This window comes from Cibotium barometz, chromosome 22 (assembly GCF_041138505.1).
Source record: "Cibotium barometz isolate CiBa-2024 chromosome 22, ASM4113850v1, whole genome shotgun sequence".
Classification (NCBI taxonomy): Eukaryota; Viridiplantae; Streptophyta; class Polypodiopsida; order Cyatheales; family Cibotiaceae; genus Cibotium; species Cibotium barometz.
In genome coordinates, this window is record NC_141067.1 from 53,377,698 (window position 1) to 53,449,786 (window position 72,089).

Genomic DNA, 72,089 nt, shown 5'->3' on the forward strand with positions numbered 1-72,089 from the left:
ATGCTCATTGAAACGAACCTGTAATCCCTGTTCCACCATTTGACCAACTGAGGCCAAACTTTTTGTAATAGAAGGCACATACAATACATTTGACATAGATTTTGTTTCACCATTATGCATAACCAATGGTACACTTCCAACATGTGTAATGGCATGTTGGGTATCATCTCCTGTCTCCACATAGCCTTTCACATCCATAGGCTTCATATGCTCAAACCATTCACCCATGACAAGTCATATATGGTTTGATGCTCCAGAGTCCATATACCAAGTGTCATCATTTTCAGCATTTTTCATCATAGATCCCACAACATGTTTCATGGCAAACAAGTGATTTGCGTTGCCATCATTACTGCTTGATGCATAATTTCCACCATGTTGTGCATAATGTCCACTATGTTGTGCTCTATCCCCTCTTAAATCATTTTGTTTGCGGAAACAATCACATGCCATAAGACCATATTTTCCATAGTAATGGCATTCCACATCTTGCATAGATGTTTGTTGGCCTTGCCAACATCCTCTACCACGAGGATTACCTCTACCTCTCTGAGGTGTATATCCACGACCACCTTTAGCACCATGTGTAGGCTGAAAATTCTATTGTGGGGACCTATCCTACCATCCACGACCATTACCACGGCCACGTGATACAAATCTCCCCCTGCTTCTAGATCCTTGTTGTGAGTAGAAAGCCTGATTTCTGCCATTATCATCATGGCTAGTAGATGCATCATGAAAGGAGTCTCACTGAGTTTGATTTCCTCAACAAGAAAGAGTGAAACCAACTCATCAAAGTTTGGTAAACCTGTACTCCGAACCGAGATGGATGTATCAAAAGATTTATACTCCTTGCCAAGACCACGCAAGGTAATGTCTACCAAATCATCATCAGGCATGGGGACATTGATTGTTGCCAATGCATCTGCATACTTCTTTATCTCTTGTACATAATCATGGATGCTCCTTTTATTCCATTTCACATTATGAATCTATTGTCACAAACAGCTGAGACTTGTGAGAGCACTAGTGTCTGTATCAAACAACTTTACCAATGTATCCCATGCATCCTTGGGATTCTCAGCATCATGTATGTGTATGAGTATGGCATCCGAAATACATATAGACAGATAATGCAACACTTTGTATGCTCTTTCTGACCATTGCTTATATGAGCTATAACCTGTTGCTGTGTAGGTTGTCGGGGTAGTTCCGGCTCTGGCTGAGCGCCTGTAATGAGATTCCAAAAACCTTTTCCCTTTAAAAAACTTTTGATCCTGTACTTCCATGCCTGGAAGTTCTTCCTATCCAATTTTTCACCCCCCACAATTTGTACTGGATTATCCGACATATTTGCTCAATGCAAATACACCTTCCGCACACATTCAAATCTGTAAACGAGCCTTCCTCAGCTCAACCACACTCTAATGAGTGTTCCAGATACTCCAAAGTAGTCAACAAACTTCAATTTTGATGTAGAAAATCAAACTGTATGCATCCAAAATGAACTGGTTTACGCAGTCCAAGATACCCTGCTTTGATGCACTTTCCAAGACTCCAAATTGCAATGTAGTGGTTCAATCAAGTGTGGGTAACTTGCGTTGACACCTAAATAACCTCAACGTTGAATATCAACACCAACCAAGGTATGTACATACCAATTTTGTCAAACCCCCTTCTCTGTTTTGAGAAAAACCAAAAAAACCAGTAGTAAATTTGCTCTAATTTCTTCAATCCTTGTCCAAATTGAGAGACCAGGCATTCATTAGCTTAGCAATGATGTCCAATAACTCCATGTAAAAGTAATTAGACCAATTGTTTAAGACCAGAGAGTAATTAGTCGATTAATGACACTCTGTTTCACTGAACTCAGTAGACAGCCTGTTTAATCAGCTCATTTTCAGCTCCATAGATCATAATTGCTCCAACCAATCATGTAGCCTCCTCCTTAGGTTTGTGTATTAGCCAATTGCTAAACCAATTTTGAAGTTAATCAACCAACCAAGTGGAATTTGGCCTCCACTTATCAAAAAACTATGAAAAGTACTCTGTTTTTGCTGTAGATCTGCGCTGCCTGCTCTTGAGGGAAATTGGGCTGATTATAGTGATAATTGATAGCATATATGTTTTTCTAACACACTAAGGCAAGTGTGTAACCCATCAATGGATTGATTTTTGCCAAAATCTTGGTTTAATTTCATCAAAAGTTGACCTCTTTTTCTCTGTTTTGTGAGAGCTCAAAAACCAGTAATTTTCACTCATTCAAATGCATCATATTTGCTCCAAAATCAGTGTAGGGCTTGTACATGAGTTGCCAATACATTCATCCTTGTCACATACATGTTTCATTGCCAGATTTACATCTATTTCACCATACATCACCGCTTCCAAGCTCCAATGGAAAGCTTCCAAAAAACCAGAATTTTCCTTTACTTTGGGCAACCCTAATTTGCTTTGTTTCTACTTGAATCACCTACAATTTACTCAAGGGTGTTTACTAGACCTTACCCGGTAAGCCAAGCTCTCAGATCTAATAGAAATCGGTGTGCTCCAAGCTTCACAGCTTCAATGGCAAGCTTCACAGCTTTTCTTCACAGCTTCTTCTCCCTCTTCTCTCACTCACTCATAAACCCTAATAGAGAGCACTAGGCTCTGATACCATGTTGAAAAATAGGTAGAGGGACAGGAGACACACACATAGGAGCAAACCCTAATGTATATTGTAAACCCTAACCATGTTGAAAAACAGGTAGAGGGACAGGAGACACACACATAGGAGCAAACCCTAATGTATATTGTAAACCCTAACCATAGAGAGAAGCCATCTTCCTTCTCACACATGCTGCTACCTAACATGCCAGCACATAGCATAGCTAGCACACACTGACATCGAGCTTGAATCTCAACACCTTTATTTCCTCATCATTGGGAATACATAGCCGATTATTATAATACATGCATACTTCATCCAATTTGTACCCAAGAACTTGACTCGTTTCCTAAGGAGTCTTGCTTTCCTGCATTAGAAGGGTAGGAATAAGCGCAAAGAATTTATCCTACATGATTTTCTCCTTTGTTTCATTGAGCAATGGATTTGACACCACTGTAATTTGCAAGCAAGGAGGCTTTTTTGCTGAGTGCATCTACCACCACATTTTCTTTTCCTGGTCGATACTTTCAAAATCAAATTCTTGCAGGGTCTGCATTCATCTCCTTTGACACATGTTGAGATCCCTTTGGGTGAAGATCCACTTTAGACTTTGATGATCTATCACATCAAGGTGAACCTTTGTCTCAAGATAATGTCTCCACAACTTCAGAGCATAAACTACTGAGAGTAACTCCAAGTCATGGACGGCATAATTTCTCCCATGTGTTCTAAGTTTTCTGAATTCATAGGCCACTACATGACCTTCCTGCATAAGAGCACAGCCTAAGGCAAACCCACTGGCATCAGTAACTACCTCAAAGGGTTTGGTAAAATTTGGCAACTTAAGGACAAGGTTGGTTACTAAGGCTGTATTCAGCTTATCAAAGGCACTCTAACACATTGCAGTCCATTGAAAAAGTGTACTCTTCTTAAGAAGGTTAGTTAAAGGGGATGCTATCTGAGCATACCTAGGTATAAAGATCCTATACCATCCGGTTAATCCTAGGAATCCTCTAACTCTTTTACCATCTTGGGTTCTGGCCATTCTACGACTGCTTGGATCTTTGCGGGGTCAGGAGAAATCCCATCCTTTGACACTATGAATCCCAAGTATTCCACCTGGTCAATAGAGAAAGAATGCTTACTCTTCTTTCCAAAGAGTTGGTGTTTCCTTAGGATTTCCAAGACCTTGCGCACATGATCTTCATGATCTGCAACATTCTTTGAGTATACCAAGATATCATCATAGTAGACAAAAACAAAATCATCCAAGTATTCTCTAAGAATATCATGCATAAGACGATTAAATGTTGCTAGGGCATTAGTCAATCCAAACGGCATGACTGCTAACTCATAATGCCCATAGCGAAGAGTATTAATAGCTATCTTCGGGATGTCTTGTTCCTTGAATCTGATCTGGTAGTACCCAGATTTGAGATCTATCTTTGTGAACATTTGGGTCCCACTTAACCGATCCAGAAGTTCATCAATCCTAGGGATAGGATACTTATTTTTAATTGTTAATTGATTCAATCCTCTATAGTCAATACAGAGTCTTAACGTTCCATCTTTCTTCTTTATGGCTTCAGGGACTAACATTTTGTATGCACGCTGGGCTACTGGCTGAGCTCCGAGGTTTAACGCAATCTCTAGATTTTCTATGCGAGATGGAGGCATCTCAGTCAGCTCTTCAAGGAACACATCTGCACACTCACTTAACCACTTTGGTTCTTCCTTGCAATTTATGTCTACCCGATTCACCTTAACGACATAAACAGCTTGCCTCTTTCTGAGCCCTTTTAATAATTTAGAAGCCTTGACTAATTGCAACACTGGGGATCCGAAAATTCTAGTTCCTTCAACTTTATTCCCATGAAGGTCAAGGAAAGAGATGGTTCCTTTGTGACAATGAATATCAACTTGATTATTATGGAGCCAATCCATTCCAAGGATTCCATCATAGACTCCCAAGGGTAGGACTTTGAACTGGCACTCTGTTGTTACATTCCCATCTAGGCTAAACTGAATAAGGTCTATCTCAAGGTGTGTGAAAAGAATCTTTCCACTGGCCAATTCCATTTGCATAGGTTTCCCTGATTTTTGATTTAGGACTAATTTATGTAGACACCTTAGGGAAATAAAAGAATGAGTACTGCCTAAATCAATCAAAAGCTTGAATTTCTTACCCTGGTACTTTGATGGAGTCTGGAGGACTAAAAATTGATGGTATTCCCTTGATGCTCTATTGCTGCATAGACTTGTCCTTTTTCTTCCTCCACTTCCTCTCAGCTATAGTGACAGCTCTAGCTGCTGCAGTCTGAGGTGGAACTCTCTCTCTCTCTGGTTGTTCCAATTTTGGGAGAGAGTTCGGAGACTACTTTGCATGGAGGCTGCAGGCTGAGCTGGCACTCTTCTGGGATTGCCCTGATTTTGGTGCTGGGGACCCTAATTGGACTGATACTACGAAGGAGTCTGTCTCTGAACTCTGGGACCCTCGCTTCCTTGGCCCACAAAAGGAGATGGGCAATCATTGAGCTAGTGCCCAAACCCCTGACATCCGAAACATCTGTTCTCGCTTTGAAGCTCTTCCCTTTGCATTCTTGAGAGAGCCGTAGTTCATGAGAAAGTACTTCGAGGGAAAGGTCTTCCTTCATTTTTGAAACTTCCCGACTCCAGATTCTAGTTGGGACATTGGTGTCTCTTTGGAGGCAGAAGGTGTCTCTTTGGAGGCAGAAGGTTGGAAGAACTTCCCAGTGTCTGGAATCTTTTGAAGGATGAGGGAGCTAGCTTTGGCGAGACTTTTACGATGAAGGCTTTGGCAAAGTCCTTCTCCATTCTGACAGCTTCTGCCATGGACACTCGCTTGGCATTCTTGACCAGTGTGTCTAAGGGTTCGTTCATTCCCCGAATGAACCTAGCCATGAGTTTCTCTTCGTGTAGAGGTGGTGAATACTTGAGGAGAAGAGAAAATGTCTGGTGATATTCTTCGATGGTTTTACTCCCCTGGTTTAGCTGCAAGAATTCCTTCATATTGGTTTCTAAAAATCCAGGGGGACAAAATCTCTTCCTTAGATAGGCTTTAAGATCATTCCAGGATTGGGTATTTCTATCCAAGTGGTTGGTGTCATAATGATTTCTCCATGCCACCCTGGCTGTTTCCACAATTTTCAGCCTAGCAAAAGCCATTTTGCTCCTCTCATTGTAGCCAGTGACATCAAAATACTCCTCCATTGCTTCAACCCATTTCTCTACTGCCTCGCCCAAGTTCTCCCCTTCACCTTTGAAGGGTCATGGCTGAGTTCTGTGAAGAGCCTTGCGAACATCAGGGTCAAGCTCTTCTTCATCAGTGAGAGGGTCTTGCTGACGACCACGGTTCCCTCGCCTCATGATTCTGCCAAAAATGATATATTATTAAATTTTTATTCTGATATCGTCCACGAGATCCTAAGACTTAAAAGGTTTGGAAAATAATTTCTTAAACAAGATAAATGATCTTATTGGAGATCTATGACATATGTCTGGTAACAGATTTTGCTTTATCAATTCATCAATAAACAATCACCTATACAACAGGGAATTTTTGCACAAAACATTTATTTATATAAAGGTTGTAATATGTACATAGAGCAGCTCGGATCTAGAAGTCAAAATCTCCTCGAGAGACGCATAAGACTGCGATACATGCCCTGATACAAAATGTTCCCTTACTGCCAAGGGAGCTACTATCTTCTCCTTATAGGAATAAAGTGACTAAGGAGTCTGTAGATAAGGTAGGAAAGTCTGAAATTTTGAGGCGTCAAGTGATATAAAATAACACCATGTATCACTTTCAGCCTCAATCATGGTTAATGAGAGATTCTGCCTTAGCATCGCACATTGGTTGCAAGAGGCATGGACATATTGCCCTGCAAACCACTTGTGCTGCCGTCTCTCTGTGCCGCTGGGTCAAGGAATTATAGATCCTCAAAATGGCCTGTGAGTCTTGTTCCAGTTGTAGCGAAAGAGATGAGATGCTTGAAGGCGAACACAATCATGTCTTGTGTGACTGGGTGAGGTCGGGAACACCAGATAAGTGTGGAACCTCCATCTATAAAATCAAATACTTTGATTAAAAATCTTCATTAATGGAATGAAAATACAATATTTTAGAGTTTTTTTATAAATTTTTGATAAGAATTCATTTTTCCTTATTAGCTTTCAACAAAGCTTTGATACCAGCTGTGAGACCCCCGCCCCCTCTGAGGTGGCCCCTTTGAGGGCGCTGGCGGGGCAGAAGCAGCGTCAGCCTCAATCGCGGGGCAAGGATCCACACTTGGGGCCTCACCCATGGATGTCCAAACAAGAGACAAGTCTGGCGGTTTCCTTAGCCATGATTCTGATAAGGCTAGGGCTTTGTTCAGCATGTTCAACTCTTTGATCATTCACCCAAGAACTTCAGAATTTCATGCCGAGTTTTTAGGCTTCTTAGCCGCTTTATCCCTAGAACTAGAATTATAGCACCTCTTTTTGTAATGAACCATGTGCACCATGGTATGTCTCCTTCGCACTTTCGCTTCTTTATGTATACGCGATTGAGGTAGTGACTTTGGAGCTATGATGCTCGATGTATATATCAAAAACTTTTAATAATAAACGATGTTTTACAAAAAAATTCCAAATTGTTTTCATGATTGTGAATATGGTTAGTAAAGTTATCAGAGTAAATCTTCATTGTTTCATTAGTAAATGCAGGAAGTGTTTCATGAAGTATGATGAAATAATTATCTGTTTAAAGAAAAAATCACAAAAATTAAATAATCATAAATCTATTGTCAAAGTTAAGTTGACAAAATTCTCGTTTTGTCAGAATCATGAGGCACGCGGCCTGTTGGTGCAAGGCAACCAGATCCTCTAACTGATGATGAAGAGTTAGATCTGGATGTTCGAAAAGCCCTACACAGATCCCAACGTGGTCCCTTCAAGGGTGAAGGGGAGCAGTTAGGCGAAGTAGTGGAAAAGTGGATTGAGGCTATGGAAGAATACTTTGATGTAACTAGCTACAATGAGAGAATACTTTGATGTAACTGGCTACAATGAGAGAAGCAAGATGGCTCTCACCAAGTTAAAGATTGTGGAAACAACCAGGGTCGCTTGGAGGAATCACTGTGAGACTAACCGTCTCGACTGGAATACCCAGACCTGGACCAATCTTAAAGCTTACCTCAGAAAGAGGTTTTTTTCCTCCGGGCTTCCTTGAAACTAAAATGAATGAGTTCTTTGAACTAAAGCAGGATAGCTGGACAATTGAAGAGTACCATCAAGCTTTTACCCTTGTCCTCAAATATTCCTCACAATTGGATGAAGAGCAGCTGATGGCCAAATTCATTCAAGGAATGAATGAGCCATTGGACACCTTAGTGCGTGAAGAATGCCAAACCTGTTTCAATGGTCAAAGCTGTAAGAATGGCAAAGGACTTTGCCAAAGCCTTTGTTGTTAAGGTCCCGCCAAAACGTGCAATCTCTAACTTTAAAAGATTCCAAACCCCGGGAAGTACTTCAAACTTTCCTCCCCCAAAGAGACAGCAAGGCCCAAATCAAAATCAGGATACTGGGAGATTCAATAGTGAAGGAAGGTTCTTCCCACAGAACACTTTCTCAGGAGTCCCACCTCTTTCAAGGATTCAGAGGGATGAGCTCAAAAGTGAGAACTGATGTTTTGGATGTCAGGGTTTTGGTGACTAGCTGAAAGGCTGCCCGACTCCTACCATGTCAAGGGGATAGGGAAGTTAAGGACCGAGAGTGCAGAGACCAACCCCTTCCTATCAGTAAAATGAGGGTCCATCTCGTCAAAATCAGGGCAATCCCAGGAGAACTCTAGCTCTAACCATCTGCCTCTGTCATCCAGAGTAGCCTTAGAACTCCTTCCCAGAACAAGAGCAACCAAAGAGAGAAAGAGTTCTGCCTCACACTCCAGCAGCCAGAGCAGTCACAATAGCAGAAGTAGTGGAAGAGGAAAGAGGATAGATTTTTGCAGCAATTGAAAACCAAGGGCCAAATTGCCAATTCTCAGTCATCCATACTCTAGCTGAGTATCAGGGTAAGCCTTTTAAGCTTTTGATTGATTTAGGCAGTACTCATTCTTTCATTTCCCTAGGATGCTTGTGTAAGCTAGTCTTAGAACAGAAATCAAGGAAACCTATGCAAGTTGAATTGGCCAGTGGGAAGATTCTTTTCACTCACCTTGAGTCAGATCGTATTCAGTTTAATCTAGATGGGAATTTAACTGACTGTCAGTTCAGAGTCATACCTTTGGGAGTTTTCGACGGGATCCTTGGAATGGATTGGCTCCACAAAAATTAAGCTGACATTCACTGTCATAATGGAACCATTTCCTTTCGTGACCTTCACGGAAATAAAGTTCAAGGAACCAAAATTTCAAGATCCCCAAGTAGTAAAGGCTTCTAAGTTACTAAAAGGACTTAGAAAGAAGTAGCTTATTTGTGTTGTCAAAATCCAGTAGACACAAAGTTAAAAGCTAAAGAACCTGAATGGTTAAGTGATTATGATGATTTATTCCCAGCAAAATTAACAGAGATGCCTCCAATTCGGGAAGTAGATCATGTGATAGAATTGAGCCCCGGAGCTTAGCCAGTAGCCCTGTGCACGTACAAAATGCCAGTTCCTCAAGCCATCAAACTCAAGGAACAGCTTAGACAGCTGTTAGAATAAGGGTTTGTAAGACCCAGTGTTTCACATTGGGGTGCGCCATTTTTCTTTCAGAAAAAGAAAGATGGAACACTAAGACTCTGTGTGGAGTATAGAGGTCTCAATCAGCTCTACTAACAGTTAAGAATAAGTATCCTATCCCCAGAATTGATGAGCTTCTAGACAGGCTAAGTGGAGCCCAAATCTTCACAAAGATAGATCTCAAATCAGGGTATTATTAGATCAAGATTAATGAGCAAGATATGCTGAAGACAGCCCCATCAATACTCGGTATGGGCATTACGAATTCATTGTCATGCCATTTGGATTGACAAATTCCCCAGCTACATTCAATCGCCTAATGCAAAACATTCTCAAAGAATACTTGGATGTTTTTGTTCTTGTTTTCTTTGATGATAATCTAATTTACTCAAAGAATGCCGCTGACCATGAAGCTCATGTCAGAAAAGTTCTTAAGATTCTAAGGAAGCACCAACTCTTTGCAAAAAAGAGCAAATGCACTTTCTCTACCGACCATGTTGAATACTTGGGCTTTCTGGTATCCAAAGATGGAATTTCTCTAGATTTCGTAAAAGTCCAAGCAGTCATAGATTGGCTTGAACCAAAGACAATGAAAGAAGTCAGAGGATTCTTGGGATTGACTAGTTGGTATAGAATTTTTATACCAAAGTATGCTCTCATAGCTTCCCCCGTGTGACTAATCTTCTCAAGATGAATATCCCGTTTCAATGGTCTGCCAGGTGCCAGAGTGCTTTTGATAAGATGAAGACCGCCTTGGTAACCAATCTCGTTCTAACGTTGCCAGATTTCTCTCTACCCTCCTTTGAGGTAGTAACTGATGCCAGTGGTTTTGCCTTGTTTTGCCCTGGGAGGTGCACTCATGCAGGAAGGTCATGCAGTGGCCTATGAATCCCGAAAACTCAGAACGCATGAGAGAAATTATATTGTCCACCATGACCTGGAACTACTTTCAGTAGTATATGCCCTAAAGTTATGGAGACATTACCTAGTGGGTCAAAGATTCACTTTGATGACAGATCATCAGAGCTTAAAGTGGATCTTCACTCAGAAGGATCTCAACATGCCCAAAGAAGGTGGATGCAGACCCTGCAGGAATTTGATTTTGAAATCAAGTACCACCCAGGCAAAGAAAATGTGGTAGCAGATGCCCTCACCAGAAAAGCCTCCTTGCTTGCAATTACTGTAGTGTCAAATCCTTTGATTTTTGAGGCAAGAGAGAAGATCATGCAGGATAGATTCTTTGGCTCTATTGCTACCATGCAGGATAGCAAAACTCCACAAGAGTTGAACTGAGTTCAAGGGTACAGCCTGGATGATGGAATTATGTATTATAATCGCAGGCTATGAATTCCCAATGATGTAAGATTCCTCCCCAGCCTCTCAGGATGTCCAGTATCTTCCCCTGTAGTCAAATCCCTCTTCAGAAATATAAAAGATCTTGTTTCTACCAGTTTTGGCCTAGAGAGAGAAAATCTTCTAGAGAATGGTAATTCAGTTTTGAAATATTTTTGGATAGAAAAATATCTCTTCTTATTAAAACAGGTGGTGAGCGTTCTGGTTGCCAACAATGATGCCATAGGTACACCGATGAAGGAAAAATTGGAAATTAGGATTCAACCGGATATTTTGGAGGATTATGATCAGTGACACTATGGTTTCATTAAATGATTGTTTTAAAGATAGCTGATTTTGTGAAAAAAGCAATTTTATATTGGGTGTGTAAGTGGTGTGACTAGTTTTAAGTTTGCATGAATATCCGACGGAACTCTTTTCCCTGGTACCCGCCGGGACAAAACCTAACTAAATTCTTAAATGGATCCCATCACTACCATGGCTGGGAAGTTGGCTAGGTTGGATTGATGGGTCCCTAAAATGAGACTCAATTTTCTGTTATGGTTCGATATATGAAGTAAATCCCGGATAAAAATTGTTCTATGGAAAAGAATCAACGGCTGTGCCTCTCAATGAGGAAAATAGCATTGGTCTCTATGATCCAAGTGCAATCTTTTCCTTGATCTAACTATGGGAGTTATGAGTTCAGTCAGATCAGTTCAGTTAGTTAAGGCTTTTGACTATGTTAGAGTAAAATTATCTTGGAGGAATCGCCCGTGCTTTTCGAGCGAGGGAAGTTTTTCTGGGTTCGGTTTTGGAAGAACCGAGGGATTAGTCTCTTGTCCGGATATCCGTGGGGGCGAGACCTCGAGTGAGGGACCCTGCCCTGTGCAAGAAGTGCTACTTCTGCTGCTAGCACCTTTGAATTCATTGCACGGTGTCGTGACGTGGACGGTGTCGCTGGGAAAGTGCGAGACTTCTAGCTGTGAGAGTAGCTTCTAATCCCCAGCAAGGAAACACACACACATAACTCTTCAAGGAGCATAAGACATCTCCATTTTTGATGACATATACGTGTGCCAATTCACTTCAATACATCCCCAAATTTAGCTTGATGATTGCACATAAATTGTGTATCAAGAGCATGTCCAGTTTCAAGCATAGATTTCCTGACTCCTTTTTCCAAATGCCTCAAACCAATCACATGTAGGCATAACACATTCTACAAATGATTTCCATATACATGTGACCATTCACATCACATGTACCATATAATGCCAATTCCATCATTTTAAAATGTCTCTTGATCACCTGAAAACCTGCTTTCAGATTCCAACAACTCACAAGGCAAAAGATGGCACATGGCGCATGTACAACATATTCATCTGTCTTTTAAAAAAAAATCACCATGTCTAACAATCCAAAATCAAGTGCCTTTTTATTCCATGGTTCTCCAAAACCATATATACTTTCAAAAGCCTTCTTGTTTCAAAAAAAAACACTTTAAGGGGAAATATATTCCAAGGCTATACGATTTTTCAAATCGTAAGTAACAACAAACAAATATATTACTTATCTCAGAGTAAAAAAAAAAGAAAACGAATTTATGATTTTCGCTTTTCCACGTTCTGCTTCACTGCAGTATGCGCCAAATTCCTCATTTCCCTTGTATTTTGTAAGATTTTTGAAGATCATCTCATTCGATAGTGCTTCCTTTCCTCTGTATTTCAAATCCCTACAAGGCTTGAACAGAAGTCATTCCCACAAAACGAAATATTCTGCAAATTTTCAACTCTGGTTTTTTTTTCTTCTCCCCCGTTTCTGCCTAATCCCCTCTCCTCTGTGCCGTTTTCTGGTTTTCTCCTATTTCCCATTTCTTTCCCACCAGAAAATCGGGCTTGCCTCGCTTTTGCAGCCCAAAAATCGCATTTTCCCTATTTAAAAAATACGCTTGCGCCTCATTATTCGGATATTCCCCTAAAAAAAATCCATCATTTTCCACGCAAGCCGCCACCTTGCGTGTTCGTGTCCAGCTGCTGGAGGGGTGCTACTGTTGGTCGCCGTTTCTGTTTGGACACATACTCCTTCAATGCAATCTACCACAACCAGTGCCCCATCTGTAATCCTTAATGCTGCAGTCGCTTCAGAGGAAAAATTCGACATGTCCAGGAGAATCTATGAGATTGATGAGGTACTCATTGCCACCTTTATCACCCTTCTTTACATTTCCCATCTTAGGAGCCCGAATACTTGACAGATTCACCCTACGCTCCGCAGATGGACTTCCAAAAGGCACAGCATCATCAGCCACCATGATACAGTCTCCACTAATAACCTCTATAACTCTGCCTTTGAAGTTGTCATTACGAATAGCAGTTGAGTTTGATGGGGGAGGAACATAATTTATCCACAAACGCAGCCTCTCCTTCTTTGCCAATAATTCTGCATTCTTTAAAGCCCGTCTTGAATCTTCATCCAGCAGCTTTGCACTCCATTCAACTACTTTAGCTAGGCCATTCTTTGAAAGCTCAAGGGCCAAATCCACTGCAACATCACCATTCGGGTAATGCAGTGAGCCTACCAGATTACTGAACTTATCTGCCCCTTCCAAAACAATGCGCACATCTCTATGCAATGCTCGCACTTCAGTAAAATGCTTCGCCTCCCTTGCATAAGGGTCTGGAGGAACCTCCACACCAGCTGCTGATGCAGCCAACCTTTGTGCAGTAGTCAACGTAGCTCTTGATGAGCTGCTCAAACTACTACCATCTATAGGCTCTGCCTCACCCTGACGGGTATCGGTGAGGCGAACATCTCCTGCAACCTCTTGTGCTATGATGCCAGCAGCAGCCACCAGAGAGTCTGTTAATGTAGATTTACCGTGATCCACATGAGCAATCACAGACATATTTCTAATGTTATGCTTCTTGTCCATAATACGCCTCAGCTCATCGATGGTAAACTTCACCATTTTTGCTAGCTTGATACGAACTCAAAAGGCTGATTAACAGAGCTTCACTTCCCCTGGATAGACACTGGGAGAGGGGCGCCGCACCAGCAATGCAGCTTTAGAAAGAAAACTAAGTTTGAACTCCCCCTGACTTGAAATCTTCTGGCATCAACCTTCCAGTAGCATCAGTTAAAAAAAATCCAAAGCATTCTGATTATATCGATTTTGAGCAAGCACAGAAATCATGGCATTCCAAGACACGATATCTCAAAAGGGCATTCTTTCAAAGCCAATCCTTACATCATACATACTCTCACATTTCCATACATGTTGAGAAGGGCGTTCCCTACTACAAGGTCTACCATAAGCATAAAACTCCATAATTCACACCACACTCATGTACAGAGGCTTCGAGACCTGGCTCAACCTCAGCTCGTCTTATTGAACCTCATTTACAATATGAACATATGTACTCAGGCATCATATAATGACTCAAGTCATGGCACTTAATCCCATGCATCTGGATTTGCATTTGATGGCCTCATATGCATGGTTTCACACCATAGACATGCCATGGCATGACATCCACCCCCTCTAAACCTACACATCCTCTGGTATGTGCCAAATCATCATCAAGATCCAGATATATCTCGATGTCGTCTTCATCTTCTACATTACCAGGAAGATCATCCTCTTCCTCTTCAACCATATCCATACTATCACTGTCAAGCCTCTCATCCTGAGTCTCCTGTGAATCAAAAGGATCACTGTCAAGCCTTCTTTTAAACATCTTGATCCTTTTTCCTGCTACAAGATTCTTTATCTCTGTTCCATCAAGCTCACACAAGGTATACGTGGCATTTCCATGCACATGCTTGACAATGTAAGGGCCAAACCATCTTTTTGTAAACTTTCTTTGAACAGTGAACTGGTTGTCAAGGCTACTATCATACATTAGGACCCAATCACCTTCTTCAATAGGTTTTGGCCGGAGTCTGTGTCTTCTATCAAATCTTTCTTTATTTTTCAACCTTGCATCTTTCAAACAACCTTTAGCAAGCTCTACATCTTCAGGCCTCCTCTCCAGCTGCCTTATTCGCAATACAAGGAGGTCTTCCCTGTTCAATCCTTCCACCCAGGGTAATACATTCCAAGTTGGAACTACTTCTTCAACTGGCATTACTGGCTTCTGACCATACATTAATTCTGCAGGCATGTATCCTGTCACTGAGCTATGAGTTGTACGGTCAGCCCACAAAGCATATGGTAGCAGCCTTGGCCACTCTCGCATTCTTTCTCTGCATGCCTTAGCCAAAGCTTTAATGATTGGAGGATGTCCTCGCTCACTTTTACCATTGCCCTCAGGGTTGTAAGCACATGTTAGGGCCAGTTTGATGCCAATTCTAGAGAAGAATTCCCTTGCTTCTTCAACATCTAGCTCACCCCTATCAGCTGTTATTTTCCCAACACAACCATACCGGCAAATCACATCTTCCAAGAGAAATTTGCATACCGTTTTCGTACTCTTTGTTCTAAGAGCACGCCCCTCTACCTGATTTGTCAAATCTTCTCTTGCAAGTGCTATGTACCGCATCTGCCAAATTCCCAAAGGCATTGTAACTAGATCCACTACCCATTTGTAGTGCATGGCAGGTGGGTAGGTTGGTTGCAAGCCATCACGATGCCGCACATTTGAGTACATTTGACATACCATGCATGTTTCCACATATTGGGAAATATCCTTGTACATTCCTTTCCACCAATATCTTTCCTTTATTTTGGTAAAGGTGGCCCACACACTTCGATGTCCAGCCCAGAGACTCTCATGGAATTCTTTCATGAGCTTCCCTTGAGTCTCTTTATCACATATGACTCTCTGTGGCATAGCATTCCTCTGCTTAGGATGCTTCCAGAGGTACCCATCCTTTAGAAAATAACCATATGCTTTTCTGCGGATCCTCTTAAATTCTGAGTCAGACCAATTTTCCTGTCTTGTCAAAGTACTCAAGTATTGACCAATAAGCAACCAATCTCCTTCATACATTTCCTCACTAAAAGACTCAAGTGCATTTGATAATCAAGTATGGTCCCCTTTTGCATATGCAGTAGTATAGAATCTTGTACCTACATCATCAATGTCACTAATCATCCCTTCTTCATCTTCATACCTGGCTCTTGATAGCATATCTGCAACTGGGTTATCTTTTCCTGGAATATGCTCAAACTTAGGATTTAGTGACTTGATATAGGCAATCCACCTAAGCATAGCGATATCTGGAGTGGTGCAGCTTGCAATCATCCCAAGGAGTGACAAGCAATCAGTTTCTACAAGTACAGATGCCCCAATAAGATATTCTTTTTCACATTTTAGAGCAGTGACTATTCCCCATAACTCCCTCTTGATCTGCGGATATTTTCGCTGACGAATGCTTAATACCTTTTCTCCAAATCTGATTACATACCTGTGATCATCCTCATCATCTTGTCCTACTACCCAACCTATCCCAGTAGGACTAGTATCAACTGTAATAATCACAGGCCTGCCACACTCATAATCTGCCTTCCTTAGAGTAGGTGATGATTGGAGCAAACATTTCAGCTTCCGCATAGCTTTAATATGTACTGCACTCCACAAAAATTTTTGATTTTTCCTCAAAAGTTGATAAAGAGGATCTGCTACATGTGCATAATGTGGGATCCAAATAACATAAAAGACACATGCACCAAGAAATCTCCTCAGCTCTGTAACAGTAATGCATATCTCTTTCATTCTTTGTATTGCATCTATCTTGGCTGGACAAGGTCGGCGTCCATTAGTACTACAAAGATGCCCCACTATTAGCACCTCACCAACCCCAAACACTGATTTCGATCCAGATAAAGTAAGATTCACCTCTTCAAGCCTGGATAGAATCATATCACAATCTTTTATATGATTTGCCACAAACTTGCGGCACCCCCTCGAATCCAAATCCTCATCTTTATTTTTCTCATCACAGCCCTTTATTGGCACATCATCCAGAAAAGGCATAGTTATTTGTGGTATGAAGTCTCGCAAGACTTTATTCATTCCATTCATCATATGCGCCACTGAGTCGGTGGCTCCCTATGGTAAGGTACACATTCTTACCAATCCCAAAGGAGTTTTCATTGTGGTCAAGTCCCTGCTTTGTATATCCAGCTGAAACTGATCATATCCCGAATACAGATCACCCATAGAGTATATAGCTTTCCCTGCAAATGCTTCTGCAAACTCGTCCACAATCGGACCTGCTCCCACATTCCTGATTGTGACCTTGTTTATAGGTTTCATGTCTTGAATGAAGCGTAATGCTCCATTTTTCTTTGGCACGGTAAACCATCTGTTGGAGTATGGAGCACATGATGGCTCCAAAATTCCCATCCTGATCTTTTCTTTTAGTAATTCCATCAGCTTTGGCAAGAGAGCCTTTGGTACTGGAATCGGCCGCCGCAGGTTCCAGGGCACATGTGGAACAGTGAAGATCACCATTGGCGCTGTTACACTTGGATCAACACAGCCTATCTCATGCGGCTGAAAAGCAAAGGCTTTCCCATGTTTTACAAGCATCTCCTCAAAGCATTCCTTTTCAACTGGCAACAGAAAATCCTTTTCACCAATCTTCAGCTCTTTTAGGGTTTCCTGTGTAAACTTATGCCTAATTTTCTTCGGATCTCTGAGATTCGGTTGCATAGAGGCTTCATCTATCTTCTCCTTGCTTTTTGGTGGCAGGGGCAAGGCAACTGGTTTCACCTTTTTTGCAACCGTTTTATACTTTGTATCAACTCGAGCATCTGTCCCACAATACATACCTTTGCATTCCACTTCTTCAAATTCCTTGATTACATCATACATACCCACAGATGATACTTTCACCATCTCATTCCCATCCTGCAAGCATGAACTTTCCATGGCACAAAGCTCACCCATAGTGTCCACAAATGACACCTCATCAAGGACACCTGATATAAACTCATCCTTCTTCAAAAGATCACACTGTTCAAAACCTTTTTGTACATTCTGTACATATTGACGCATACCACGCTTCAAATCCTTGCTTTTTACAAAGACCAGTGACCCATAGCTAGAAAATCCCTGAAAATTTGCTGAAAAGTTATTTACATTGATTGAGTCCTGCGAGAACTCATTTTCCCTTGTACCATTGGAATCCCGCTTTACAATGGCACCTGGCCAAAATCCCTCATCTCCCTGTAGTTCATGAATTCTCTGTTTATCTTTGGGAGCGACTGTGCTCGAAGAGACTCACGGTTCCTTTCATGGTTAATGCAAACTGTCAAGAATTGAACAGCTTTCTTACCATCTTTACTCCTTATTCTTGCATATGCCGAGCCATCATCCAAAACCTTTGTTTCCATCCTTACAGCTGTAATGTAGGGTTGCCCAAGGATGAGGGGATACGATGACATCTCCTGAACAAAGAAGTTCTGATCATCTTTCACATCCCCTATAGTTACCCTTACATTTGGACAGGCTGCATAGAGCTCTCCAGATGAGTTATTAGCTGCTTTAATCATCCACCCATGATCTAAATCCATTGGCCACTTACATTTGTTGTAGAGATTTTTAGCCATAAGATTTATTTCAGACCCATGATCAATTAGAGCAACATACGGCTCTTCCAAGTCACCTATCTTGACAAGGGTTTCAGTGGTTGCTCTTGCCCAATGGCTCCTGGAATAATGACTCTTTGTAAGAACTTCCTTTTCATCATCCTCATCCACAAAGCGCACTTGTCGTGCCCCTTCAGCAGAGTGATTACATTCCACCACATTCTCTCTCTCTTCCTTTTGCTGTACCTGTACTCCATGAGTCTTGGAAGTGCTTGCCTCCCCTTGTGATGGAATAGATTCAATTATGGACTGCCTTTTCCTTCGTATAATATCAATTATCTCATCATGGAATTCTTTCTTTGCAATCCCCAAGACTTCCCCTAGTGTAAATTCCACCCTGCTGTTTAGAATCCTCTCTTCAAGCACCTTTTTGAGATCTGTTTGCAGCTTCAATATCAGATTGAAGCTTGTAGAGTGGACTTTTCCCTTTACCCTTCTCCTTCTCATGCTTCATTTTTGCTGACACTTCTTCCATTGATACTTCCTGTGGAGGTCTACTATGCGGTGGAGGCATATGTGATGGCCCAGGATCCTTCTTTTCACTACCACGAGTGACCCTTTTTGATGGCCCTCCTTCCTCATTTTCCCTCTTATGCTTTTCCTCTACCTATGCCTCATTATTCTGGCATTTTGCAATGTAGGCATGAACAGATAAGGAATCCACAGGCTCTTCCCAGCCAGTCTCAAGACGTATACAGTCACCTGCCTCATGCAAAGCCTGCTTAGACACCTTCTTTGACGCAATTAGTTCCATTGTTGATGGCCAAAAATCTTCATTCTCATAATCTTCATCATTCTCAGATTCCTGCTTTGATTGGCCAACCTTTAACCCATAGGTTGCCGCCTCAACCATAGAGATGGCATGGCTAGCAGCCATATCCTCAACCAGCTTTTTCATCCCTCCTTTTCCAAAGTTTGTGCTTAATGGAAGACCAGTCTCTGTAAGGTGGATTTTTCCATCTTTGAAAAACACAAGTTGATTTCTGAGGGCTTCTTTATAGCTAGCACAATCTTTCTTTGCATGTTCTGGGTCATCACACCATATACATCTGAATGTAAACCCTTCTTTGCTTTGAGGCCTTTGCATAGAAACCTGCCCTAATGGTAGCCCTTTTTCTTCAATCCTGGACATCTTCAATTTTAGGTCTCGCATGCCCTTAATAAGCTCTTCCATCGGCCCTTCTACCTTTGGGATTGCAGCAGCTGGTTTTGGTAGATTCTCAGGGGTAACAGCAGTTATAGGAGTTGCCGAGCTCATCACCATTTTATCCCTCCTTCGCTGCCGCTTTGCTAGCATGGTGACCGCATCCTCGACATCATTCCAATCACTCTTTAGCCCCTGCTCTGTATCCTTATCCTCAAGGAGAATTTTCAGTTTTTCTTGGAGATCTTTCCCAGCTGCTTGTAAGAAGAGCTCTGTTTTTTCCCTGTCCAAGGTTGTGTGCTCAATCCTTGACAGCTGGGCATAGCGCTTCTCAAACTCTCTTAGCAACTCTGTGGGTGGCAGAAATTCCCATTTTGGGTTTTGTGACCCATTCCAAGAAAGTTCGTTTGGTCACCCACTCAGAATCCTCCATGAAATAATCATCCTTCAAAGCAAGCTTGAACTCCTCCCAATTCCAGCCACCATGTGCTGCCTGTAATCCTCTTATGCGCTCTCTTATTTCAGGAACACATACTAGCTCAAAGCTTCGAACCATATCCTCCTCAGTCACCCTGTTTAGTTCCATTTCCTTTGTGTAATTGCGCAGGTACTTTGTGATGTCCATACCATTAAATTGATCCACCTTGTTCACAATTGATTGCAGTGCTTTGGTCGTGGAAATTTGTCCCCTCTCAGCAGCTTGCTGCTGTTGCATATACATAGTAAACATCTGAAACATTTGCATAACTCCGGGGTCAAAATGAACCCCTTGACCCTCAGGATTCTCAGCCATAGCTTCCCTGTGTATTTCACCACACTCTCACCCCAGCAGCTTCACGTCGGGTTCACCAAAGCTGTCGTGACGTGGACGGTGTCACTGGGAAAGTGCGAGACTTCTAGCTGTGAGAGTAGCTTCTAATCCCCAGCAAGGAAACACACACACATAACTCTTCAAGGAGCATAAGACATCTCCATTTTTTATGACATATACATGTGCCAATTCACTTCAATACATCCCCAAATTCAGCTTGATGATTGCACATAAATTGTGTACCAGTTTCAAGCATAGATTTCCTGACTCCTTTTTCCAAATGCCTCAAACCAATCACATGTAGGCATAACACATTCTACAAATGATTTCCATATACATGTGACCATTCACATCACATGTACCATATAATGCCAATTCCATCATTTTAAAATGTCTCTTGATCACCTGAAAACCTGCTTTCAGATTCCAACAACTCACAAGGCAAAAGATGGCACATGGCGCATGTACAACATATTCATCTGTCTTTTTAAAAAAAATTACCATGTCTAACAATCCAAAATCAAGTGCCTTTTTATTCCATGGTTCTCCAAAACCATATATACTTTCAAAAGCCTTCTTGTTTCAAAAAAAAACACTTTAAGGGGAAATATATTCCAAGGCTATACGATTTTTCAAATCGTAAGTAACAACAAACAAATATATTACTTATCTCAGAGTAAAAAAAAAAGAAAACGAATTTATGATTTTCGCTTTTCCACGTTCTGCTTCACTGCAGTATGCGCCAAATTCCTCATTTCCCTTGTATTTTGTAAGATTTTTGAAGATCATCTCATTCGATAGTGCTTCCTTTCCTCTGTATTTCAAATCCCTACAAGGCTTGAACAGAAGTCATTCCCACAAAACGAAATATTCTGCAAATTTTCAACTCTGGTTTTTTTTCTTCTCCCCCGTTTCTGCCTAATCCCCTCTCCTCTGCACCGTTTTCTGGTTTTCTCCTATTTCCCATTTCTTTCCCACCAGAAAATCGGGCTTGCCTCGCTTTTGCAGCCCAAAAATCGCATTTTCCCTATTTTAAAAATACGCTTGCGCCTCCTTATTATTCGGATATTCCCCTTAAAAAAATCCATCATTTTCCACGCAAGCCGCCACCTTGCATGTTCGTGTCCAGCTGCTGGAGGGGTGCTACTGTTGGTCGCCGTTTCTGTTTGGACACATACTCCTTCAATGCAATCTACCACAACCAGTGCCCCATCTGTAATCCTTAATGCTGCAGCAGTCGCTTCAGAGGAAAAATTCGACATGTCCAGGAGAATCTATGAGATTGATGAGGTACTCATTGCCACCTTTATCACCCTTCTTTACATTTCCCATCTTAGGAGCCCGAATACTTGACAGATTCACCCTACGCTCCGCAAATGGACTTCCAAAAGGCACAGCATCATCAGCCACCATGATACAGTCTCCACTGATAACCTCTATAACTCTGCCTTTGAAGTTGTCATTACGAATAGCAGTTGAGTTTGATGGGGGAGGAACATAATTTATCCACAAACGCAGCCTCTCCTTCTTTGCCAATAATTCTGCATTCTTTAAAGCCCGTCTTGAATCTTCATCCAGCAGCTTTGCACTCCATTCAACTACTTTAGCTAGGCCATTCTTTGAAAGCTCAAGGGCCAAATCCACTGCAACATCACCATTCGGGTAATGCAGTGAGCCTATCAGATTACTGAACTTATCTGCCCCTTCCAAAACAATGCGCACATCTCTATGCAATGCTCGCACTTCAGTAAAATGCTTCGCCTCCCTTGCATAAGGGTCTGGAGGAACCTCCACACCAGCTGCTGATGCAGCCAACCTTTGTGCAGTAGTCAACATAGCTCCTGATGAGCTGCTCAAACTACTACCATCTATAGGCTCTGCCTCACCCTGACGGGTATCGGTGAGGTGAACATCTCCTGCAACCTCTTGTGCTATGATGCCAGCAGAGCAGCAGCCACCAGAGAGTCTGTTAATGTAGATTTACCGTGATCCACATGAGCAATCCTCACAGACATATTTCTAATGTTATGCTTCTTGTCCATAATACGCCTCAGCTCATCGATGGTAAACTTCACCATTTTTGCTAGCTTGATACGAACTCAAAAGGCTGATTAACAGAGCTTCACTTCCCTTGGATAGACACTGGAGAGGGGCGCCACACCAGCAATGCAACTTTAGAAAGAGGTACTAAGTTTGAACTCCCCCTGACTTGAAATCTTCTGGCATCAACCTTCCAGTAGCATCAGCTAAAAAAAATCCAAAGCATTCTGATTATATCGATTTTGAGCAAGCACAAAAATCATGGCATTCCAAGACACGATATCTCAAAAGGGCATTCTTTCAAAGCCAATCCTTACATCATACATACTCTCACATTTCCATACATGTTGAGAAGGGCGTTCCCTACTACAACGTCTACCATAAGCATAAAACTCCATAATTCACACCACACTCATGTACACAGGCTTCGAGGCCTGGCTCAGCCTCAGCTCGTCTTATTGAACCTCATTTACAATATGAACATATGTACTTAGGCATCATATAATGACTCAAGTCATGGCACTTAATCCCATGCATCTGGATTTGCATTTGATGGCCTCATATGCATGGTTTCACACCATAGACGTGCCATGGCACGACAACGGGGTGGGGACAGGGATCTTTCAAAGAATGTCAAGCAATTGGCAAGGTTCATAGGATAGGTGAAATGGCATAACAGGTTTTTGAGATATTTATCTCATGTGTGCCATCCTTTGACAAAACTAATAAAGAAGAAGATAGCTTTTATTTAAGGTGAAGAACAGGATAGAGCTTTCAAATTATTAAAGAAGATGTTGGTGGTGGCACTAATTCTTTAGCCACGTGACTGGAATTTGGAGTTTCATGTTTTTATTGATGCATCCCATATTGCAGTAAGAGCTGTACTGATGCAGGAGAAGACAAAGGGCTGGTTTAGACCACTATATTATGCAAGCAGAGTACTTGTTACTGCAAAAAGGAAGTATTCAATTACGGAAAGAGAAGCATTAGGCGTGATATATGCTCTCAAGAAGTTGAGACATTATCTTTTGGCCAATAGGGTGGTTTTTCATGTAGATCACCAGGGTCTTCTTTATATGAATAAACGTGATTTGTCATAGGGAGGATGGCTAGATGGGTATTGTTATTACAGGAGTTTGATTATACAAATATCCATACACCAGGAAGAAGTCATGTGGTAGTAGACTATCTTAGCAGAATAGAAACAGGAGAGAGAAGCAAGAGGGAATTTTTGATGATTTCCCTCACTCTGAGATTTTTCAGGCTCAGTCAGTTGAACCAGAAAATTGGTATGACCAGATGTTGATGTTCCTTATAGATGGATTATTTCCTAAATTAAAGAGCAAGGACAAGAGGAAGAAGTTAGCTTTGAAGAGCAAATCCTTCCTTGTTATTGCAAGGGTACTTTACAAGAGGGGCAAGAAGATTGTGGCTTGGGCCCATATAGTCCATCAAAAGATTATGTCTGAAATCAAGGAAAAGGATAAAAGGAAGGTGGACAAGGCATCTAGGCTAGGTCCCATGCTAGCAGCTATTTTCCAGACCATGAAGAATTTGGAGTATGTGTATGGGGGAAACTTCATCTCGAAAATCAGGCCATATGTTAGGAGCATTAAAAGAACTTCGGAGATGTTAGATGATGAACCCCCACAAATTAGAAGCAAAACACTGAAGCTGGATGCAGTGGTGAATACATAAGAATTGTCAAGGGATCTGCAAAGGGCAGGGTATTCAATTGAGGAGTCAAATAGGGCTGCCAGAAGTCACAAGGCCCTTACTGATCCTGTGTTTGTGACTCCCTTAGTTCTGAGTTCTGTAGAGAAAGATATCAGTGGCGCTCCAAGCTTTAATCAAAAGAAGGGTTTTAAGTTGAAGATGAGCAAAGGGAAAGATATTATGGAGGGACTTCCTGAGATTTCAGGGAAACTTGAAAAGCAAGAAACACAGCATGCAAGTGTGGCACAAGAGATCCCTCTAGCAGAAGCTAAGAAGGCTTGGAAATTGATGGATGACTTTCTGATCCAACAACATATGTACTTAAGAGCAGATAAAAAGAAAAATAGGGAGCTAGAAGGAAAGTGCTCAGCTTGGAAAGACAGTTGGTAAAGAAGCTCAATTGCATGTTTGGGAGCAGTCTCATTTGCAAGATCAGAAAAAGCTGGAAGAATACCTGAGAAAATGGCAAGAAAAAGCTATGGCGCCAGAGTACGAATAGAGATGATCCTTACAGATTGGCTTGACAGAAATCAAGGTGTCATATAGCACTGAATTACAGGAACTGGCAAAACAGAATATAGAGTTGCAGACCATTAATAAAGTTTTGATTAATCAGCTCATAGGACTATATGACTGTACAAGATCAACTGAAATCTATGGTTGAAGATGAGGAAGTGGACATTAATGGTGTGTTCATGAAGCAATGAAGATTTGGTAGTTATGAAATCAAAGCTGACGAATACAGGCAATTTCATTTGGACAGGTATAAAAGACAGAATTCACAAGATGCTAACCAGGCCATGGGAAGCTTTTGCAGATAGAGAGCATACTACAGAAATTGAAGTACTCAAGGCCCAGATAGCAACCTTACAAAAGAAAAACCTGAAATTTCAATCAATTCATTCTCATGTTAATATAGAACCTCTTCAGGTGGAGTTGCCATGTCAGACCACTTGGGAGAATCCCTTGGATTCCATCAAAGAGTACAAGGAGCTTGATGAAGGGTTTTCAATAGAAAGCCAAAGATCCTTTAAATTTGTTTGTGGTTTTGCAGGTTTGAACAAATTTGTTGAAGAACAAGATGATCTTGAAGTGGAAAGCTTGTAGATTACTGATGGTGACATAGTACCAGTCCAAACCAAAGGCCTTGTTTCTGATACACATGCAAAAATGTTGGCTGATCTGGTTAAGGAGATTGCTGATATTATGCAAGATCAATTACTGGAAAAGGAATCAGACAAAGATACTAGGAAGGATCTTGCTAAAGATAAAAAGGGAAGATCTGAGTTTGTTAAGAGTAGTACCTCAAAGATCAGGTGGACCTGTTAAAGTGGGTTCAGACTAGTAAAATTTTGGCAAAATTTGTGTTCGTGATTGCCAAGTGTAAAACCTAGGGTTTTACAGGATAGTATTAAGTATTATTAGGTTTTAAACCTTTATCGGAGATGTCAAGAGTGTTGAGATATCGAGCTCGTCTAGTGAGGCGGTGGACACTGATGACCCGCCTGGGGGATAGACCCCACACTTACACCACTCGCATGGTTGGTGAGATCTTGGGTGATATGCGGCCAGTGGGATGACAGGCTATGTGACAGCCATTCTAGAGACTGGCATAGTTATAGCGCGAGCTCATTTAGTCGGGTTCACACTATAGAGAACCCGTGTATGTATTTGGTTGAGTACCTTTCATATTGTGTGTACTCTTATCTTGTATATGGTGTGTTGAGTGTTGAGTGAAGAAGAAGAAGATTTTCAGCCTCTCACCTTGTGTGTTCTCTATTAGGGTTTTGTGAGTGTGTGTGTGTGCTTGCAAGAGCTCAAGCTCTCTTCCCCCCTGCATCTTTTCAAAGAGTCATGAGTTAAAGAGTCGTGTCATGTTATGTCTCTTGGGATCTTCATGGTGAAGGCAGTTAAGCTTCGAATGCCATGTATAGATATAGAAATGTGTGTAGCTATTGGAAAAAACATCTATTATCTTGGAAGGAGTTTTTTACTATTTTTACTATTGGGTTATGTCCAACATGTTTGCTTTCGATTGAAAAGATATCAATGTATGCTTAGGAATTACCAAAATGAATGAAGTGTTGTAAATGTTCAGATTGTGCAAAAGATAGAATACTTGAAATGACAAGAAGAATTAATGTAAAGTTTATCTGGTGCTGAGTTAACCCTCAACAACTTCATCTCAAACCTCCCATGCATCCTTAATGCTCACACATGTGCCCTAATCATGCCCTCAACAAAAAAAAAACCTCTCCACATGATACTGATTGATTGATAAACCTCTCCACAAATAGTCAAAACAAACATTTTTTTTATTTTGGATTTTTTTGGGTAAAATAGTTGTATTTTCATCAAAGATCTCATAGTCTTTACATACCATTGGAGGAGACACTTCCTCACATATGCATCATACCTAGGCATAAAACATGGAGGAAGGCATCTCTAGGCTTCCATGAATAACACATGGGGGGGGGATCATCTCTAGACTAGCTCTAACCATATCCAAGATAATAAAGCTCTGAGTAGTGTGCTCAGTACTTGAATGCCAGAGCACATGGCTCTTCACCATGAAATTGCAAGATTGAAAAAAAGAAGTTGGATCTTTCAACATATATAAACACATAAAAAGATATTGCAATGTCTTTCACTAAGAGATTGCACTTGTCTTGCTCAACAAATATATAAAAAATATGCCTAGAAACAAGCCGCGCACCGGCACTGCTTGTTTCTAGGCTTTTTTTAAATCTTTGGACATTAAGGAGAAGAAGGTGTTGAGATGTCAAGCTCAACATGAGCTGACACTCACAAGGCGCCTGTATGACTGTTTGACATTTACATCACTGGCGGGTTTGGTAGCTGACACCAACATATCTTCGCCAAAGATTCTATAGTTGGACTACACCGACTTGCAAACAAACTCCGATTGCGGAGATTTCTTCATAGGAGTAGAGTTATAGGGAAACTGTATTGTTTATTGGACACAATTTTTCGGGCTAGTCGGTGTAGTCCAATTGACACTCACAAGGTGCCTGCATCACCGTTCGATTATTTACATCACTGGCAAGTTTGGTACTATGGCACCAACATATCTTCGCCAGAGATTCTATAGCTGGACCGCACCGACTAGTCCACACTTACCTACTCCACTTAGCTTGTTCACATTATGGACCAATTGTATATACTCTATTATGTGTGTTAGTCACTTTATCTTCCTTGTAGACCTCTTTTGTGAAGAAGAAGGAGAATTTTTAGCCTCTCACCTTTGATGAAAAACGCGTAGAGAGAGAGAGGAGACACACACACAGGAGCAAACCCTAATGTATTATTAAACCCTAACCATAGAGGGAAGCAATCTCACACAATGCATAAAACCATAATCCATAATCTACAACACACTACATGTGTTGTGTTCACACACTACTAACCCTAGCTAATGTCCACACACTATGACCAAATGGATGCGGTCATTTATGGCTCACACATGTTACTACCTAACATGCCAACACATAGTGCAGCTGGCACAAGACGACATCGAGCTTGAATCTCAACAGCCCCTCTCAAGCTCATGATGTACTGCCATAGATGAAGATGTAAATGATCTTGGGCTATCAAAGCTCTCAGCACTCCCCCTCAAGCTCATCCCATGTACTCCCAACATAGTACGGAAGTACTCAAACTTCTCCCTACTAAAGTGGATTTGTAAAGATGTCGGCCACCTTATCTTCAGTCTTCACATATTGCAAATCCACTGTACCATCCAACACTTTTTCTCTAATAAAATGATAGTGGACCTCTATGTGTTTGGTTCGCGCATGAAAAACAGGATTCTTGGCCAACTTTATGCTACTCATGTTGTCACAATGAATGATAACCTTGCCAACAAGCTCACCCAAATAAACCAAGAGACTCTTTAACCATACTCCTTCACATGTAGCAATGGGTGCACCCCTGTATTTAGCCTCTGTGTACTAGATAAAGCAATAGTTGGTTGCTTCTTGCTGCTCCAACTCACCACTGTACTTCCAAATGTAAAGGCATAACCACACTAGACCTCCTGTCATATGAGCTACCTACCCAACCTGCATTTGTGTAGTCATGTACATCCAATCCTTCACCATGCTCATAAAGAAGACCATAATGTGCAGTGGTCTTTACATAGTGCATAATGCATCTCACTATATCCAAATGAGGTTTTCTGGGGCTCTGCATAAATTGGCTTACTAGCCCCACAGCATAATTGAGATAAGGGCATGTGATAGTCATGTAAATAAGACTACCGCAGCTTCACATTCTACTCCAAAGGTGTACTCATTGGCTTACACCCTGTCATCCCATGTTTTGCCAACATATCCAATGCATATTGGCATTGCACTAACCATGTCCCTACATGGTCTTTGATCACTTCAATCCCAAGAAAATATCTCAATTCACCCAAGGCTTTCATATTAAACTACCCATTCAATGCTTTCTTGACATGCATAACATCTGTAGCATGATCTCCTGTGACAATCAAGTCATCCACATAGATGACAAGTAAGATAATCCCATAATCTGTCTTCTTCACATAGAGTGAAAAATCTGCTGAAGAAACCTAAAATCCAAGGGAGATAAGATATCGGCTTATCTTATCACTCCAAGCATGAGGTGATTGCTTCAAACCATATAATGCTTTCTTTAATCTGCATACATGAGTGGGGTACCTTGGGTGTATATATCCTTCTGGCTGCTCTGCCATATAAACTTCCTCTTGTAAATCACCATTTAGAAATGCATTTTTCACATCCATTTGATGCATTTCCCAACCATTTACTGCAGCCCTGAATCTACGGAGCTTCTCTGTACCCAATGCTTTGGTGAAGATGTCAGCTACCTGATCCTCTGTGCTAACATAAACAAGGTCAAGGTCTCCTGCCAAGACCTTCTCTCTGACGAAATGGTAGTGGACCTCTATATGCTTCGTGCAAGCATGAAAAACTGGGTTCCTGGCCAACTGTATACTGCTAATGTTGTCACAAAAAATGACAACTTATCTATCCACTGATAGACCCAAATCTACAAGTAGCTTTCTCAACCAAGCTACCTCACATGCTGCCATAGCAGCTCCTCTGTACTCGGCCTCTGTACTGGATAGAGCAACGTAGGCTGCTTCTTGCTGCTCCAAGTCACAGCAGCACTCCCCAAAGAAAACATGAAGCCACTGGTAGATCTTCTATCTGAGACACTACCAGCCCAATCAGCATCTGTGTACCCATGTACACATATCTCTGTCCCAGTCTCATAGAATAGTCCACAATGCAAAGTAGACCTCACATACCTCAGTATGCATCTCAATGCATCCAAATGCGGTTTCCTTGGAACTTGCATAAACTGACTCACCAACCCAACAGCATAGCTCAAATCTGGTCTGGTGATCGTCATATAGATCAAGCTTCCTACTATGCGCCTATACATAGTAGGATCCTCCAAAATCTCTCCTGAATCTGCACTCAACTTGCCATTCTGATCCAATGGCACAGAAATAGGCTTACAGCCTGTCATACCATCCTTGGACAACATGTCTAGGCCATACTGTCTCTGCAGTAATCCAATACCATGTGGTGACCTAATCACCTCAATGCCCAAGAAATATCTGAGCTCCCCCAGATCCTTCATCTCGAACTTCTATCTAAGCAAGATCTTTACATCAAAGATCTCTGCATCATGGTCCCCCGTAATGATCAAGTCATCTACATGGATGACAACAAGCACAACTCCTCTATCACCATGTCTCACATACAGCGAGAAATCTGCATTGGCTACATGAAAGCCAATAGTGACAAGATATTCAGAAATCTTGTCAGACCATGCTCTTGGTGCTTGCTTGAAGCCATACAAGGCTTTCTTCAACCTGCAAACATGCTCGGGGTGACCCACATCCTCATCATAACCAGGTGGCTGCAACATATACACCTCTTCTTGCAAATCCCCATGCAAGAATGCATTCTTTACATCCATCTGATGTAAAGACCATTGCTTTGACGCAGCCACTGCTATCACAACTCTCACCGTTGCCATCTTGGCAACTGGGCTGAAAGTTTCCTCATAGTCAATGCCATATGTCTGCGCATATCCTTTGGCTACCAATCTAGCCTTGTACCTGTTTATGCTTCCATCACTGTTATGTTTTACTTTGTACACCCACTTGCATCCAATGGCTTTCTTGCCTTCAGGCAATTGCACTAAATCCCAAGTTTCATTTCCATATAGTGCATCCATCTCCTCATCCATGGCTTTCTCCCAATACACATTTCCAACAGCCTCATCAATGCATGTGGGCTCAACAACCTGCACAACCTTAGTGATGTGCCACATAACCATCATAGGTAAACTCTGCACAAGATTTTTCACTCTCCCAGATCTTCGTAGCTTCTCATTCATGGCTTCCATAGCCTTCTTTACACCAGGTGTTCTCATAGCTGGGATTCCAAGCTCCTCATCAAGGCTCATATCTGAGCCACTAGACTCTCCATCAACATGAGAATGCCCTGCAGAAATGTCAGGCATACTAAGGGGCTCAACCACTTTCTCTTTTCCTTTACGTGATGTACTAATCACATTTGCAGGACTGGTATTATGATGCAGCCTGCCACTCCATGGTCTATCAATAGACCCACTAGATGAGGACTCTCCTGGTCCACTCAAAGACTGTGATTGCTGACCTGCATTCTGTGCAACCACACTTCCACTCACATCAGCCCCAACAGCTTCTTTTTTAGCAGCATACCAGCTGCTCATCTCATCAAAGACAACATCCCTGCTTACCCTCAACTCAGGTGTAGCAGGGTTATAACATCTATATCCCTTTTGCTCAAGGGAATATCCAATAAACACACATTTTTCAGCTTTTGGATCCAGCTTAGTTCTCAGCTCATCTGGCACATGCACATATGCAATGCATCCAAAGACTTTCAGATGAGACAAATCTGGTTTTCTGCCAGTAAACCTCTCCTCTGGAGTTACATCATGTATGGCTGCAGTTGGAGTCCTGTTCATGATGTATACTGCTGTAGAAACAGCCTCAGCCCAATAGCTATGCGGCATATTTTTCTCTTCCATCAATGCTCGTGCAATCTCAGCAATGTGCTTGTTTTTTCGCTCAGCAACTCCATTTTGCTGCGGAGTGTATCTGCATGTAAATTGTCTCCGAATACCATTCTTCTTCAAGAATTCAGAGAACTCATTGGAGAAGTACTCTCCCCCTCCATCTGACCTTAGGCACTTTACATATTTCCCTGTTTGCTTTTCAACCAAAACTCTGAAATTCTGAAAGTGAGTGAACACCTCACTCTTCTCCTTCATGAAACATACCCACACTTTCCTCGTGTGGTCATCAATGAAAGTCACATAATACCTACAGCCTCCCATAGATATGGTCTTCGTAGGACCCCATACATCTGAATGCACAACATCTAGTGCATTTCTGCTCACATATCTGTTACGTGGAAACATATGCTTTGTTTGCTTCCCAAATTGGCATGCTTCACATATTTTCTGTATACCTTCCACTTTAAATTTTGGCAGCCCTGTCACAATTCCTTTTGTCTGCATAGACTTCAATCTCTGCACATTTACATGTCCAATCCTTTTATGCCAAATGTCTGTGTCTGCAACAATTCCTGAACCATTTGCAAACATCGCAGCACTCATTTCAGACATGTCTACATTCAACGTAAACATTCTGCCCACTCTGTTGCCTTTTGCAACCAACCTGCACTTGTCTTTAAAATCTTCAACATAACACCCATCAGGGTTAAACCGAACCTGCAAACCCTGCTCAATCATCTGGCCAACTGAAACCAGATTCTTTGTTATGTTCGGAACGTGAAGTACATCTGCAAGGTACTTCACTTTGCCATCCTGCATAGACAATGGCACATCTCCAACATGGGCAATTGGATGAGCAGCGTCATCTCCTGTTTCCACAAAACCTGGTCTTTCCGGGTTTTTCATCTCCTTGAACCACTCCCCATGACTCGTCATGTGGTTCGAAGTGCCTGAATCCACATACCATACATTATCTTTTTGTGCTGCTTCAACATTTTCAGACATGGCATTCATGACATGCTGCATAACAAACAACCTTTCATTATCCTCATTATTTCTGCTTGAGGATGCATAGTTGTTTTGCTGCACTTTCCCATTTTGCATGTCAGCCTGCTTCTTATAACATTCTACCTGCACATGTCTAGGCTTACCACAATAATAGCATTCACGTGCATCATTATATTGCCTTTGCCAATTTCCACGGCCTCTTTGACTCCCCCTGCCTCTGAATTTGCCTCTTCCACCTGTGTGTTGTTGTTGTTGTTGTTGATTCTGGAACTGTTGTTGTTGCTGCTGCTGCTGGCCATAATTTTGATTACCTATTCGGTCACCTCCTTGACTGTGTCCACGGCCTCCTCTACCTCGTCCTCTTCCTGAACTCGTGTAGAAGGCCTGTTGCTCTGAACTGTTTTTGCTTTGTGAAGACTGTTGGTCTTCACCCAAGCTCTTCTCTTCGATAATCAACATAGACACCAAATCTGTAAAGTTGGGAATGTTTTCCCGAGTCTGAATAGACGTCTTGAACGCCTTGTATTGTGGCCCGAGACCACGTAGACAGACCTCCACCTTATCATCATCATCTATTGACACACCAATAGATGCAAGGGATTCCACAATATCCTTTATCTTCAACGCATAGTCATTCACAGACATGCTCTTTTTCTCCATAGTATGAAGTTCATTCTTCAACTGTATCTTACATGCCTTGGTATTTGTTTCATAAAGCTTTACCAAGGTGTCCCACGCCTCCTTGGGGGACTTGGCATCCTGAATGTGCCCAATCATGGTGTCCTGTATACTAATGGAGAGCCAATACATAACCTTCCTGGCTCCTTGGTTCCAGTCTTTAAACTCTTTCACATCTGCAGCAGTCGGATTTATATCTGGTATCTCCGGTGCCTCTTCATGCTCACCTTCTATGTAGTCCCAATAGCCTTTTCCCATTAGGAAATTTATCAACCTGAACCTCCAAGCATGGAAGTTATTCTTATTAAGCTTCTCAGCCACAATCTGAGTTATCCCATCATTTGACATCTTGCCAAACACACAATTTTAGCAGAAACTGCACTCTGGTTTTTATGCACAAACTGCTGTATTTTTGCACAACAGCGGTACTGTAGTACTCTCAAATGTCACATTGACTTCAATGTGCATATATACACCCAATGGCAACTGTGGACCTCTTTGCAGCACCCACAGTGTCTGCACAATCAATCTGTCTTCCTGCAGTTCTTAAAACAGAGTTCTGCAGAGAATCGATGACTTACCCGTAGTGCTCAAAATCGCCTGCTTTCTGAAAAACGGAGGTCCAGACGCGCCTGAAACGCATTTTCGGCCCAGAAAATTCGTCTGATAGGACAGAATAGTTTCCCTATAGCTTTCCTCCCGCGAAGAAAGCTCCTCAATCAGAGATCGTTTGCCGGTCCTCCCATAGAGCCTCGACAAGGGTGTAGTCACCAACACAAATAGGGAAGAGTAGTTGCAGCTCTTACCCTCGTACCGCTTCCTGTGGTTCTCTTGCTTGCAGCTCAGCCCTTAGCACGAACCAGGCTCTAATACCATGAAAAGATGCAGGGGCGAAGAGAGCTTGAGCTCTTGCAAGTACACACACACTCACAAAACCCTAATAGAGAACACACAAGGTGAGAGGCTGAAAATCTTCTCCTTCTTCACTCAACACTCAACACACCATATACAAGAATAAGAGTACACACAATATGAAAGGTACTCAACCAAATACATACACGGGTTCTCTATAGTGTGAACCCGACTAAATGAGCTGGCGCTATAACTATGCCAGTCTCTAGAATGGCTGTCACACAGCCTGTCATCCCACTGGCCGCATATCTCCCATGATCTCACCAACCATGCCAGTGGTGTAAGTGTGGGGCCTATCCCCCAGGCGGGTCATCAGTGTCCACCGCCTCACTAGACGAGCTCGATATCTCAACAATGACCACCTCTAGCACCATATGTAGGCTGAAAATTTTGTTGTGGTGTCCTATCGTGCCATCCACGACCATCACCACGACCACATGATGCAAATCTCCCCCTGCCTCTAAATCCCCTTTGTGAATAGAAAGCCTGATTTCTGCCATTATCATCATGGCTAGTAGATGCATCATGAAATGAGTTTCTGAGTTTGATTTCCTCAACAAGCAAGAGAGAAACCAGCTCATCAAAATCTGGTAAACCTGAACTCCGAACAAAAATAGATGTATCAAAAGACTTGTACTCCTTGCCAAGACCATGCAAGGCAATGTCTACTAAATCATCATCAGGCATGGGGGCATTGATAGTTGCCAATGCATCTGCATACTTCTTTATCTCTTGTACATAATCATGGATACTCCTTCCTTTGCACTTCACATTATGAATTTGTTGTCTCAACTGAGACTTACGAGCACTATTATCTGTATCAAACAGCTTTACCAAAGTATCCCCCACGCATCCTTGGGATTCTCAGCATCATATATATGTATGAGTATAGCATCTGAGATACATATAGACAAGTACTGCAAAACTTTGTATGCTCTCTCTGACCATTGCTTATTATGAGCTACAACATGTTGTTATGTAGGTTGTCGGGATAGTTCCAGCTCTGGATCTGCACCTGTAACAAGGTTCTAAAACCCTTTTCCTTTTAGAAAGGTTTTAATCCTGTACTTCCATGCCTGGAAGTTCTTTCTATCCAACTTCTCACCCACAATCTGTAATGGGTTGTCTGACATATTTGCTCAATGCAAATGCACCTTCCGCACACATCCAATTCTGTAAACGAGCCTTCCTCAGATCAACCACACTTTAATATAAGTGTTCCAGATACTCCAAAGTACTCAACGAACTTCACTGTTGATTAGAAAATCAAACTGATTGCATTCAAATTGAACTGGCATACACAATCTAAAGTACCCTATTTTGGCACACTTTCCAAGGCTTCAAATTGCAATGTAGTGGTTCAATAAAGAGTGGATAACTTGCATTGACACCTAAACAAGCTCAATGTTGCATATCAACACCATCCAAGGTGCGTACATACCAAATTTATCAAATCCCCTTCTCTGTTTTGAGAAAAACCAGTAGTAAAAGTGCTCTAATTCCTTTGATTCTTGTCCAAATTGAGAGACCAGGCATTCATTACCTTATCAATGATGTCTACTAACTCCATGTAAAAGGAATTAGACTAATTGTTTAAGTTGAGAGAGTAATTAGTCGATTAATCACCCTCTATTTCACTAATCACTATAGACAGCTTGTTTAATCAGCTCATAATCAGCTCCAAAATGCATAATTGCTTCAACCAATAATATAGCATCCTTCTCAAGTGTGTGTACCATAGAGTTGCTAAGGATATTTTGAAACTAATCAATCACAAGACTTGAATTTTGGCCTCCACCTAGCAAAAAATTGAAAAAAACTGCTCTCTTTCTGCACATCTGTCTGTGCCACCTGCTGTAGGGGTGAGCACTCCCCAAAGAAAACATGAAGCCACTAGTAGATATTCTATCTAAGATACTACCAATCCATTCAGCATCTGTGTATCCATATACACATATCTCTGTCCCAAGAGTCCACAATGCAAAGTAGACCTCTCACATACCTCAGTATGCATCTCAATGCATCCAAATGCGGCTTCCGAGGAACCTGCATAAACTGACTCACCAACCCAACAGCATAGCTCAAATCTGGCTTGGTGATCGTCATGTAGATCAAGCTTCCTACTATGAGCCTATACATAGTAGGATCCTCCAAAATCTCTCCTGAATCTGCACTCAATTTGCCATTCTAATCTAATGGCACTGAGATAGGCTTACAGCCTGTCATACCATACTTGGACAACACATCCAAGCCATACTGTCTCTGTAGTAATCCAATACCATGTGGTGACCTAATCACCTCAATGCCCAAGAAATATCTGAGCTCCCCTAGATCCTTTATCTCAAACTTCTGTCTAAGCAAGATCTTTACATTAAAGATCTCTACATCATGGTCCCCCATAATGATCAAGTCATCTACATAAAACAACAAGCACAACCCCTCTATCACTGTGTCTCACATACAGCGAGAAATCTGCATCGGCTACATGAAAGGCAATAGTGACAAGATATTCAAAAATCTTGTCAGACCACCATGCTCTTGGTGCTTGTTTTAAGCCGCCATACAAGGCTTTCTTCAACCTACAAACATGCTCGGGGTGACTCACATCCTCATAAGCAGGTGGCTGTAACATATACACCTCTTCTTGCAAATCCCCATGCAAGAATGCATTCTTTACATCCATCTAATGTAAAGACCATTGCTTTGACGCAGCCACTGCTATCACAACTCTCACTGTTTCCATCTTGGCAACTGGGCTGAAAGTTTCCTCATAATCAATGCCAAATGTCTGCGCATATCCTTTGGCTACCAATCTAGCCTTGTACCTTCTTATGCTTCCATCACTATTATGTTTTACTTTGTACACCCACTTGCATCCAATGGCTTTCTTGCCTTCAGGCAATTGCACTAAATCCCAAGTCTCATTTCCATATAGTGCATCCATCTCCTCATCCATAGCTTTCTCCCAACACACATTTTCAATAGCCTCATCAATGCATGTGGGCTCTACAACCTGCACAACTTTTGCCATGTATGCATAGTGATGTGCCACATAACCATCATAGGTAAACCTCTTCACAAGGTTCTTCACTCTCCCAGATCTTTGTAGCTTTGCATTCATGGCTTCCATAGCCTTCTTGACACCACGTGTTCTCATAGCTGGTATCCCAAGCTCCTCTCATCAAGGCTCATCTCTGAGCCACTAGACTCTCCATCAACATGAGAATGCCCCACAGAAATGTCAGGCATACTACGGGGCTCACCCACTTTCTCTATGCCTTTATGTGATGTACTAATTACATTTGCAGCAGGACTGGTATTATGATGCAGCTTGCCACTCCATGGTCTATCAACAGAACCACTAGATGAGGACTCTTCTGGTCCACTCAAAGACTATGATTGATGACTTGAATTCTGTGCAACCATACTTCCACTCACATCAGCCCCAATAGCTTCTTTTTCAACAGCATACCAGCTGCTCATCTCATTAAAAACAATATCCCTGCTTACCCTCAACTCATGTTTAGCAGGGTTATAACACCTGTATCCCTTTTGCTCAAGGGAATATCCAATAAACACACATTTTTCAGCTTTTGGATCCAGCTTAGTTCTCAGCTCATCTGGCACATGCACATATGTAATGCATCCAAAAACTTTTAGATGAGACAAATCAAGTTTTCTGCCAGTAAACCTTTCCTCTAGAGTTACATCATGTATGGTTGCAGTTGGAGTCCTGTTCATGATGTATACTGCTGTAGAAACAGCCTCAGCCCAATAGCTATGCGGCATATTCTTCTCTTCCATCAATGCTCACGTAATCTCAGCAATGTGCCTGTTTTTTCGCTCAGTAACTCCATTTTGCTGCGGAGTGTATCTGCATGTAAACTGTCTCCGAATACCATTTTTCTTCAAAAATTTAGAGAACTCACTGGAGAAGTACTCTCCCCCTCCATCTGACCTTAGGCACTTTACATATTTCCCTGTTTGCTTTTCAACCATAACTCTGAAATTCTGAAAATGAGTGAACACCTCACTCTTCTCCTTCATGAAGTATACCCACACTTTCCTTGTGTGGTTATCATACATTGTAGCACTAACTTTAGGCATGTTTACATTCAATGTAAACATTCTGCCCACTCGTTGCCTTTTGCAACCAACCTGCACTTGTCTTTAAAGTCTTTAACAACATAACAACCATCAGGATTAAACCAAACTTGCAAACCCCGCTCAATCATCTGGCCAACTAAAACCAGATTCTTTGCTATGTTCGGAACATGAAGTACATCTGCAAGGTACTTCACTTTGCCATCCTGTATAGACAATGGCACATCTCCAACATGGGCAATTGGATGAGTAGTGTCATCCCCTATTTTCACAAAACCTGGTCTTTCAAGGGGTTCTTCATCTCCTTGAACCACTCCCCATGACTTGTCATGTGGTTCGAAGCACCAGAATCAACGTACCATACATCATCTTTATGTGCTTCTTCAACATTTTCAGACATGGCATTAATGACATGCTGCATAACAAACAACCTTTCATTATCCTCATTGTTTCTGCTCGAGGATGCATAGTTGTTTTGCTACAATTTTCCATTTTTCATGTCAGCCTACTTCTTATAACAATCTGCCTACACATGTCTAGGCTTACCACAATAAAAGCATCCACGTGTATCATTATACACTGCCTTTGCCAATTTCCATGACATCTTTGACTCCCCTTGCCTCTGAATTGGCCTCTTTCGCCTGCATGTTGTTGTTGTGAATTCTAAGACTATTGTTGTTGCTGCTGCTGCTGGCCATAATTCTAATTACCTGTTCGGTGACCATGTCCATGGCCTCCTCTACCTCGTCCTCTTCCTGAACTTGTGTAGAAGGCCTGTTGCTCTGAATTGTTTTTGTTTTGTGAAGACTATTGGTTTTCACCCAAGCTCTTCTCTTCTATAATCAACATAGACACCAAATCTGTAAAATTGGGAATGTTTTCTCGAGTCTGAATAGACGTCTTGAATGCCTTGTATTGTGGCCCGAGTCCACGTAGACAAACTTCCACCTTATCATCATCATCTACTGAAACACCAATAGATGCAAGGGATTCCACAATATCCTTTATCTTCAATACATAGTCATTCACCACCATAGACATAGTCTTTTTCTCCATAGTATGAAGTTCATTCTTCAACTGTATCTTTCGTACCTTGGTATTCGTTTCATAGAGTTTTACCAAGGTGTCCCATGCCTCCTTAGGGGACTTGGCATCCTGTATGTGCGCAATCATGGTGTCTTGTATACTGATAGAGAGCCAATACATAACTTTTCTGGCTCCTTGGTTCCAATCCTTGAACTTTTTCACATCTGCAGAGCAGTCGGATTGATGTTCGGTATCTCCGGTGCCTCTTCATGCTCACCTTCTATATAGTCCCAGTAGCCCTTTCCCACCATCAGGAAATTTGTCAACCTGAACCTCCAAGCATGGAAGTTGTTCTTATCAAGCTTCTCAGCAACAATCTGGTTTATGCCATTATTTGACATCTTGCCAGACACACAAATTTACCAAAAAGAGCACTCTGGTTTGTCCTGCACAAATTGTTGTATTTTCTGCAGCGATACTGTAGTACACTCAAATGTCACAACCAGTGACCTCAATGTGCATATATACACCCAATGGAAACTGTTGACCTCCTTGCAGCACATACAGTGTATGCAGAGCCAATCTGTCTTCCTACAGTTCTTAAAATAGAGTACTACAGAGAATCGATGACTTACCCGCAATGCTCGAAATCACCTGTTATCTAAAAAACGGAGGTCCTGACGCGCTCGAAATCACCTGCTATCTGAAAAACAAAGGTCCTAACACGCCCAAAACGCGTTTTTGGCCCAAAAAATTTTGTCCGATAGGAGAGAATAGTTGCCCTATAGCTTTACTCCTGCGAGATCGTTTGTCGGTGCCTCCCGTAAAGCTCCCGACAAGGGTGTAGTCGCCAACACAAATAGGGAAGAGTAGTTGAAGCTCTTACCCTCGTACCGCTTCCTGTGCTTCTCTTGCTTGCAGCTGAGCCCTTAGCATGAACCAGACTCTGATACCATGAAAAGATGCAGGGGAGAAGAGAGCTTGAGCTCTTGCAAGCACACACACACTCACAAAACCCTAAAAGAGAACACACAAGACCAAGGAAATATAATATGTCAATGCCATGCAATGTTAAGCTTAGTTATTGTCTTGGTTCTCTCCAATGTCAAAGATACTCTTGCATATTTTATATGAATAATCATCAGCAATTTAGCAATAGGTTCTTCCATGGTTTTTTGGAGAACATAGTATCCAAAGGACTATTAGTAGTGCTGAAGAAGCAGAAAGGGCACAAATCACATGTCAATATTGCAAAAACATTTTTCATTGTGCATACATGTCTCTGTTCAATCTATTACGTCATTCCTAAATAAAGATAATTGTATGACATTACTAATGATACACCAAGGTGAGAACAGTCTTCTAGTTGAGCCGGGAACCTCAAGGGCTGTGTAAGATTCCTCCCCCTAGCTTTTAAGATGTAAAGGTGTAAGAACCTCCCCTTCAGTCTCTGTAATCATCCCCTATTTCTGAATACAAGAAAATATTGTTTTCCCTTGTTTTTGGCCTAGAGATAAAATGTTCTAGAGAGAGGTAATACGAAATTGAGATATTTTAAGATACAAAGTTTCTCTTAATATCTAAGATGAATTCCCCTGAAAGAGAAGTTCAAAAAGAATTTTCCAATGTGCATTAGAAATTAATTGAATATGTGTATAAGAGATCTTAGCCTAAGGGTCCACATTTTCAAAAAAAATTGATTAAGGTCCAAATAAGGTTCCAAAGGGCCAATAGGATTAATCCAAGTGTTGGGATGACAAAAATACAAAGAATAAAAGAAAATCTCCCAAAAATGAGCAACTGCTCACATAAGATGAAGAGTTGACCAAGGACTGGGTTTATTAGTTAAAAACTGGGATATTTTGGTAAAATTATGCATTTTTGTTACCTCGGTAAGGAGGGAGAGGCCTCATGAAGTAGACGCCTTTTTTTCATCATTGCTTTGTATTTTTAATTCAAAAAATGAGATATTTTTATCTCTCCTCCTGCTAAATGGATCATAAAGGGAGTCAAACTGGTCCAAAACTTGTCCAAAATGGATCAAACTAAAGCTGGAAGCCTGTAGATCCCGGTTGGACTTGGTTAGTGCCCTCCCTCACCTATAAATAGACCCTCATTCCTTTGTATTTTCATCTTTGAGTAATTACATGCTAGTATTATCTTCGTTTTAGTGTAATTCTATTATCCCTCTATTTTGCCTCTACTTTTGGGAGCTTTGGAGCTTCTCAATTCTCTCTTGGAGATTACCCTTCCCAATTTGGTGGCCAAACCTTGCTTTGTGGGCTTCACTTCTCTCTAAAAGAATCAAGCCAAAATAAAAGGTAAGACTTAATTCAATGGTTTTTCTATCTTTCTCAATGACTTTCTTCTTCCCAACCCCTCTAATGCTTGGGAAGCTTTTAAATGGGTTTTTCTTGAAATCAAGTTTTCTTAATGATTCATAATGCTTAAATGGTTTAATACTAATCTTTATGCTTAATTAGTAAATCTCTCTTTCTTGGAAAGATTAATCATCTTTATGGTTACATCCTTGTTAGAAGGATGGTTCTTAATGATAAACTTAATATCTTAAAAAAAAATCTAGGCTTGACAAGCTAAAGAAAAAGATTAGGTATTTTTATGATTTTAATCTAGTTAAAAATGATGATTAAATTCTTTAAGCTTGTTTATGATTTAGAAAAATCCTATAAACTCATTTTAAAGTTGAAAGAGTGTTATGCTAACATTTTATAAGAATTATCCTATAGAAATGATGAATGGATGTTTTAAATCAAGAGGATTAATCATAATTATGCTAAGTATGCATAATAAAATTTTTAGTTTAAAAGAGGAGTTCCTATCAATTATGTGTATTCAATTAAGTTATAAAATTGAATAAACATTTCAATTATGTGTATTCAATTAAGTTAGAAAATTGAACATTCTCAGTAATTGCAGCGAAGCTATGGTAAAATTTTCCAGAAAAACTATAAATCTTATTTTTATGCATAAATTTAATAAAGCAAAAAGAGGAATTCCCATCATATTCTAGGTATAGATATTTTTATGCTAAAAGAATAATTTTTGTCATATTTATGAAAAATACTTTTATATTATTTATGCATAATTGTTTAAATAGAGAAAAGAGGAATTTTTGTTATATTTATCTGTATATATGTACATGCATAAATAAATTTTATGCTAAAAGTGGAGCTTTGAGTATTATTCAATAATCAAAAAAATAAAGAAGGTTATGCATAAATATTATAGAATCATTCAATTTATGAGAATTATGGAAATAATTCATTTAGATAAATGGATTAGTGTTTATACTAAAAGAGAAAATGTGGGTATAATTGATTTTGTAAATCCCATGAATCTTTTATTCAAAAGAAGCATATTGAGCATATTTTATTTTGAGAAATTTGAGAAAGAATGTGAAAATAGTGAATGGATGTGAACGGATATAGGAATGATGTGAGAGGATATAGGAATGATGTGAATGGATATGGGTTGTTGCAAGATCAGGGTGTCCAATTTTGTCCACTTTATACTGGACTCGGGGGGCAATGCTTGGAGAGCAAATTTGGGGGGGCAAGGTACTTCAAATGAGATCAAGAAACTAATAGAAAATAAACATGCACTCAAATTAACCCAATATAACTTAAATTAATAAAAATTAGTTGATTAATCAAAATTATAAAAAAAATATGATGAAATGATTTTAAAAATGATCTTTCCATACTTAGGGTGATCCAATTTTTTTCCCATAGATGCATCATTACAAGTACACTAGTCCCTATAGGTTTTAGATGATTTAAATCAAAAATGTAATTTTACTAATTATATTATTAATATTTACAAGACTTCTATTAGCCTGGAAGAATTTTGGAAAAGAGATTATTAAAATCCCCAACCATTGGATTTGAAATTTTGACCAACCACCACATTCTACTAATGTCTCACTATCTACCACTCTTTTAATCTACAAGATTGAGCATTTTAAGTGGTAGCTATTATGGGTGCAAAAAGTGGCATATATTATAACACTTTAAACACCTTAAAATATTTAATGAAAATAAACAAATAGCTTAAAATTTTCTCAAAGAAATAAGTTAAGATCTATATTATGTGAATATCTAAGGTCCAAAGTGGGATTCTCATATGAGTTTATATATAAAAGATATTAGAACTTTATGGAATCAACCCAGATTTGGGACAGGGTGTATACATTGACTTTGTACCTAAGGAAATGAGGACTTTTGACTATCTAATGCGTAATCAGATTATGCATCTATATTCCCAACTTTTCATGTGATGTTCAAGAAAAGAACTTGAAAGGAAATTCCTTAGTTAGCTAGGAGAGATTGGCCACTAAAGGTAAACAAATTCCTGTTTTTTTACTGTTTATAGGATGTTTAAGTGGATAAAATTGGGCACCTTGATCCTACAACCACCCATATAGGAATGATGTGAATGGATGTAAGAATGATGTGAATGGATGAGAATGGATGAGAATGATGTGAATGGATGAGAATGGATGTGACTGGATGTAGGAATGGTGTGAATGGATGTGAGTTGTTATAGGAATGATGTGATTGGATGTGACTTAGTGTAGAAAATGTGGAATAATGAGAAATGACGTGGAATGGGACAATGATAATGATGTGAAATGATGAGATATGATGAGGAATGATGTGAAAGGATGTGGGATGATGAGGAAAGATGGAAATTTTGTTTGGAACTATATTTGTATGTGAAACCTGTTTTGAAAGATTGTTTTATGTCAAGAATGCTGTGGGGAAGAATTTTGACTATCTTGTGGAATAAGGTTGTGGGGACCTAAGTGAAAAAGTTGCAAAAGTTGAAGGAGAGTCAATGAAGGACATCTCTCGTGTGGCAAGGTCGGCCGAGGTCTTGACCAGCCTCGGTTCCATCAAAATGGTGAGCTTGTGGTATAGTGGATAAGGGACCAAGGAAGCGGCCTATGAGTGAAGAAGCACTAGGTCACCTGCTAAGGAACCTAGAGGGTGCTGACCATATGGTGCTCGGGCTCTAGGTCGCCCAAGATACCCACGCGTGCATCTAGGAAGAAAATGAGTTGGAGCTGTTTTCTGAACACGGGCATGGATCTGGTTGATTGGCCTTGTTGGTCTTCAACATATGAGTTCATGACTCTTTTACATGGATCTTGTTGTTGATCTTTGCTGATCTCCAACTAAGAGTCCATATGGTTTTTATGTGATTAAACTCCTAGGTACTATGGGCTAGGAACTATTGAAAAGGCCCTTGAGTGAGCAGGTGTGGTGAGCGTTCTGGTTGCCGATGATGCCATAGGTACGCTGAGGAAGGAATGACCGAAATTGGATGTTATGTTTGGAAAGCGAAAAAGTTGGAAATTGGATCTGAATATTTTGGAGGATTATGATTCAAAATACTATGGTTTCATTTCAGGCCTGCTCTTTTAAAGACAATTGAATCTATAAAAGGTAATTTCATATTGGGTGCGTAAGTGGTGTGTCTAAATTATATTTTGCATGTGTGTTGGCTAGGGGGCCTAGGAACTCTTTTCCCTAGTACCCGGGACAAAACATAGCCAAATTTTCATAATGGATCCTATCAATACAGTGGTTGGGCGGTTGGCTAACCCATGGGACTAGATGGGCTAGACTGATGGATTTCTATAATAAAATTCAATTATGTTCAACTTATAATAGTTGAAGTAAATCACAGATAATCCTTGTTCTATGGAAAAAAATCAACTGTTGTGCCTCTTGATGGGAAAAAAAGCGTTGGTCTCTATGATCTAAGTGCAAGATCCTCCCTTGATCCGGCCGTGTGACCCGCAAGTTCAGTCGAAATGCAAAAGGGTAATTAAGGCTCTTGACTACATTAGAATATATTTTCTTGGAGGAATCACTTATGCCTTCTCGGCGAGGGAAGTTTTTTTCGGGTTTGTGGTTTCGGAAGAACCGAGGGATTAGTCTCTTGTCCGGACATTCGTGGGCAAGGCCTTGAGTGGGAAGCTCTGCCTTGCACAAGAAGTTGCTATTTCCATTGTGCTAGCACCCCAGAATTTGATATGTAGAGGGGGCAGGGGTCTCACAAGCTACTATTGAGAGACTAAGGAGGCTCGTGGGTACATTTTTGAATTACAATACAAGTAGTAGTCCTAGAAAAATACAGATGCTTGTGGCTTGACAACTTCTTATGGACTCTTTAACATTTGATCGTAAAACGAATAAGTGGGGGAATCATAGCTTAATAACTTTTTAGAAGAGTTGATACCTCTTGTTCAAAACCAAAGGTTTTCATTTTATAGTCCATTGTCTAGAGTAAATTATATAATCCATAATAAAATTTAACACTTTAATTTTCTATGCAAGTTTAGGAGCATTGTTGCCTATGAGAAGAAGAAGAACACTTTGGTCATTCTGGATGTGGCATATATAAAGTGTCTTCAGATCCATAATCATTACCAATGACTACTTTTAAGGCACACCACTAGGTCGTAAATTAAAGAATATTTATAGATTTTTTGGAATCAATTGTTTGGAAAAAGAATGGATATTTTATTAAAAACTTCAGCATTGGATAGCCGCGCGATAGCCGCACGCGACTAGCATAAAACACAGGCCACCAGAACCACCCATCCACATTCTTTGGCATCAAAACACTGCCGCCCGTGGGTATTTGCTGAGGCATCCACAAAAACATGAAATTCATGTTCCCAATCTGGGGGTATCAACATCGGAGCCTTTGGCAGTAATAACCGCAATTTGCGATATGCTATGTCGCAATCAAGAGTCCACTGGAACTGAAACTTCGGAATATGGGTCATTAGATTTAGCGGAACCGCAATATGGGCCAACAACCAGAGATGTCTTCCATGCCACCTGATTTGCCCCAAAAATCGGCTTACTTCCCCTGGGTTACATGGTGCACGTGCTTGCATAATTGCTGCCACTTTACTGGGATCCATCGTGAAAGATCCCTGCCCCCTCCGTGCAACAAATTTGGGGTTGCTAACAGCGGAAGTAGCACTTCTTGCGTGGGGCGGCAGAGCCTCTCACTCGAGGCCTCACACACGGATATCCGGACAAGAGACTAACCCCTCGATTCTTCCAAAATTGAACCTGGAAAACACTTCCTTCACCCAGAAAGCACGAGCGATTTCTCCATGATATTTCTACTCTAACGTAGTCAAGGTCATCACTGACCAAACTGATCCGACCAAACCTGTAAGTCACTTGGTCAGATCAAGGAAGAAACTTGCACTTGGATCATAGAGACCAATGCTTTTTTCCTCATCGAGAGCACAGCCATTGATTCTTTTCCATAGAACAATTACTATCTGAGATTTACTTCATCTATCGTACCATAACAGAATTGAGTCTCATTTTAGGGATCCATCAGTCCAGCCTAACCCCATCCAACAATCCCATGGGTTAGCCAACCTCCCAACCACTGTAGTGATGAGATCCATTTAGGAATTTGGTAATGTTTTGTCCCGGGTACCAGGGAAAAGAGTTTCCAGGCCCCCTAGCCAAATCTTCATGCAAACTTCAAGCTAGTCACACCACTTATACACCCTATATGAAATTGCCTTTTTCACCGATTCAGCTATCTTTAAAACAATCTTTTAATGAAATCATAGTATCATTGATCATAATCCTCCAAAATATCTGGTTGATTTCTAGTTTCCAATCATTCCTTCATCGGTGTACCTATGGCATCATTGGCAACCAGAACGCTCACCACCTCTCCACTCAAGGGCCTTTTACTAGCTCATAGTACCTGGAATTATATTCACTTATAAAAATCCAGATGGACTCTCCATTGAAGATCAGCAAGATCAACCAACAGATCCAGATAAAAAAGGCATGGACTCATCTGTTGAGGACCAGCAAGGTCGATCAACGAGATCCATGCCCGAATTCAGAAAACAACTCTTACTCCTTGTTCCAATATCTTCCTCGATGCACGCGTGGGTATCTTCGGTGACCTAGAGCTCGAGCATCGTATGGTCACCACCCTCTAGGATCCTTCGTCGCAGGTCACCTAGCACTTTACTCTCATAGGCCGCTTCCTTGGTCCCTCATCCACCTACCGGAAGCTCACCATTTAAATCGAATCAAGGCTGGTCAAGACCTCGGCCGACCTTGCTACGTGAGACGTTCTCCATTGACTCTTCGTCAGCTGTGCAACTTTATCACTTAGGTCTCCATGACCTCATTTACAAGATGGTCAAAATGCTTCCCCAGCATTCTTGAGATAAAACAGTCATTTAAAAACAGGCCATAAATACAGTTTTTATAACGAACTCTCCTCTTTCCACATTGTTCCACATCAATCCACATTACTTAATCCAAGTCCAATCAATTGTATTCCCATCGTCATTCATCCATTCTCATCCAATCACATCATTTTCCATCTCATCATATCTTTCCACATTTATGCTCATCACATCTCATCCACTCGCATTTACCCATATCCACATCTCATCCACTCGCATTTACCCATATCCACATCTCATCACATCACATTCATTCACATCTCGTCCATTCATATCTTTCCACATTTATGCTCATCACATCTCATCCACTCGCATTTACCCATATCCACATCTCATCACATCACATTCATTCACATCTCGTCCATTCATATCTACCCCGATCCACATCACATCCATTTCACCTCACATCCCAATCACTCACATCTATCTTCATAGGTTTGTCTTCCGACGGCTCACCCAAATTTACTGTCTGCAATTCCTTCTTCCTTTGCCCTAATCACTATTTGCATTTGTTTCTTGAAATTCCTTTCCTGCAGCAGTATCTGTTTTATGTCTAACTCGGCTAATTCATCAATAACTTTCTTATTATCCCTGCCTTCTGCTTCACTTCTGGCTTCCTTCGTAGATTAATACCCGTGTTGTATTTCTTCAATATCAATAACACAGAGTGACACTAGCTCTTCATTAATTGCCAGAAACTCTACTTCCTCATCATCATCCAATCCTTCTACCATATTGACGGTTTCTGCAATGATTGGTCTAGCAGTAGTCGGCCAACGAGCACCGCTCTTCCAGAGTTACTTTAACTTTCTTCTTCCCCCTGCAGAGTGTTAGAACATTTGTTTCCCAATTATGCTTAACTTTTGCCTGCCGGAGCGAAGGCCATCCCAGCAACAAATTGAAATCAGCCTGTGCTCCTTCCATATCCAAAACCACTAAAGACAACCAGAACCGTATTCCAGCCAACTCCACCACCATATCTCGCAGAATTCCCAGAGGATGCACCTGCCTTTGATCTCCCATCTGAACCAAAAAAGGTGCTGCCTCCCACTGCATTAACTCATACTTCCGACAAGTATAGCAGTGGTTATCTAGTAGCACTTGATCAATCAGATGTCCTCTATAATTTACTGTGGTTACTGGAATATAAGTATCTGACAGCGGTAGGCATCCACCGGGCCTTCCACCTACTACAGTGCATGGCTTGCGGGTTCTTCCACATGTTGCTTACTTGGGTTAACTAATAATCTGATCTCTGAATGCGGTACCAGTTCCAATAGCTGCCTAAGCGGTATAGTGATAGGATACTGCCATAAAGATGGAATTTTCAGAGTCGAAGTCGGACTCGGCACCTTGAGAGTCCCAATGCTCACTCCTCCATGTTAGCTAATGTTCTCCGGCATGTCTCCCTTCCCAACATGGTATGCTGGCCACTGGTATTGTTTTCTCCGATGTCCCGGACAGGATCCGCACTGCACCCCACTTCAGAATAGACTGGCGAAAGTGGACAATTCATGCCGTTACCGCCTCCTGCTATGGGCCAGTCGATAGGATCCTTGTCCATGATATCTTGTGCCTTCACCTTGGCACCGGATCTGGTTACAATATGAACTATCGGGGTGGGGGATTATCTAATGTGACCAACTGCACCATACTGACCCTCAACGCCTTTCCTACCGACTTTGCTTGCTTTTTTGCCTTTTGGGCATTGTATGCTCTGCTACCTCCGGACATTCCGACTGCCAATGGCCCTCCTCTAGGCAAAACAGACAAGTTTTAGTGCACGGCGTAACACCGCGACCTCGACCTCCTCCATCACCTCGTCTGCCCCTCAACGAGCTACCCTAGAATTCTTGCTGCGTCTGGGCAAAAGATACCAGTCAGAAGCTTTTGTACCTTGCCCCATCTGCCTCTGCCAGCCTTCCATGCTCGACAATTATAATGGCAATCTTCCGTATTATGTGTGGTAGAAGATTTATTAATCTCACACCAGAGTTAATTCAAAGCACATTCATGCATGGGGTGACCAGGATTCTTGCATGTAACACACCAAATACCGTTATCTGTGTTCTTTCCAGTCTCACTTTGATTCGGGGAGCTTTGGGAGTTCTCCGCATGGTGCTCATGTTTATGGTCTTTCCCTTTCTTCAACCCTTTCTTCGACTTCTAGGATTCCTCATCCTCTAAGTCCTCACTATCATCCGAATCAGACTCCAAACTATCATCAGAATCTTCACTACTATCACTTTCCTTATGCTTTCCTTTTCTGGTCTTCTTCTTGATTTTATTGCCCTTGCCTTTCCCATAAGTGTCTAATAAGTGGCCTGCCCTTATTGCCTGCCCAATGACATCTTCCAAGGGTACAGTTACCATATCTATTATGGCCATTGCCGTCCGCAAATACTTTGTGAGACCTGTCACAAAGTATGAATTCAACACCTCCAGGGCTAGTCGCTGAGCCACTGGAACCCTCTCTGCACAACAAGATTCAAAAACAGGCTGCATAATTCTCCACATCCTTTCGGCCTTGCTTTAACTCTCGTAGGCCCTCTAGGATTTGTGGCACTATCTTCTCTTTCTGGAATCGTCACAAAAATGCCGGTTGTACCTCATCATAAGTCGAGAAGTGATCCACTGGATACTCTGCCAGCTATCATGCTCCTTTACCTTGTAGTGTTATCTCAAACACAATCTCCTTACGTACGACATCCACATCCCCAAGAACGTTTAATGCATAGTGTTTGTCGAACTATCTAACATGAGCATCAGGATCTTTCGAGGACTTTTCACTGAATTTGTTGTATCTAACGGGTGCTACAGCCGCCATCTCTATCGGAAATTGTCTCGCAACTCCGGGTGGTGGACCAGGTGATAGGCTATGCCTTCTCTGCTGGGACTCAGATCTTCTTACCGCCCACAGGCAACGACCGAGCTCGTCAATGGTTGAGCGAGGGCACCAATTCATCCTCATTGGTTTGCAGTTCCCATCGGATGAAACACCATCAAGCTTCACACGGTTAAGTGAGGGCATCGATTCATCCTCACGAACGGGACTGCGGCCTCTTCGACAACGCGGTTCTCCGGTACGTGTGGAACAATCGACGATGGCGGGCCTTGAGCGCATGCACATGAAATCACTGGGGATCCGACGATCGTGGTCGCCATGTGTTATCCGTCATAATTAATGATAAGATTAATGAGGATAAATGGTGTTATCCATCATAATTAATGATAAGAGTAATGAGGATAAATGGTCGCCATGTGCGCATGAAATCACCGGGGATCCGACGATTGTGGTCGCCATGTGTTATCCATCATAATTAATGAGAATAAATGGTGTTAAACATAAGCTTAACTACTATGTAATTTCAGAGATAACAATCATCAAGAATATAATATGTTGTAAACACGGAACATAGTAAAGATTGCACACACAGAACGCACAGATAAGATAACTTCTCAATGATGTATTCGTGTATTCGTGTATTCCATACAATTTATAGCAAGCTAAAAGCACCGCTTGATGCTCCAGTATGACTGGTTGTGACTCTTCATCGTCATTAATTTGTACAGACCGACGGCCGCCCATTACACTGACCTATATCCTCAAAACCAGGTGGTTGATTCATATACACTTGTCCTTGCAAGTTGCCATGCAAGAACACATTTTTTACATCCATCTGATGCAAAAACCAGCCTTTAGCTGTAGCCACCACAATCACAACTCTCCCAGTTGCCATATTTGCAACCAGGGAAAATGTCTCCTCATAATCAATCCCATGTGTCTGCACATATCCTTTCTCTACCAATCTAGCCTTGTACCTACTTATGCTACAATCACTATTATGTTTTACCTTATACACCCACTTACAGCCAATAGCTTTCTTTCCTTCAGGTAATGGCAGCAAATCCCAAGTCTCATTTCCATACAATGCATCCATATCCTTATCCATAGCTTTCTCCCAACACACATTTCCAATATCCTCATCAAAACATGTGGGTTCTACAACCTACACAACTTTTTTCATATAAAAGCATAGTGATGTGCCACATAACCATCATATGTCAACCTCCGCACATAGGGTTTTTGACTCTTCCAGATCTTCGTAATTTTGCATTCATGGCTTCCATAGCCTTCTTCACACCAAGTGTTCTCATTGCTGGGATCCCAAGGTCCTCATCAAGGCTATCTCTGAGACACTAGACTCTCCATGAACAAGAAAATACCTTGTAGAAATATCAAGCATACCAAGGGGCTCAACCACTTTCTCTTTGCCTTTATGTGAAGTACCACTACATTTCTAGGACTGGTATTATGTGAAGTACCACTACATTTCTAGGACTGGTATTATGACACAGCCTACCACTCCATAGTCTATCAAAAAGACCACTAAATGAGGACTCTCCTGGTCCATTCAATGACTGTGATTACTGACTTGCATTCTTTGCAACCACATTTCCACATACATCAACCCCAACAACATCTTTTTTAGTAGCATACCAGCTACTCATCTCATTAAATACATCCCTGTTTACCCTCAATTCACGTGTAGCAGGATTATAGCATCTATATCCCTTTTGTGCTCAAGGGAATACCTAATAAACACACATTTTTTGCCTTTGGATCCAACTTAGTAAGCAACTCATCTGCCACATGCACATATGCAATACTTCCAAAAACTTTCATGTGAGACAAATCAGGTTTCTTGCCACCAGTAAACTTCTCCTTTGGCATTACATCATGTATGGCTATAGTAGGAGTCCTATTCATGATATAAACTCGTGTAGACATAGCCTCAACCCAATAGCTCTGTGGCATATTCTTCTCTACCAATGCTCATGCTATCTCTACAATGTACTTGTTTTTCAGCTCAGCAGCTCCATTTTGTTGCGGATTGCCTTTGCTAATTACCACCACGACCTCGTTGACTCCCCCTGCCTCTAACATGGGCAATTAGATAAGCAGTGTCATTTCCTATTTCAACAAAACTTGGTCTTTCAAGACTTCATTTCCTTGAACCACTCACCATGACTTGTCATGTGGTTTGAAGCACCTGAATCCACATAGCATACATCATCCTTGCATGCTGCTCCATCATTTCCAGACACAGCATTAACTACATGTTGCATAACAAACAACCTCCCATTATCCTCATTATTTTTGCTAGAGGACACATAGTTGTTTTGCTACACTTTTTCATTTTTCATGTCACTCTGCTTCTTACCACAATAAAAATAGCCTCATGTATTATTATACTACCTTTGCTAATTTACCATGACGTTGTTGACTCCCTCTAAACTGGCCTCTTCCACTTCCTGGTTCCTCTTGTTAGTCTCCTAATTCCCGTGCTTGGGCCTGCATGGTTGTCTGGTTGGTCTTCCATGGTTGGGAATCCTGTTGAGCCTTTCCCTAGCAGGATCGCCAATGTTGAACTTGCTTCATCAGTCACTGAACTGGACTGAGGAGCTCTGAGTTAGCCAACCCTGGTAATAGCTCCCTGGCTATACCAGTCTAGAGACCAAACAGACACTTACCCAGACCAACCAGATAACTTATATAAAGATATCAGTGCCTAATTCAGCAAGTAATTGTGGCGCACCATGGCCACCACACTCACACACCCCCACTACACACATGGGATTACACTTGCTTTCTTGCGCAACAAGGCTTTTGCGCCTTCATTCTTCGATTCTCTTTCCTTTTATATCCAGCTCCTCAGCTCACCATCCCCATCTTGCCTGACTGTAAAACTGATTCTTGATCTTGATTAGTTATTCTGCTGGCCGTTGGGTGACTTATACTTTTTCACCCTTAACACTCGCCAAACCAAACCCAAAGGCAACTATCGACATGGTAGATATGCAACTAGATGTGGTGCCTAACTTCGGAAGTTCCCCCTCTAAAGACGAATCATCCATGGCTCTGTTGAAGGATTATGCCACAGCTCTCTAAAAGAACTATGAGGACGAGCTGCATGATTAGTTAGTCACCATGATGATTTCCTACAAAGAGAAGCAACTAAGCAACAAGAAAGGCTAGGATGAGATGCTCGCTTACATCAAGGAACTCAAGGCAAGGGCGATTGGAAGAAGTCAGTCATCTCCCCCAAAATTCTTCTCCTGGAAGTCCACTTGTGGAAACCATTCCCCAAAATTCATCCTCCGAAATTCATCCTACGGAATCCTTCCTTCATTTTCCGTCTTCCGAATCCGTTCTTTCACATCCAAGGCCTGGATGTGCATGCCGCTGGATTCAAAAGTCCAAGCACGAAGGTTGCTGAGTTAGAGTCACCAGCCAAGCCTCTACCGAGATGTGATCACAACTCCCCTAGATGAATTAGATTCTAAGGAGCATCTAACATAGCGCCCATCTTTGGATAATTTCCATTGACAAAATGCTAAGGAGCATCTAGCATTCCAGAAGGCTGCAAGTTTTTGGGTTCAAGTCGTCGGATTGGGAATTCGACCCATCGAGTGTGCCAAGTGTTCGTCGTCGTAGGCAACCTATGTCGCGAGCTAGAGCCGCAGAGCAGTCTCGCTGTGCCATAGAGCTGCATGTTAGCACCGCCAATTGTCAGCGGCCAGCCAAATGTTAGCCAGAGCACTTTGTTATAGAAACGACACTTCCTTAACACCACCCAGTCACACACTTTATCACCGAGGAATCACAATACCAAACGGATACTACGAGCAAGTAGTATAAAGGATGTATCCCAAACTTTACAAGGCTGGCTGCCAATTGTATCATATTTTCTCTTTGGAAAAAAGAAATATTGTTATTTTATTCTCTCTTTGTAAATGCGTCTTCCTAGTTGTGTCTGCATATTCATTTCTATTCATGTATTATGTCTAGTAGAGTTATTTGTTAAGTCTTCGATGTCTTCGTGCCTTTCATTAGTCGATCAGCCAAGTAGTTTTCTATAGCCTGTGGACTATGTATTTATTGTGTTAGGTTCATATATGCCTGCTGTATGCTACACACACATAACGAGAAACTCTTAGCAGGTTGCTTGGGAATAAGCGATAAATCCCTAAAAACAAGCATCATCACCAAGAATGCTGATGTACAATAGTGTGGCTAGGCATCACCTGCCTGGCTGATTTCCTCAACATGCCTTGGCACACGATCCCTATGCATCCTAACACTGAAGACCTGGTGAGGCAGCAAGCAGGCACCACCATCAGCTTGCTTGGTGTCGAGACCATGCTCACAGAGGCCTTGGTGGTGGGGCTGAGTGCCTGAAGTTTCCCCTGGTGGCTGGCTTGACAGATGTCACCTCGGTCAAACATGACTACATGGTGAGGCACTTCGGTGACCGTGTGTTAGTGGCGAGCATAAGCTAGGAAACCACAAGAATGCTACCACCATTATTTGTTACAGGATGTTCCTTGAAACTCTCTAGCTATAGAACAAGATGAAGCACATCTCCGCAGTTAGCTAGATCCGCAAGGCTGAGAAAGGGGTAGACATAAGTTGGAACACCCTCTGCTTCACCAAGCTAGAAAAAGAAGCCCTAAAGAGAAACACACACACACACCAAGATGGGCCAACTGCTCACCATGCTATTCCCATTATTCGATAAGACATGCCAATGTTGGAACCCGCCCCTGATTGCCAACGTAGCATGCTCACCCTCGCCTCTGGAAGTGTAAAACACTCTAGAAACCTAGCCAAAGGTCCAAACTATGCCACTCCCCATTGAGGTGGTCAACTCAGAGCACACCATCAGCCTCAACATCGAAATGATACCCCTTCATCATGGTTGCATGGAAATCATGCTCCAATGCACGGTAAATTTTTTTAGATTATCGTGCAGTGTCATTAATTTTTTTGTGGTATCTATCTTTTTGCATGTAGCCCATCTTCTCGCTCGAAGCTACAACATTGTGCCTCTTCCTAGCTCTTTGCAAGCCTTTGCTGCCTCGCCTGCAAACTGACACCTCTCTTTCTTCTCACACATGCTTTCTTCATAGCCATGGTGACCTTTGAGCCGTTCAATAGCATAGACATAGAAAACATTGATGTGTAGCACTAGCTAGGAATCACCTGGTCGGTTGACTTCCTTAACATGCTCTAGCACATGATCCCTATGCATCCTGAAGATGATGACCTGGTGAGAGGCAGTTGGCACATAGGAACCACCATCAACCTGCGCAGCGTCGAAACAAAGCTCACAAAGGCTTTGGTGGCCGAGCACCTGAAGCTACCTCTCAACGGCTTGACAGATCTTGCCCCCTGCCAAGCACGAGTATATGGTCAGGCACTTTGGCAACCGTGTCAATGGCGAGCATAAGTTGGGCAACCCTAGTAACGCCACCACCATTTTGTGTTATAGGATGTTCCTGGAAACCCTCTGGCTGTAGAGAACAAGATGCAACACATCTCGGTAGCAGCCATGGGATGGATCCGTAAGGCTGCGAAAGGGGAAGATATAAGCTGGGCCACACTCTGCTCCACCAAGCTGCAAAAAGAAGCCACCCACCTCCAAAAAAGCAACACACACCAAGATGGGCCAACTTCTCACAGTAATGTTTCCATTCACTGAATGGCCAGTACAGCAACCACCCTAGGCCATCGAAGTACTACCAAGCCCGCCCCATCCCATCAACGTGCAAAACCCTTCAGCATCTTAGCCAGAGGTCCAAACTACCCAAAACCCCATCGAGGTGGCCAATTCCGAGAGAACTGTTAGCCTCAACACCAAGATGGGACGCATCCGATCTATGGCCACATCTATGGTCACGGCATCCCAATTTAAACACAAGCTAGTGGTGGCCTCCAAGATCTCTAAGAAAAAAGAGTAGCATGTTCTATTGGAGCTGCCCTCTACCAAGCCCCCAACAGCCCCAATCACCCCACCCCAATCGGTGGTAGTCTCCAGCCCAGTAGGTCCCTTCATCCAACGACCGCCCATCGACATTCCCACAGCTAGAGAGTATGTTGAGTACCTGGCTGAGTGCTTCCAAGGAGAAGATCCGTTTGGTGCCCACCAAGCTGAGGCCCAGACTCTCCGCCTATAAGACGGCACAATGAATCGCCTCCAGTAGGAGAACACCACCCATAGAGAGCAGGTGGTGGATACCCAGAGGGAGATAACCATTGGAAAGGAAAGCCAAAAGCCAAGCTATCCCCACTTCACTGGCTTCCGTGACTCGCTCAAAGACTAAGCCCTCAAAGATAAAACCCAAATCAGCTTCTTGGATGCCCAGCTCTCAAGGCCCAAACAAAACCCTCCCCCACCAACACCATCCAGATCGACATGGAAGTTCTAGTTGAGCTATTCAACACTCTGCACCACGACCTGAGTTACATCTTGAGGGGGGCACCTAAAGGCCATGTGTCGGCCCGTGTGCGTGCACTCCATGTGAACCACCCTTAGCCACCATAACCTTCACCTACCCTTAACTACACTACCTTCACTGACTTTTGGGTCAGCACCTACCTTATGTTGTGTGGTTGGTGTATGGGAATTCATGACAATGGATTTTCTGTGAGCAAGAAGTTGCAGTGGAAAGCTCTTTCTTTTCAGTGTTTTCTCTTCTCTTGCAGCTAGTTCCTTGTTAAGTTCTCTGTTGAGGCTGAGGCGCTAACACATTTGGTGACCAAAATGTTTGCAACCACCTCTGTTGGAGATGAAGCTCAATGTGAAAGCGCATAGAGATGCAGGTAGGGAGGGCTCTCATTTTCCTATCGCCTCAATCATCGTAGAGGCTACTGTAGCTGAGTGTTTGTCTCATTTTCCTATTCCCTCTATCGCACAAGGCTCCTCAGGTTGATTCTTAACTTGTCTCGCTTGCTCTATGATTGAATCTACCCCTGTAGCACTACAACACTCTACATATGTTCCACACAATTGTTTTGATGAAGTTTATACTACTAGGAATGGCACTAAGTTTAGCATTGAGGTTTCTTTATAGAAGATTGTGCTGGCTAAAGCTACCCTAGGGAATGTTGCTAGGATTAGCAATAGGGTTACTTCTTCAAAAAACATTGTGTCATATGAAAATACTACAGGAAATGTTTTCCGGGTTAGCTATGAGGTTTCTTCAGAGAAGATTACGATGGCAGAAGTTCGTAGTGCTCCCTGTTCAGTTAGAAGTTCTTGATGGTTGAGGAAGGCCCTTTGGAGCAAAAGAAAGACTGTGTTCCCAGATTTCCATGTCGCTGCCATCCTGTTTTGTCTCTGGTCTCGGTGGAAGTAGCTGAAGTCCGAGCACCCGTTAGACATCCCTCTTTGCCCAATAGGAATGCATACAGAGTCCAAGCGGGCTATACCGGAGCATCCATTTGGTCGGAGGATCCACTGGTGGACCATCCAACCAGAGGAAACCCGACTAGTCATCTGGTGTCCGTGTGAAAAGGGGCCATGTGACTTAAAGAAATCTAGAAGCAGAAGCATTCCGCTTGTTGAATCCAGAAGCGGATGTAATCTGCCTTAATGAGAACCGGAAGTGGAGGCGTTCCACTTAATGAAATCCAAAAGTGGAAGCATTTCGCTTGCTGAAACTGAAAGCGGAGGAATTTCGCTTGATGAAAACCGGAAGCAGAAGTGGAGGCATTCCGCTTGATGAAATCCGGTACTGTATTCATTCCGCTTGAATCATCCAAACGTAGATCAGGCATGTTGCTATGAAACCCGAAGGTGGCTCAAGCATTCCGCCTCGAGCGATTCGCATGGATTTGTCCAAAAGCCATCATGTCCAATATTTTGGATGCAGTAGCCGAGTTGAGACTGACAGTAGTGAACAGTGGCAACCGGATTCAACCAGATCGGGATGCAAAGTATCTGCTTTGTTCCGCACTATCAAGCGGACTAGACTTGGGTAATGGGTGGGGGAGCATGCAAGCATTGTGGCAGCACAAAGCATCGGTCTACTAAATGTGTGACCTGGCAGCAGGGAGTGTGGCCAACCTGGCCATATAACCAATGTCTGCTTGTATCATGTATGTGGCCAATGCAGATTCCAAGGTCACAGCTCTTGGGTGTGCCCAAATGCATTTTTGGAGCAGTTTGAGGATGTGCAGTAGAGGTAGATCAAATGGAGAAATGCAGTGTTGAGATGCTGAGGTCAACATGAGCTGACACTCATGAGGCGCCTGCGTGATCGTTCGACATTCACATCACTGGTAGCGGGTTTGGTAGTTGGCACTGACATATATTTGTCAGAGACTCTATAGCAAAGCTGGACTACACCAACTAGTCCACACCTACCCACTCCACTTAGCGTGTTCACATTATGGACTGCATGTACATATTACTTTAGTACTTACGTTATATTTTTCTTATCTTTTGTTAGAACCCTTTTGTTGTGTGAAGAAGAAGAACAATTTTCAGCCTCTCATCTTGTGTGTTCTCTTCTAGGGTTTGTGTGAGTGTGTGTGTGTACTTGCAAGAGCTCAAGCTGTCTTCCTCCCTACATCTTTTCATGGTATTAGAGCCTGTTTCATGCTAAGAAGCTGAGTGGACAAGCAAGAGAAGCATAGGAAACGGTACAAGGGTAAGAGCTTCACACCTACTCTTCTCCCTTTATGTTGGCTACTACACGCTTGTCGTTCGGGAGATCTTCGGGAGGCATCGGCAAACGAACTCCGATTGAGGAGATTTCTTCACTGCCCACAAGTGGAGTTTAAGGACATTGGACAAACATTTTTTGATTGAACATGCGTTTTGAGTGCGTCTAGATCTCTGTTTTTTAGTTCGCAAATCGTTCGCGTGCATTGCGGGTTAAGTTTCGATTCTCCGTAGAACTTTGTTTTTAGTAGTTCATGAAGGGTTATTGGTTGTGCAAACACTGTGTGTGCTACAAAGAGGTCTTACAGGTGCTATTGGGTGTATGTATGTAAATTTAGGTCACTCGTTGTGATAGTTTAGGTGCAGTATAGTACCGCTGAATACATCAGTTTCTGTGCAGGACAAACAAGAGTGTTGTACCACTGTAGAGAATACATCAGTTTGTGCAGGACACAAGAGTGATGTTTTTGTGTTGTAGACAAGATATCGAATGATGAAATTAACTAGATTGTTTGCAAAGAAGCTTGACAAGAATAACTTCCATGCTTGGAGGTTTATATTGACAAATTTTTTGATGGGAAAAGGCTATTGGGACTACATTGAAGGTGAACATGAGGAGGCACCAGAGATACCGGAGATTAATCCAACTGCTGGAGATGTAAAATAATATAAAAAGCAAGGAAAGCCATGTATTAGCTTTCTATTAGCATACAAGACACTATGATTGGGCATATACATGATGCCAAGTCACCCAAAGGAGGCATGGGACACCTTAGTGAAGTTATATGAAACTAACACCAAGGCACAAAAGATTCAGTTCAAGAATGAGCTCCATATTATGGAGAAGAAAAACATGTCTATGAATGATGATGTCTTGAAGATCAAGGGCATTGTAGAAACCCTTGCATATACTGGTGTTTCTATTGATGATGATGATAAGGTGGAGGTATGTCTATGTGGTCTTGGGCCACAATACAAGGCATTCAAGACATCTATGCATACTCGGGAGAAAATTCCCAACTTTAAAGATTTGGTGTCAATGTTGATCATTAAAGAAAAGAGTTTGGGTTAAGACCAACCTCCACAAAACAAAGGCAATTCAAAGAAACTGGTCTTCTACACAATTGCAGGTAGAGGACCCGGTAGAGACCAAGGCTGTGGCCAAGGTGGTGGTCGAATAGGTAATCAAAATTATGGTCAGCAAAACAATAATAGTCCCATGATTCACAACAACAACACACAGGAGGAAGAGGCTAGTTTAGAGGCAAGGGGGGTCAAAGAGGTTGTGGAAATTGGCAAAGGCAGCATAATGATACACGAGGCTGTTTTTACTATGGTAAGCTTGAACATGTGCAGGAAGATTGCTATAAGAAGCAAAATGACATGTGAAATGGAAAAGTGTAGCAAAATAATTATGTGTCATCTAGCCGAAGGAATGAAGATAATGAAAGGTTGTTTGTTACGCTACATGTGCTTAATGCTGTGTCGTTAAATGATGTATCCACATGCAATGATGATGGATAGTATGTGGATTCAGGTGCTTTGAACCACATGAGTAGTCATGTGGCGAGTGATTCAAGGATATGAAAAATCATGAAAATCCACGTTTTGTTGAAACAGGGGATGATACTACTCATCCAATTGCCCATGTTAGAGATATACCATTGTCTATGAAGGAAGGTAAGGTGAAGTACCTTGCAGATGTACTTCATGTTCTGAACATTACAAACAATTTGGTTTCTATCAGCCAGATGATTAAGGAGGATTTGCAGGTGTGGTTTAACCCTCAGGGTTGTTACGTAGAAGACTTTAAAGATAAGTGTAGGTTGGTTGCAAAAGGCAATCGAGTGGATAGAATGTTTACACTGAATGTAAATATGCACAAAGTGAGTGCATGCTTGCAAATGGATTAGGAGTTGTTGCAGATAGTGACATTTGGCATAAGAGAATTGGGCATGTAAATGTGTAAAGAATGAAGTCTATGTAGACTAAAAAAATTGTGACAAAGCTGCCTAAGTTTAAGGTTGATGGTATGTAGAAAGTATGTGAAGCATGTCAATTTGGAAAGAAGACAAAGCATCTATTTCCACATGGCAGAAATGTGAGCAGGAATGTATTAGATGTTGTGCATTCAAATGTTTGGGGTCCTGCAAAAACTACGTCCATGGGTGGCTATAGGTATTAATCCGTTCCACCCATGGTGCAGTACCGATTTCATCGAAGGCTTCTCTAGCTTGGACCATGAGCTCATGACATAGATGACCGACTACATGCACTAGTAGTAGCATGAGCAAGCCGCACATCTGATCACAAAGGCCAACCAACAGGCAGAGCCAGGAGGCCCTCCACAAGGCCACCTTGGCTAACATAGCTCCATGCTTCCTAAGACACCAAGTAGTAGGCCCTCCATGCCCTCTCCCTCATGCAAACAAAAACCCATAACCTTCACCAAAGAGTGGCACGTACAGAAGACGATAACCACACCATTAACCTTGCCTTCCAGCAGTACAGGGAAGTTGTCCAGGGTGCCCTATGCAACAAAGAGTCCTAGCTCCAGGTTGCTAAGGCCGCGGCCATCCAACCCCCACCCACCCCCTCTAGCTGTGTCCGTAGTGCAATACCGCCACCACCAAGCTCCCTACCCTAGTCATCCCTCCCCAAAACCCCACCCAACTCCTCCATCTTAACTTTTGAGCCATCCACTTCAACCTCCTCCAACATAATATCTTCCTCGATATGACGAGCCCATCTCCCCCTCCACATTCTTATACATCCTCACCAAGCTCCCCTCAGCCTCCATCTCCTTTCTTGCCACTCTTTTCTTTCAAGGCTAACTTTCCTTCACACAACCCACCACCCTCTTTGATTTCCCCGTCCATCCCCTCTAAGCCAATCTCCTCAACTAGGCCCACCTACTCTGGTTCGGGTAACTCACTACCACGACCGGGCTTTGCACATATCCCTACTCCTCCCACACCACCGAAGCCCTCCGCTTCCTCCACCACAAGGAGTGGGAAATCATCTACACATCATACAAGTCCCTGCGCCAATATATGAGCTCCCCCCTTACACCCCCGAAATTCTTCTTATCCTCTACCACCACTCCCATCTTCAACTCCAAGTAATCCAAGCCACTGGGATCATGCAATTTGATCATGTGCAGACCAAACACATAGAGGTCCACTATCACTTCATCAAAGAGTGGGTTTTAGTAGGAGACATTGTTCTCATGTATGTTAGCATAGAGGCGCAGGTAGCTGAAATTTTCACGAAAGCCCTGGAAGCAGAGAAGCTTCATAGATTCCGGACTATGCTTAGAGTCCTAGAGAAGGAGTTGATCTTGAGGGGGAGTGTTGGGATGTCAAGATCAACACACGAGCTTACACTTATGATATGCTTGGGTGACCGTTTTTGCCACTTACATCATCACTGGCAAGTTTGGTAGGATGCTAACATGATAGATATTTGCCAGTGATTCTACAACTAGACTACACCAGCTACTAGTTGACCATTGAGTTAATGCATAATTATCTTGCCAACTCACTCACTTATCGTGTTCACATTATGGACCACATGTACATAGTGCTTTAGTACTTATGTTGTATTTCCCTAATCTTTTGGTAGAACCCTTTTGTTGAGAAGAAGAAGAATAATAATTTTCAGCCTCTCAATATCTTATGTGTTCTCTTCTAGGGTTTGTGTGAGTGTGTGTGTGCTTGAAAGAGCTCAAGCTCTCTTCCTCCCTACATCTTTTCAGAAAAGATATATGGGATAACCGAGCTTATGACTTGTGTAATGATAGTCACAAGTATGAACCTAGATGTACATAGAGCTAGGAAGATAGTTTTAGGCCCCCAAATGTAAATGGGTGGCTCGCCATAAAGAGAGCTCATGTATATAAGTGATTTATGAAATATGAAAAGACACAATTCCATTATCACAATTGAGTCTTGCCTTTTCTCTCTCACACACTCTCTTGTGGCTATGGTGGTAAGCTTGTATTGGTTGATGCATGCTTGCTTGATTGTGGTGTGTGCATGTAGGAGATGATTCCTGCCTTGTCTTCTCTCGCCCTTCTTCTTGTCTCTTGCTCGAGATCCCTCTTGCATACACAAAATCATGGAGTAGAGGTAGAGATTTCCATAACTCCCTTCCTCTTTTCTCCTTACCTAGATTGTGGAAGCTCCATTTGAGTGACACAAGTGGAGGTGGAGTGAGTCCCTAGTGGCCTCACATCGGGGAGTTAACCCTCATTAGGGTTGGCTAAGTGCTAGTCTCCAAACCGACCCTTGCATGGCATCTTTCTCTTCTTCTCTCCCTCTCTTATGCAAGGTAGCATGTTGATTTGATTAACAAAGGTGCAACAAACTACAAAAATTCAGGCATGCCATAGCTCCATGTCACTTATAATTGAACAAGCACTATGTGCCAATATTTCAAATATATCCAACCTGTAAAGCCTATGGCTTAGAGTACCAGATACCACATTGATGTTTCCATCACTTTGGTCATGAACTATACACTTGTTTGATCAACAAATTTGACCACTAGGCTTGTCCTAGAAATGGTAGAGATTGACAACAAGTTCTTTTGAATGCCTAGCATAAACAAGACTTCTGAGAGAGTGATTGTCCCACCATTTACAACATTGAGCTCAACCTTACCTTTCGCTAGATATGAGGAGTTGTTTACACATGTGACTATGCCTCCTTGAGAAGCATAATCAAGGGAGGAAACTAAATTGTGTTGAGAAGAAATGTGCTTTCTAGCACCACTTTGATAGTGGTTCTTGCTAGCACCACTATCAAAGTACCAAACATGTTGATTTGTCACTGATATGTGTATATCATGGAGACATAAGGATCATGAATGTAGTGCACACACTTTGAACCAAGAATACATTTGCCCACAAGCAAATTAGGCCTTCAATTTCACAATGAGTGAGAACGTGCCCATATTACAAATCATAAGCATTACAACCACCACATTGTATTTTACATTGCGCCCCCTTAAATGACCTCAAGGTCATGAGGGGAAATATTTAAGGCACTTACATTAGAAAGAAGATGGCCACCCTATTAGATAGTTGTTTGCCATAAATGTAAATGAGGTTCCTCATTAGGAACATTGTACATGCTTGAAAGTACCCAAACTTTCTTTTGGAACATTGTACATAACCAAATATTTGGATTCAATGGTTATTGACACTAAGCATGAAGGTACCTAAACTTTCATTTGGAAGATTGTAAAACCCATGATTAGATTCAGGGCTGGTTTGTGATAATTAACTCAAAGGTACCTAAACCTTAATTTGGTAAATTGTACGTAGCACCCCATGGTAAGACTCAATGCTTGTTGACACTATCCTCAAAGATACCACAAATTTCATTTGGATGATGATCGTCCATACTCCCATACATATGAAACCCCCCACCAAACAATGCACGTGCGCGCGTGCAAAGGGGAAACCTCAAAATTATCCCCGGACTTCTGGTGATGGCAGCTGATTGCACTGTGATGGTCCTTCACTTGCGGCCGATTTCTTGATGAACTCGATGCAGTCAGCTATGAGGTCTGGGGAGCCAGAGCTAGGCCTTGTGGGAGCCACCGCTAGGTGTTGTTGCTTGCTCGTTTCCGGACACGAGCTGCTGCTACTGAGCTTGTGACCGGCCCATGGGAACAGGCGCCCACACTTCCTTCTGATCAATTCTACCTGACGAGCAAGAGACCAAATGCGAGCACTGACTCGCACTCTGTTTCTCATCCGAAATCCGGCTTTCCTAGGCTCTTTCCTGGCGCCCGCCGTCTTCTCTTTGCAGTGCAGAGACAAGGGGCGCTGGTTTTGCATAGCAGACATGAACTCTCTGAGAGTTCAAAACGATCATCGGCTTAGAAGACGAAGAAGTGGCTGTGTGAGAATTGTGAAAGAGAATGGGGCTGCATAAGTCAAGGTAGACGAAGGTGGTGTCACGTTACACCAAGCGCGACTTTTCCAAAAAGTCGGTTGACCTTAGTTTTCATGGCGCCATCCACACACCAGTCATGTTGACGTTTTATTGGCCACCATAAAGAACGAGTCTTGGGCTATGACTTCCGATTAGACGTGTTGGTTTAAACGTAGCTTTGAGATCAAAGAAAAAAATGCTTTATTGCTCATGTATCCATTATACCCAAATCCCCACATGAACACACAAGAGATCTATCGATGTGTTCATTATATTACGTAAGGCTAATAAGTGAAGCTCCCCATATGAACACAAGAGGTCTATTGACGTGTGCTCTCTAAAGCTTGAGGTAGGCTATGGGAGCTACTAAGAGGGTGCTCCCAACAAGAAAGTAGCCACCACGAAGAGGGTATGGTGGCCACTAAGAGGGTGCTCCTAAGAAAGTAGCCACTAAGAGGGTATGATGGCCATTAAGAGGGTGCATACACTAATTTTGATTTAGACTTTAACCACTTTTTTCTCTAGTACCAAGTGAAGTTTTACAAGTGTGGCAAACTAAGATTGGTTTGTTTTGTGCCAAAACAATTGGTCTTGCACGCCCTTCCCCTCCTCCCCTTCCCCAAAAATTGCTTGAGAATCGCACGTTGCGTGTTTGCTTTTATCAAATTATAAATGGTTCAGTGCTTATGTAAAAGTCAAGATCCTCACACAGGTATGCCAATGTGTTGAATTATCTCCAAATTTTGTGGTAGGGTGTAGTGAGACCACTCTATGACTGCTCCGAAGAAAGTAGCCGCTTGTCACTCTAATTTTTATTGAAACTTTCACCCCTTGTTTTTAGTACCAGGTGGAGTTTTACAAAGTCTGGAAAATTAAGATTTTTTTGTTTTGGGCCAAAATAATTGATCTTTCATGTACACTTGCCCTCCCTTCAACCCCCTCACCCTAACAAAGGTTTCATGTACACTTGCCCTCCCTTCAACCCCCTCACCCTAACAAAGGTTTGAGTTTGCATGTATCAAAGATACTATGAGAATTTTTGACTAAAAAAGAGGCACTCTAAAGGATTTCTATCTCTTCCTTAGATCAACTTTGTGTGCACAGCTACATGCTCACATATATTGAGAAGTGTGTGGTGTAGAAGCTCGTGCATATTAAAAAGGGTAAGGTTGAAGGAAAAGTGCAAAAGAAAGTTAAAAAATGGGGATCTTTTTTAAGAATCTAGAAGATCACATTTGGTGGGAATTATATGAATAGATTCACCTTTTTCTATATTTTCATAGTCTTTTGCAAAAAAAAGAATCTTAAAAATTTATACTATGCATCCACTTCAACCAAGAACTTATATTCTCTTTGAATTAACTCGCCATGATATCTACGTCCTATATTTTTCCGGTCTATTTCCATCATATATCAGATGGATTTGAGCATTCTATTTTGTAAAGATACGAATACCATGTAGAATTTGTTTTTTTTTTAATCCACTACTTTGCTATAATTTTAGAGCCTTTTTGAATGTGTCTTTGATAAAGGAGTATTTTCCTATTTTTGAGTTCCTCTCCTTTTTCTTTTTCTTTTTTTTTTGGGGGGGGGATCTTGATTTCCTATGTTTAGGCCTTTTGCATCTCATAATATATTATTTCTCATAACCTTTTCAAGCCCGATTTTGGCTCTATAAGTTTTCTGCATGCACTCTATGAAGTGTTTATTTTAATTGTATATGCCTAATTTTTGGTTTAGTGCAAAGTTGCAACAGAAATTTGGTTACATGACAGTCTATGCAGAGAATCTAAGTGTAGCACGCAAGAGGGAGTCTAAAACTGAAGAGCAAAGTTTTTGTAAAAACATCGCAACCACATGAGTATGTGAGCATATGTGTGCAAACCATAAATATACAAGTGCATCTAGTCCACATTAAAGGACTAGATATAAAAGTGTAAACCATAAAGTATGGGAGCATATGTGTGCAAACCATAAATGTAAAAGTGCATCTAGTTCACATTAAAGGACCTGTCAAAGAGCCAAGAGTCGAGCCAAGAGCAGCAAAAAAGGAGCTACCAACCACTACCCTAACTTAAAATCATATGTTGTAAAAGCCACCAAATGAGTACGTTAATTGATATGCAAATGTAAAATGCTCGACCACCAGAGAGTAGCCAAAGCAACACCTTAGGAGAGTGAAAATTAACCCGACCATCTCTAAAGTAACCTCAAAGTTAGAGACTAACCAAGCCAAAGAACCTCTAAGTTATCCAGCCAAGTTAGAAATGAGGCGGGGAGTTGGAAATATGTTGTAAAACTAACATCCAACTAGCTTGAGTAGCCCAAAGACTTTGCACCAAGGGAGCGGGGGGTGTTGAGAAATGTGGTACCAAAGAGCACAAGGAAGAGATAGGGAGTGAGTTGAGTAAGCCAAACAAGATCAAAGTCTAGCACGAAGCCACATGAGCAAAGAGAATTATCCCACATTGATGTACAAGACCAAGGGTGTACCTCCTTATATAAAATGGGGCCATTTCAAGTAATGAATATATCAAGTTTCTCTATGTGTCTAAGTTAATCTATCTTCTTAGAGACTAATTAACTTGAGTGCAATTTAATTCACACACTCATTATCATGAGTTCACTTAGGTATCATCCACCTTAGATTAGTCATGTTAGTTGTTTTGTCATTAAAGTAGGATTAGCATCTCATTAGAAAGTTGATTGTCATTAGGAGAGCTCGATCCTTGTTTCTCAATATAATACTTTGTGCATACCATCAACCTTAAACTTCAACAAATCTATAATAATATTTTGGGCTTGCATAAACTTTCGTTGTGTATATTTACATGACCAATATGCTTGTGTCATATGTTGTTATCTACAATTTCACCACCCGTCCCTTGCACAAACATGGTTGCCTTCACCTCAGGCATGTTAACATCTAAAGTAAACATCCTAGCATTTATATTACCCTTTACAACCAAGGGGTAATGATTTTTGAAGTCTTTCATAAATTATTCTTAGGATTAAACCACACTTTTAGACCCCACTCAACTATTTGTCTAACATAAACCACGTTCTTCATAATATTTGGAACATGAAGTACATCTACCAAAAACAACTTCATTTCAAAATCTTGCATAGGCAATGGAACTTTACCAACATGTACAATGGGGTGCATAGTATCATCACCTATTTCTACATAGCCTGGTTATTGCATTCTCTACATATCTCTAAACTACTCACCACGAGTAGTCATGTGGTTAGAGATGTTATAATCCACATACCAAATATATCCTGACCTTGATAAGTCTCTTGTCGTGGAACTCATTATGTGTTGCATCATAAATAGCTACTTACTTATGTTATCACCCTATTTACTTCATGATGCATAGTTGCCTTGCTACAACTTTCCATCTTTGATATCATTCTTCTTTTAATAGTAGTCCTTCGTGATGTGCTCTAGTTTGCCACAATAATAAGACTCTATGCTATTTGCATTCTAATTCATTTGCCAACCATCTTGGTCCCTCTGGATCCCCTTGCCTCAAGAGTAGCCTCTTTCACCTGTTTATACATTAGATTCATGTTGTTGTCACTGCCCATGATGTTTTTTCCCAAAACAATATGAATCTTGGTATCTAGATGACAATCCGATCTATCCCTACCTGTATCTGAGTAGAAGGCCTGTTCATGTGAATTTCTAGAGGGTAAGACCCCCAAATATTCATCTCCCCCACAGATGAGGAGATCTGTCGGTTCTTAAAAATCAAGAAAGTCCTCTCTTAACTCTAATGGAGATATGAAACTGGTTGTATTCCTTGCCAAGTCCATTTAATGGAGATATGAAACTGGTTGTATTCCTTGCCAAGTCCATTTAATGGAGATATGAAACTGGTTGTATTCCTTGCCAAGTCCATTTAAGATCACTAAAACTATTTTATTATTATCTACTAGTGTGATAAGACCCCCAAATATTCATCTCCCCACAGATGAGGAGATCAGTCGGTTCTTAAAAATCAAGAAAGTCCTCTCTTAACTCTAATGGAGATATGAAACTGGTTGTATTCCTTGCCAAGTCCATTTAAGATCACTGAAACTATTTTATTATTATCTACTAGTGATAAAATGCCAGTGGTGATATGAAACTGGTCGAATTCCTTACCAAGGCTATTTAAAATCACCGAGAAACCATATCATTTCATCTATTGGTAATCCAATAGAAGCAAGGCTACAATCCCTTTAGCCTTCACTGAGTAATCATTTATACTCAGCTATATTTTCTTCAGCAATCTAGCTTCTCACACTAACGCGTGTAACTCCCCACATGTCTTTTTCTATGAGACACATTTGCATTTTGATGCATTAAGTATGGTACTTAGATCCATAAAATTTATCTATTTTATCAAACATATTTCCCACATTATTTGCCATGGTACTCAACCTTACGCACACACACAATGTTCCCAAATTACACAAATAGGTAATTCCTTTATAGTTCAAGGACTTTACAATGGAGCTTCGCACTAGGAAATCAAATCATTCAAGTATCCCCTCACTAAAGAGATGTAAATAAATGCACATACACTGACCACACTGAAGATAGTATGAAGGTTTTTGTTTGTTTTTGGTGATTCTCTTTGACTCCTTTGAAAGTGCTATTTGTGCCTTAGTTTTGGTGTGTAGATACCTTGACATTTGACTAACACCTCACACACTTGAACCCTTTCAATCCTTTGAAAGTTCTATTTGTGCCTTACTTTTGGTGTGTAGATACCTTGGCATTTGACTAACACCTCACACACTTGAACGCTTCAACCCTTTCATTGAGAAATGCAAAATGAGATGTGCTCTTTATCTATACAGGATTAACCACAACCCCACCTCCCTCCACGTGGGCAAAGGAGGTGGGGCTATTTCAAAATAACCACTCCTCCTGCAAGCGTGAGGAGGAGCCAAATCTCACATCTTCCAATGCAATTTTGAATTTGAATCTAAGAAGATCTCATCTCACATCTTTCAATGAAATGTGAAGATAGTTTGTGTGGGAGGAGAGAGTGTGCATTTAAATTAGTGTATATGCGGTGTGTACATGTGTGTGTGTGTGTGTGTGTGTGTGCGTGAGAGAGAGAGAGAGAGAGAGAGAGAGAGAGAGAGAGTATATGCATGCATGTACGTACATCTGCATCTATGTGTAGAATGTGCTTGAGAGAGAGAGAGTGAGATGGGGCAGACCTGGAGAGAGAGAGAGAGAGAGAGAGAGAGATGTAATGAGGGAGGGTGAAAAGAGAGAGAAAGAGAGTGAGAGATAGAGAATAAAAAGTATCTTTTAATAAAATATAAATTAAATAGAAAACATATATGTTTATGTGTGTGTGTGTTTTTATTTACATTTAATGTATACATACATACATATTTATGTATATATATATATATATATATATATAGACAAAGAAGGGGTGGATATCGTCACGTGCACCCTTGCTTGAGATTCACTTTCGCCGGGTTCTGAATCCCTTTCATGCCCAGCTTCATGCCTTTGGATGCCATTCTCCCAGCACGTGGGCACGCTGTTACCCTGTTCCCGAGGGAGAAGGACTTTCACCTTCATGGAAACTCAGTTTGCTAACTCCGCCATCCGAGTGCGATTGAATGCAAAATGAGCGCACAGATGCGACTATATATATATATATATATATATATATATATATATATATATATATATATACATACATACATACATACATACATACATACATACATACATATGTATGTATGTATATATAAATGTAAATAAAAACACACACACACATAAACATATATGTTTTCTATTTAATTTATATTTTATTAAAAGATACTTTTTATTCTCTATCTCTCACTCTCTTTCTCTCTCTTTTCACCCTCCCTCATTACATCTCTCTCTCTCTCTCTCTCTCTCTCTCCAGGTCTGCCCCATCTCACTCTCTCTCTCAAGCACATTCTACACATAGATGCAGATGTACGCACATGCATGCATATACTCTCTCTCTCTCTCTCTCTCTCTCTCTCTCTCTCTCTCTCTCTCTCACACACACACACACACACATGTACACACCGCATATACACTAATCTAAATGCACACTCTCTCCTCCCACACAAACTATCTCCTACGTAGAAGTTATCTGTCGCCTCTCTCTCTCTCTCTCTCTCTCTCTCTCTCTCTCACACACACACACACACACACACACACACATGTACACACCCCGCACATACACTAATGAAAACACACACTATCTCCTCCCACACAAACTATCTCCTACATAGAAATTCTCAGCCTCTCTCTCTCTCTCTCTCTCTCTCTCTCTCTCATGCACACACACACACTCTCTCTCTCTCTCTTCCTCTCACATAGAAACTCTCTCTCTCTCTCTCTCTCTCTCTCTCTCTCTCTCTCTCACACACACACACACACACACACACTTAAATAGATTTACACACATGTATATAATTTTAATTAATTAAATTTTAATGGTAAGGATGAGTGGTGAGGTGTGCTCACTCTCAAATAAATGCATCTTACATGTAATATCTGTCTCTCTCTCTCTCTCTCTCTCTCTCTCACACACACACACACACACACACATTCTAGTAAATGAGACTTCTAACCTTAGATCAAGACACTCTAAGGTACCACTAACAATCTCACACTAAGAATGAATTCTAGATCACACATTTTATAACAACTCTTGTGTTGATGCTTGCTTGCTATGCTAACAAAAACGGGTTGCTCAGTGCCTACTACCGCTCGCTACTTGCTCCAACACTACTACTTGCACTGCATGTCCTCTGTGTATACTAGGCTCCTCTCTCGCTTCTGGTTGTTTAAGGAAGGTTACTGTTGTTACTTTGTTTTCACACTACAGAGCTCAATGGCTAGGTTGCTGAATCACTGAGACTTGCCGGCACCTTCTTCTTAATGAATTGCTACCTATGAAGGACCTTCCTTGTTCTGCTACTCTCTAAAGGCTACCGTTTTTTAGGGTATTTGTCCCACTCTTCTCTTCTCTCTCCAAATTCTTTTTGTAGGTCACACTTGGCTACTACAATTGTCTATGTTGAGATTCAAGCTTGATGTCAGCTTGTGCCAGTTGCACTATGTGCTGGCATGTTCGGTAGTAACATGTGTGAGACATAAATGATCGCATCCAGCTAGTCATAGTGTGTGGACATTAGCTAGGGTTAGCTGTGTGTGGACACAACACATGTAGTGGGTTGTAGCTTATGGATTATGGCTTAATGTATTGTGTGAGATGGGACATGGCTTCCCTCTATGGTTAGGGTTTGATTAATACATTAGGGTTTGCTCCTGTGTGTGTGTCTCCTCTCCCTCTACCTATTTTTCAGCATGGTATCAGAGCTTGGTGCTCTCTATTAGGGTTTATGAGTGAGTGAGAGAAGAGGGAGAAGAAGTTGTGAAGAAAAGCTGTGAAGCTTGCCATTGGAGCTGTAAAGCTTGGAGCACACCGATTTTCACCAAATCTGAGAGCTTGGCCTACCGA

General features: G+C 41.6%; 1 protein-coding gene and 1 pseudogene across 2 annotated transcripts; both read right to left on the reverse strand.

Annotated features, from left to right (window-relative positions):
- Positions 1 to 13,712: 13,712 nt before the first annotated feature.
- On the reverse strand, positions 13,713 to 17,715 carry LOC147626713 (uncharacterized). Its single transcript, XM_086816869.1, has 2 exons — positions 16,954 to 17,715; positions 13,713 to 13,820 (listed from the first exon to the last, which is right to left on the reverse strand). The coding sequence occupies exons 1-2, from the start codon at positions 17,713 to 17,715 to the stop codon at positions 13,713 to 13,715; spliced, it is 870 nt and encodes a 289-aa protein (XP_086672995.1).
- A 3,790-nt stretch (positions 17,716 to 21,505) lies between these two features.
- On the reverse strand, positions 21,506 to 47,842 carry LOC147626714 (ribonuclease TUDOR 2 pseudogene; annotated as a pseudogene). The gene is made up of 2 exons (XR_015268639.1): positions 47,742 to 47,842; positions 21,506 to 22,229 (listed from the first exon to the last, which is right to left on the reverse strand). The product of XR_015268639.1 is annotated as a ribonuclease TUDOR 2 pseudogene (transcript).
- Between the last annotated feature and the right edge of the window lie 24,247 nt (positions 47,843 to 72,089).

Coding starts and splice junctions, on each gene's coding strand:
- LOC147626713 (XM_086816869.1), bottom strand. CDS start 17,715: ATGCGTCAATATGTACAGAATGTACAAAAAGGTTTTGAACAGTGTGAT. Junction 13,821..16,953: donor ACATGAAACCTATAAACAAG/GTCACAATCAGG, acceptor GGTTGATGCCAG/AAGATTTCAAGTCAGGGGGA.